We start from the raw sequence: 72,089 nt of genomic DNA, 5'->3' as shown, positions 1-72,089 counted from the left end.
TGTTATGGAGAGCTGTAAAGAGGATAGAGGGTGAGTTGGGGTAGGTGGGGATCCTGTGGGGTTCACAGATCCTGAGGTGTCAAGGAATTCTGCTTCCTGTACCATTCTGGTGTTTAAACGCCAGGCTGATGCCCCTTTTTGGCGTTTAACGCCCAGCAGACACCCTTTTCTGGCATTAAATGCCAGTTTGTCTGCCAATTCTGGCGTTTAACGCCAGCTAGACACCAGACATCTTTTTCTGGCGTTAAACACCAATTTGTCTGCCATTTCTATCATTTAACACCCAGAATGCTGCCAGACTGGGCGTTAAACGCCCATTCTGCTATCCTTACTCGCGTTTAAACGCCAGTAAGCCTGTCCTCCAGGGTGTGCTATTTTTTATGCTGTTTTTGATTCCACTTTAATTCTGCAGCTGTTTTTGTGACTTCACATAATCATCAACCTAAGGAAAACAAAAAATAACAATGGAAAACAAATATATAAATATAATTAAATAACATTGGGTTGCCTCCCGATAAGCGCTTCTTTAATGTCAATAGCTTGACAGTGAGCTCTTAGAGAGCTTCACAGAGACTCAGAGCTTTAATGGTGGCCTCCCAACACCAAACTTAAAAGTTGAGTGTGGGGGCTCTGTTTGACTCTGTGTTGAGAGAAGCTTTTCATGCTTCTTCTCCATGGTTACAGAAGAAGATCCTTGAGCCTTAAACACAAGGTAGTCGTCATTCAATTGAAGGACTAACTCTCCTCTATCCACATCAATCACAGCCCTTGCTGTGGCTAGGAAGGGTCTTCCAAGGATAATGGATTCATCCTCATCCTTCCCGATGTCTAGGATTATGAAGTCAGCAGGGATGTATAGGCCTTCAACCTTCACTAGGACATCCTCTACAAGTCCATAAGCCTATTTCCTTGAATTGTTTGCCATCTCTAGTGAGATTCTTGAAGCTTGTACCTCAAAGATCACTAGTTTCTCCATTACAGAGAGTGGCATGAGGTTTATTCCTGACCCCATTTCACACAGAGCCTTCTCAAAGGTCATGGTGCCTATGGTACAAGGTATTAAGAACTTTCCGGGATCTGGTTTCTTCGGAGGTAATTTCTGTTGAACCAAGGTATTCAGTTCATTGATGAGCAATGGAGGTTTGTCCTCCCAAGTCTCATTACCAAATAACTTGGCATTCAGCTTCATGATTGCTCCTAGATACTGAGCAACTTGCTCTTCAATAATATCTTCATCCTCTTCAGAGGAAGAATACTCATCAGAGCTCATGAATGGCAACAGTAAGTTCAGTGGAATCTCTATGGTCTCTGTATGAGCCTCAGATTCCTTTGGTTCCTCAATGAGGAACTCCTTACTGGCTAGTGGACATCCATTGAGGTCTTCCTTATTGGAAATCACTGCCTTTTCCTCCTTTCCAGGTTCGGCCATGTGGGGTATATTGATGGCCTTGCACTCTCTTTTTGGATTCTCTTCTTTATTTCTTGGGAGAGTACTAGGAGGAGTTTCAGTCACTCTTTTACTTAGTTGACCCACTTGTGCCTCCAAATTTCTTATGGAGGACCTTGTTTTAGTCATGAAACTGAGAGTGGTCTTAGATAGATCAGAGACTATGGTTGCTAAGTCAGAGAGGCTCTTCTTAGAATTCTCTGTCTGTTGCTCAGAAGATGATGGAAAAGGCTTGCTATTGCCAAATCTATTTCTCCCACCATTATTATTATTGAAGCCTTGATTAGGCTTCTGCTGATTCCTCCATGAAGGATTATAGGTGTTTCCATAGGATTCTCCCATGTAATTCACCTCTTCCATTCCAGGATTCTTAGGGTCATAAGCTTCTCCTTCAGATGAAGCTTCTTTAGTACTGCCGGATGCAGCTTGCATTCTAGTCAGATTCTGAGAAATCATATTGACTTGCTGAGTCAATATTTTATTCTGAGCCAAAATGGCATTCAGAGTATCAATCTCAAAAACTCCTTTGTTCTGAGTCATCCCATTATTCACAGGATTTCTTTCAGAAGTATACATGAACTGGTTATTTGCAACCATTTCAATGAGTTCCTGGGCTTCTGTAGGCGACTTCTTCAGATGAAGAGATCCAACAGCAGAGTGATCCAAGGACATCTTGGACAATTCATACAGACCATTATAGAATATACATAGGATGCTCCATTCTGAAAGCATGTTAGAAGGACACCTTCTAATCAATTGCTTGTATCTTTCCCAAGCTTCATAGAGGAATTCACCTTTCTAGACTTCCACTCTAAGCTTGCTCAACTTTTGAGGTGGAAAGAATTTGGCCAAGAAAGCATTGACCAACTTTTTCCAAGAGTTCAGGCTTTCTTTAGGTTGTAAGTCCAACCATATCCTAGCTCTGTCTCTTACAGCAAAGGGGAAAAGCATAAGCCTTTAGACCTCAAGATTAACCCCATTAGTCTTAACAGTGTCACAGATTTGCAAGAATTCAGCTAAGAACTGATGAGGATCTTCTAATGGAAGTCCATAAAACTTACAATTCTGTTGCATTAGAGAAACTAATTGAGGCTTAAGCTCAAAGTTGTTTGCTCCAATTGTAGGAATTGAGATGCTTCTTCCATAGAAGTCAGAAGTTGGTGCAGTAAAGTCACCAAGTACCTTCCTTGCATCTCCACCATTGTTGTTATTTTCGGCTGCCATGTCTTCTTCTTTTTCAAAAATTTTTGTAAGGTCCTTTCCAGAGTGTTGTGCTTTAGCTTCTCTTAGCTTCTTCTTCAGAGTCCTTTCAGGTTTCGGATCAGCTTCAACAAGAATGTTCTTATCTTTGTTCCTACTCATATGAAAAAGAAGAGAATAGAAAAGAAGAGGAATCCTCTATGTCACAGTATAGAGATTCTTTTATGTGAGTAGAAGAATAAAAGAATGAGATAGAGATAGAATGAGAAGAGTTCGAACACAGAGAGAGGGGGAGGGTTCGAATTATAAGAAGAAGAAAAGTGTTAGTAAATAAATAAAATAAATAGAAAGAGATGAGAGAGAGAGAGAGAGAGTATTCGAATATTAATTAAAAAGAAAAGAAAAATATTTTTGTTTTTGTTTTAATTATTAGTGAGAATTCGAAAGTATTAAAAGAAATAAAATAAAATTATAATTTAAAACAATTAGTTAATTAAAAAGAATTTTGAAAAAGTGGTGAGGAGTTTTTCAAAAATTAGAGAGAAAGGTAGTTAGGTGGTTTTGAAAAAGATAAGAAATAGTAAACTTTTTAAAATTAAAACAAACACTTGAAAAATCCTACTTGACTTGTTTGTTAATTGAAAAAGATTTGAAAATAAATTTTGAAAAGATGAGAGGTTAGAAAAATATTTTGAAATTAAGTTTTGAAAAAGATATGATTGAAATTATTTTGAAAAAGATTTGAAAAAGAAATTCAAAAAGATTTGATTTTTGAAATTAAGGTTGATTACTTGACTAACAAGAAACTAAAAGATATGATTCTAGAATTTAAAGATTGATCCTTTCTGAATAGGCAAGTAACAACTTGAAATTTTTTTTACTCAAAACATTAAATGTTAGCAATAATTTCAAAAAATATGAAATACAAATAAGAGAAAGATTTTGAAAATTAATTTTGGAGAATTTTTGAAAAACATGAAAGAAAAATAAAAAAGATTTGATTTTGAAGAAGATTTGAAAAGATAAAATTTTTAATTTGAAATTTTGACTTGATTAACAAGAAACAACTAAAATTTAAAACTTTTGACTAAATCAACCGAAAATTTCGAAATTTATGAGTAAAATAAGGGAAAGATATTTTTATTTTTAAATTTTTAATGAGGAGAGAGAAAAACAACAAAATGACACAAGACATAAAAATTTAAGATCAAAACAAAAATGCATGCAAGAACACTTTGAATGTCAAGATGAACACCAAGAACACTTTGAAGATCATGATGAACATCAAGAACATATTTTTGAAAATTTTTAAGAAAAGAAAGACATGCAAGACACCCAAATTAAAAATTTTTAATGTTTAGACATTATGGATTTGAAAATGTATATGAAAAACAAGAAAAGACACAAAACAAGAAAATTTAAAGATCAAAAAAGGACAATCATCAAGAACAACTTGAAGATCAAGAAAGAACCCATGCATGAATTTTTGAAAATTTTGAGAAAAGTTAAAACAAGCAATTGACACCAAACTTAAAATTTGACACAAGATTCAGACAAGAAACATAAAAATTTTTTTGGTTTTTATGATTTTATTAATTTTTTTGTATTTTTCAAAATTATTTTGGAAGAAGAAATTAAAGAAATACAAATTTTTTAACAAGAATTCTTGGAATCATGTAATGTTAGTCTAAAGCTTCAGTCCAAAAGAATTAGACATGGCCAAATGGCCAGCCAAGCTTTAGCAGAGCATTACATACAACAGCCAAATTGATGGGAACCAAAAGGCTCCTGCAAAGATAAGCGGAAACCTCAGTCCAAAAGATTAGACATGACTTAACAGCCAGCCAAGCTTCAACATATCTCATGAAACTCTAGAATTCATTCTTAAAAATTCTAAAGAACACATTTTTTTTGAATTTTTCGAAAACACAATTTTTTTATTATATTTTTTTTTCAATTTTTCAAAAATTAAAATAAAAAGTTTAAACATAAAATAAAATTACCTAATCTAAGCAACAAGATGAACCGTCAGTTGTCCAAACTCGAACAATCCCCGGCAACAGCGCCAAAAACTTGGTGGGCGAAATTGTGATTCACACTTTTCACAACTCCTCACAACCAGCAAGTGCACTAGGTCGTCCAAATAATAAACCATACGTGAGTAAGGGTCGATCCCACAGAGATTGTCAGCTTGAAGCAAGCTATTGTCATCTTGTAAATCTCAGTCAGGCGGATTCAATTGGTTGAGGTTTAGATAATTAAAAGGTAAATAAACATAAAATAAAATAAAGATACTTATGTAATTCATTGGTGGGAATTTTGGATAAGCGTTTGGAGATGCTTTGTTGCTTCTGAACCTCTGCTTTCCTATTGTCTTCTTCTAACCATGCGTGCTCCCTTCCATGGCAAGCTGTATGATCCTTTCGGATGAAAAATACCAGGTACGATCTCTGCACGGCTAATCAGCTGTTGGAAAAAAGGGTATAAATTATCCGCTCATCAGTGCCACTCAATGAAATCTAACGGACTTGCAGGCTAAGGGGGCATCCTTGCGAGAGTCTAAACAAGAGTGGGAGAATGAGAAGGGAACTTTCATTACTGATCTTTTAAAACTTCGGGAGAGGGAGCATGCTCAAGCTGCCTGTGTCATGGTAGAGGGTCTAAAGAAGAAGGCTGAGGAGAGTTATACCCGAGCTTTTGGGGAGAAGTTTGACTTGGTAGAAGAGATTTGTAGGTTGAAGGAGGGATTTTCCGATCTAGAGGAGTCGATCGCCCAGGGCATGGACGAGATGATCGAGAACTTAGAAGATCAATTCCAGGTTATTGCTCCTGAGGTAGATCTCTCCCTTATTAATCTCGATATGGTTGTGATTAACGGGAAAACTGTTCCTCCTCCCGAGGATGATCCTGCTTCTAAAAATCTTAAGACATCGGGATCCCAAGTTGAGGAAGCATCCCAAAGCTTTCCAACTTGGATGGACGAGGAACCCTCCTTCTCCACGAGTCACATTGAAGAAACCCTCCATACCGCCTTGGCTCAACTTCAAAAAACTTCCAACATGACTTCTGGCGAACAAGATCCTCCCTCTTAATTTCTTTTCTTGGTATTTGGCAGCCCGATCTGTAGGTCTTGCGAGCAATTTTATTTTGTAATAGCTTAGTTTAGATGATTTTTAAACACTTCTCTAATGGATGCTTCCCCTTTTGAGGGTCATTTGAGATGTCGTAACTTTTGTTACACTTATTATTATAAGTGTTTTTACAGTTTTGACTTTGCATTTCTGATAAGAAAAATGTTTTCCGAATAGCATTTATCTTTGAATTTATGCAAATATTTTTCTATGTTATTGATCCTTTTTCAACTCGTGTGAGTTTTCAAAAGTCAAATAACTCTTGGAGTTCATCTTTTAGGAAGCTATGATAATTCTTTTTTCCATTTCGAAAGACTTAGCCCTGACCTTTTGAGGTCGGTCATTTTTTGTTATTAAGTTACTTTTACAAGTCGTTTTGCATCCACCTCTTGTACTAACTTGTTTTATATGAGTGGTTTATAGAGTTTTGGTCACGATCTGCAAGTATAACTTACACTAATTTGAACCTCATCAGTTTATCTGGCCAACCATCTTAGGTGGGGCAATGATTTTTGCAATTTTTTTAGCTTAAATTAGTGTGCATTAATAGGATAATCAATGGAATAAATAATGAATTATCATTATTGAAAGAATAATTTACGAATGCTATTTGACTACTAAGAGCTTTTCTATTGTAACTCCCATCCCTTGTTATGGTGCCTCGTTAAAACCCTATTCAAGAAAAACTCTTGTCGGAAAAAAACCATAAAGTCAGAAAAAAGAGTACGCCAGGGTACAAGGTTTGGTTCCTAGCTGTAGTATTATGCATGCCACGATCGTGGGAGTTTATTTCCCTTGAGGTCAAACACTTTGAACTAACCTTTTCCCAAGACTTTAATGATCTTGTAAGGTCCTTTCCATTTTGCAGCTAGCTTTTCTTCGTCCGACTTCTGCACTCTGATGTCATTTCGGATTAGCATGAGGTTGTTTATGGCGAAGTTTCTTCTGATGACTTTCTTGTTGTATCTTAGGGTCATTCTTTGTTTCAATGTTTCCTCTCTTATTCGAGCTTGTTCTCGGACTCCTGGAAGTAGATCGAGTTCTTCCCTTTGAGCTCGTACGTTTTCCACTTTGTTTTAGAATCTTACCCTTAGACTTTCTTTGTTAACCTCTATTGGAATCATGGCTTCTATGCCATAAGCAAGTCGAAATGGGAATTTCCCAATTGTTGAATGGGGAGTTGTCTAATATGCCCACAAGACTTGGGGGAGTTCTATGGCCTAAGCACCCTTTGCATCTTATAGTTTTCACTTGAGTCTGGCCAGTATGACTTTATTCGCAGTTTATGCTTGTCCATTGGCCTGAGGGTGCTCTACCGACGTGAACTGATGCTTAATCTTGAGTTGTCACTAGACCTTTGAATGTTGAGTCGATAAACTGGGTACCATCATCCGTGGTGATGGAGTATGGGACTAGAAATAGGGTAACAATTCCCTTGTAGAGAAATTTTTGACTTCTTTGGGTCGTAATAATTTCTAAAAGTTCTGCCTTGATTGACTTAGTAAAGTAAGCAATCCTGAATATGAGGTATCTTACCTGAATGAGTGCTTGAGAAAATAGTTCGAGGAGGTCCAAGTCCCATTTTGCGAATGGCTATGGTGAGGTAACACTAATGGGCTCTTCTAGTGGTGCCACATGGAAATTAGCATGTTTTTGGCAAGGGTGGCATCTTTTAACAAAGTCAGCCGCTTCTTTTTGCAAGGTTGGCTAGTAGAATCCTGCTGGCAAGACTTTCTTAGCTAGTCATCTAGCTCCCAAGTGACTTCCACAGTGCCACTATGGACTTCTTGTAGATCTTCATCTATTAATGAAGTCGGAACACACTTTAGTACGGGTGTGCAGATTCTTCTTCTATAGAGTATATTGTGGACTAAAGTATAGTTCTGTGTGTCCCTTATGAGTCTCCTTGCTTCTTTTTCCTTTTCAGGGAGGATGTCGGATTTGAAGTATTCAATAATATGTCAAATTTGAGGTATTCAATGATGGGTGTCGTCCATCCAAGATTTAGGTTAGTGACTGTCAGTGTATCTGAACTTATCGACTTTTTTGGTCATTGAAGGGGTATGAATAGTTTCCCTAATCAGGCTTCTATTATTGTCCCATGGCTTAGTGCTAGCTAATTTAGAGATGGCATCAACTCGGCTGTTGAATTTTTGAGTTATGTGCTTGACCTTTCCTACTTGGAATTGGGATAATTATTCTAGTGTTTCTTCCAGGTACTTTTTCATATTAGTATCTGTTCCGAGGGTTACCTGAAACTGTAGGTCGATCTCGGTCGAGATCTTTTGTACTGGTCGGAGATGACGTGTCCGACTGGGGGTAGCGGCCGAAGCTGTCGTGTCCGACTTGTTGGACTGGCTGCACTGCTGATCCTTTGTCACCGGAGGGTGGGGGTACCTAAGAACTATGAATGTATAGAGAGAAAACATAGAAGAGGAGTAAAGTCAGATCTAAAACTAGAAATTATGCCGAAGAAATGTCCTCCTTGGTCTCTGCATGTTCCCTGGCTCTAATCTGTGTTTCTAGGCCGAAAACTGGGTTCAGATGCGGCCCAGAATCCACGCCAGCGATTTCTGCAAATTCTGTAGATCGCGCACGTCACGCGATCGTGTCATCCACGCGTTCGCATCATCCAGCGTTTTTTCCTTGCCACGCGTGCGCGTCATCCACGCATTCACGTCACTCGTGCAGCTTCCAATTCACGCGTTCGCGTCAGGCACGCAAGCGCGTCACTGCGATTTCCTCAATTTCTTGTGTTCCTTCCATTTTTTTGTCAGCTTCCTCTCCATTCTCTAAGCCATTCCTGCCCTATGAAGCCTGAAACACTTAACACACAGATCACGACATCGAACAGTATATAGGAGAGTAAAAATATATAATTAAAAGATCTTTAGGAAGCAATTTTTCAACCATGGAACAATTTTGGGAAGGACTTGTAATATCATGCTAATCATATGAATAAGTGGGTGAAGACTTGATAAAACCATACAATTAAGCACAATATAAATCATAAAATAATGGTTTATCAACCTCCCCACACTTAAACATTAGCATGTCCTCATGCTTAGTTGAAGGAGATAAATATGAATGAAGAGGGACATGTAAGACTCATGCAATGTAACTTATGTATATGAATGCAACTATATGATTTTGTCTATCTGATTAAAAATAAATGAGTTCTCTAAGACAGAACATAGAGCAGATTCCACTAGTTTAAATCATACAGTAAAAGCAGGTAAATTTATAAGAAGACAGCTCGTGAAAGCAGGGGACATGGAGTCGAGCATTGAACCCTTTTTAAAAAATAAAACTGGTGGTCTGTGTGCATTCTAATCTCTCTAGTTTATAGGGTAACCACTCTATCCTTCTCTAATCATGCTTTCTGATTTTTGTTCTTCACCTAACCAATCAACAACATTTAATGTACCAATGCAAACATCATGAGGTCTTTTCAGGGTTGTAATGGGGCCAAGGTAAGGGTAAGGGTATATACGGCTAAGTGAGCTTATAAATTGAATCTTTAATTAACCCAAGCTTTCACCTAATCATATATGTATATCCTATATAAATTCAAATTTCATACCTAGCTACCCAGAATTTCCTTTTCACTTTCCATACTCATGCATCAACCTTTGTTTTAATTTTATCACATGTGCATTGATTGTTTAATTTAGCATTGGGGTAATTTTGTCCCCTTATTTAGATTTATTTAAAAAAAATTTTAAAATAGCTTATAAATGCACATAGATTTTTAATTTTCTTTTATGGTTTCACATGAGTAGGTACCCAAATTTCCATCATGACACATTCCTTTGTTAACCCTTGTTCCCACAATCTTCCCATACTCGATTAACACACAATTTCTATCTTAAGCTAACCAAAGATTCAATTGGGATGTTTAATTATTTTTCTGCTTAAGGTTAGTAACGTGGTAAAATGTAGAACAAATTGGATTAAAATGGCTCAAAGTGGCTAACAACGGTAATTTAAAGGGTAGGCTTATTTGGGGTAAGTGAGCTAAACAAATAATGGCCTCAATCATATGCATGCATATAACACATTAACATTGGACATATAGGATAAAACAAAATTCAAATTACAATCATAGAGAAGTAAACACACAAGAATAAAATAGTTATGGTTAAATAATGTAACCATGTATTTGGGCTCAAAGTCTCACAGGTTGTGTATTTCTTAGCTTGAAAACCATGTTCCAATTACAACTTCAAACAAATTTAACATAAAGGTTTTGATTTAAATTAGTGAAAAATTTCAGGTCTTAGGAGAAACTTATTATCTTTTCAATCAAGTAGAACATGCATGCAATTAACCTATTACTATGCAATCTATCCTAAAAAAAAGAAAAAAGAAAAACTAACTAAATATTCTATTTTATTGGTGTTAAGGAAGAGAAATTACCTCCGGAAGTCAGGTACTGACCGACCTCCCCACACTTAAGGCTTTGTACCGTCTTTGGTGCCATCTGTCAGGAACAAAGGTAGGCTGGTAGCAGTATCTCCACAGTCGGGACCGTCATGGCTCCCTGTGCTGGTAAAGGAAGTGGAGTCCGGAGTGTCTGGGTCTTTTTTAGGTCTGTGGATGCCTGTGAGTAGCTCCTTGAGGTATTTGAAACGGCGCTGGTTACGGTGCTCTCGTAACTTCGTTTTCTGGTCTTGTCGGTCCAACCTCTCTAGTATTTGATGGAGCAGCTGACTTGTTGAAGGTGCTTGTGGTGTGGAAGGGAGAATGTCTGCAGCTTGTTCTGCGGACTGGCTGGTAGTGGCTGTTGGTGGCCTGAGATATTTCCCGTTAGGGACGTACTGATCATCCCGTGGAAGCATGGCTTTGGTGTCCCCAGCTCTGTAGGAGGCTCCGGCTGCTGAGACAAGATCTGAGACCAATGCAGGAAAAGGTAAGTTGCCCGCAATTTGTACGTGTCCCATGACATTTCGGATGTGTCTTGGTAGGTTTAGAGGCTGGTCTGTAAGGATGCACCATAGTAAAACGGCCATGTCTGCAGTGAAGGAGGCTCATGAGTGCTCGAAAAGACGTAATGGGACATAATCTGTGCCCATACGCGAGCCTCCAAGGTAAGTGCGGAAGCCAAAATTCCCTTAGGTCAGGAACGATGGTATCCATAAATCCATCTGCTGCCAGATTGTACGATAACTCTGAGAACAGCGTCCCAGTCAAATTGGTACGTCTGGCGCTTGAGTGCAGCCTCTTGAAATGCGTCCAGTCCTTCTGGGGTAGGGGGAAGGTCCAACGCTCGTTGAATGGCCTCTTCTGTAATGGAGATTTGCTTCTGACGGACATAGACAGACTGCAAGGTTGGCAAGTGAAAATTAGAGTAGAACTCGACTACCCATGAGAGATTAACCTGTCGTGGCTGTCTTTGTAGGAATCCCCAGTGTCTTTGTTTGATTCGTGGCTCAACAAATTCAGTAATACGAGTCGGGAGGATAAACAGGTATTCGTTGTTGTAATTCCTTGCTGCCAGGATGGGGAACATCTGCTCACACTAGCGGTTGGGAAATCGTGCAGTGTCCTTTGCTGGGAAGGCTTTCTCTTTTTCATCGACCTTTATAATCCTCTTAATTCATTTTGTTAAAGGCTTGACTGCAGTTGAAGATGGCTCTGCCACTAATGCTCTTTTTCTTCCTCTCCTTGCTTGTGGTTTGGGAGTAGCTTTCTCTTTTCCTTTCTTGGTGGCCATCCTAAAAGGGAAAGAGTAAGGATGTTAAGATGTCAAGGGTTAGAGCAAGGAAGAGAACGGGAAAGGTGGTAATCAAGGCACATTAAAGATGAATGATGTTAAGCACATGGTCATGACTACATGTGAAAGATCATCAATGGAAATATAGCAAGTGCATATGGTGACACTTAAATGCAAGGTGTTTATTGGCATGCCGGCAAAGGCATGAGTAGCATAGATCAAGCATTCAATGTCCAAGTTAGATTACCAAGCCTTTCAAACTAATAACCTGTTTGTAATAACAATTATATTTAAATAATATAATATAAAAAGAGTTTTTTTGAAAAGCAAGCATTTAGAGTAGTAGAATAAAAGAAAGCTAAAAATAGTGCACAATGCCATACGGGCGTTTTCACAAACACATAGCATGCATGGTGAATAAGCTATTAAAAGTATTAAATTGAACATGCAAGCAACCCTTAAAAATTAATATATAATCGTCAAATAATTCCTTAATAATCCACAAGCAAAATATAAGAAATAATGACCCAAATAAATTTCTAACACCAATAAAAAGAGGAAGAAAGAAAAAGAAAACAAGGATAGTGAAAGTAGAAAGAAAAAGAATAAGAGAACATAAAAATAAGAGGAAGAATAGAAAAGGAAGTAGGGAAGAAGAAAAGAAAAACCTTGATAATGGTGGTGAGAGAGAGAAAGTAGAAAGTGAGAAAGAAGGAAGAAGGAAGAAGAAGGGAGGGAGGAAGAAGGGAAAAGACAAAGTAGGATTTGGGGAAGAGTAAGATAAGATATTTTGGCAGATTTGGATAAGATGTGCAGCACAGGTGACGCGGACGCGTGGGTTACGCGTTCGCACAAAAAGCGCGTATATGAATCGACGCGGACGCGTCGGTCACGCGGACACATCGGTCACGCGGACGCATGACTTGTTCTGTGCTAGTGGCGCGAGGGCAGCCTCGCACCCGCACAACTCTCTATTCGAAACTCATTGTTGCCAAATTTCAAGGTGACGCATTCGTGTGGTGGACGCGATCGCGTGAATGGCCAAAACTGGAAAACGACGCGGATGCGTGGGGCACGTGTTCGCGTGGTGGGGCTTGTGCGACTAGCATCATTCCAGCCCCGGTCCAGCGTAACATTCTGCCATACACCCTTTCTTACGTCGATTTTCAGGGCACGCGTTCGCGTGCTTGATGCAGATGCGTGGGAGGCATTTTTCCCACATGACGCGGACGCGTCGGGGACGCGGTCGCGTGGATTAAGTTGTGCCAAAGGCACGCCTCCAGCCGTGCTTTCGCGTGACTCTCTGTTAAGTTTGCTTTTCTTCCTAGGGCCAATACGACGCGGACGCGTCGGTGACGCTGTCGCGTCGCATGCCGCTTTCCTCCTCTCTCTTCTCTTCTTTTTCCTTTTTTTATGCAATATGCAAATGAAAACTATATGCACTAGTATGGAGAGGAGTTATTGAAAAAGGAAACTAAGAAGAGAGAAAGGAACAATCATACCATGGTGGGTTGTCTCCCACCTAGCACTTTGCATTAACGTCCTTAAGTTGGACGCTCCATTAGCTCAGTCTTCTGCTGTGGGTGGATCTTCCAAGAGGAAGATCTCTAGCTCCTTCTTATTCTTCATCTTTTCACAATGATAAAGCTTTAAGCGATGTCCATTGACTTTGATGAATTCAAAGCTTGAAGGATGACTCAGGTGAAAAACTCCGTATGGCTCAGCCTTCTCTACTCTATACGGGCCGTCCCATCTTGATATCAACTTGCCTGGCATGAGCCTCAATCTGGAGTTGTAAAGGAGGACTAAGTCCCCCGGTTGGAACTCTCTCCTCTTGATGTGCTTATCATGCACAACCTTCATCTTTTCCTTGTAAAGCCTGGAGTTCTCATAAGCTTCTAGGCGAAGGCTTTCTAATTCCTACAGTTGCAGCTTCTTTTCAGCTCCGGCCTTCTTAAATCTCATGTTGCACTCCTTCACTGTCCAAAAGGCTTTGTGCTCTACTTCAACTGGGAGATGACAGGCTTTACCATAAACTAAGCGGAAGGGACTCATTCCAATGGGTGTCTTGTATACCGTTCTGTATGCCCAGAGTGCATCTTATAGTCTGATGCTCCAGTCTCTTCTATGAGGTTTGACTATCTTCTGTAATATAGGCTTTATTTCTCGGTTAGACACCTCGGCTTGTCCATTAGTCTGGGGATGGTAGGCTGTTGCCACTTTATGAATTATCCCATACTTCTTCAGTAATCCTGTTAGTCTCCTGTTACAAAAATGGGTACCTTAATCGATCACGATAGCTCGTGGTGATCTAAAGCGACAGATGATATGGTTTCTAACAAAGGAAACAACAGTGTTAGCATCATCAGTGCGAGTAGGAATTGCTTCCATCCATTTAGAAACGTAATCCACAGCTAACAATATATAAAAGTAACCATTAGAATTTGGAAATGGACTCATGAAGTCAATGCCCCAAACATAAAAAATTTCACAGAAAAGCATAATCTGTTGAGTCATCTCATCCCTCTTGGATATATTACCAAACCTTTGGCATGGGGAACAAGATTTGCAAAATTCAGCAGCGTCTTTAAAAAAAGTAGGCCACTAGAATCCACAGTCTAAAATTTTTCTAGCTATTCTCTGAGGACCAAAATGTCCTCCACTCTCAGATGAGTGGCAGGCCTCTAAAATGGACTGGAATTCTGATTGAGGCATACATCGTCTAATTACCTGGTCAGCACCACACCTCCATAAATATGGGTCATCCCATATATAATATTTGGACTCGCTTTTCAGCTTGTCTCTTTGATGCTTAGTAAAGTCTGGAGGAAAAGTGCGGCTGACTAGATAATTAGCTACAAGCGTAGACCAAGGGACTACTTCAAATACTGCTTGTAAGTTGTCGAATGGGAAATTATCTTTTATAGGAGTGGAGACATCCGTAATGTGCTTAAGGCGACTCAAGTGGTCTTCCACTAGATTCTGGTTACCACTCCTATCCTTAATTTCTATATCAAATTCTTGTAGTAGCAGTATCCAACGTATAAGCCTTAGTTTGGACTCCTTCTTAGCTAATAAATACTTTAGAGCTGCGTGGTCTGAGTACACTACTACTTTAGTACCAAGTAAATAGGCTCGGAATTTATCCAGAGTGAACACAATAGCTAAGAGCTCTTTTTCAGTAGTAGTGTAATTAGACTGAGGAGCGTCTAAAGTTTTAGACGCATAAGCAATGACAAAAGGGTCCTTACCTTCGCGCTGAGCCAGCGCTGCTTCTACTACATGATTGGAAGTATCGCACATGATTTCAAATGGCTGACTCTAGTCTGGTCCTCTCACAATTGGAGCTTGAGTAAGGGCGGTCTTCAGCTTATTAAAAGCTTGCTCACAATCTTCACTGAACTCGAACTCGATATCTTTTTGCAGCAATCTGGATAAAGGTAATGCTACCTTACTGAAGTCCTTAATGAATCTCCTGTAAAAACCTGCATGGCTGAGGAACGAACGGACTTTCCTCACGAAGGAGGGGTAAGGTAAACTAGAAATAACATCCAACTTTGCTGGGTGATGAAGATTAAACTCTCGACGGTTTAGAATTTCCTCAAATGAATGAAATCTCGTTGTAAAGTATAGTTTCCAAACCAATCAAGAGTCTTCTCATGCAAAAATTTAGGTTGTCACTAGTAACAAACCCCAAATGAATTTATAACCGGAGTATTTGGACTCCGGGTCGTCTCCCTAGGAACCAACAGAGTGCATGCGTATTGGCTAGAGGGGAAAAAAGGGGGGTTTTGGTTGATGATCAACAAGGAATTTAATTGTGCATGGAAAGTAAATTAAGCAAACAATTAAAAGAAGCAATTAAGGAAGATAGACATTCATGGCATTGAATTGAGATCTTAGGCTTTCTATCCTAGTCATGCATGATTAATTTATCTTGTTTAGTTAACTCACATATCGGGAGAATGTCAAACAAGACCAATTAATCGAGTCACAATTATAAACAAGAATTTATCTCATTACGTCATCTCCAACAAATTGGGAGAAAGTCTAACGAGACTAGCTAATCTCAATCCAAAAGTCCTAACCAATCTTACTAATTAAATTAGCAAAAGGTTAGCGTTAATGGAAACAATACTAGTTAACAATTCTAAATCACCAACGTAAGTTGGGTTTTCATGACTCAAGATTGCCCAATCACTCTTTCCAAGCCAAGAATGCTCATAATCTACTCTAAGGTCCAACCAATCATTTTGTCAAACACTTGGTGGGTAGTAAAGAAAAACTTAGTGAAAGTGTAAGAAATGCAAATCTACTAACTATCAATTGCAAGAAATGTAAAATCACAATCCAAATCAACATCAATTAAAGAATCATCAACATTAGAATTGCATTAAATATAAATAAATCCAACATGAGTTCATCATCACAAAAGAAAGGTAAAGGGAAGGTTAACATAAAAACTAAGAGAATTATGATTTAGAAAAGAGAAATTATAGAAGAAACTAAATAAGATCAAGTAATTAAACATGAAAATAAAATAATCTAACCTAATCCTAACCTAATTCTAGAGAGAAAAGAGAGCTTCTCTCTCTAAAAACTAACTAAAGGCTCATGTTGGCTAAAACTAATTGCTCTCCCTTTGCTTGGACTTCTATTCTGCATGAAATACACTCAGAAACAAGTTGGATTTGGGCCTGGGCAGCTCAGAAATCGCCCCCAGCATTTTGCCATTAAGTGGGCCAAGTAAGAGTATCGGCGCGCGCGCGCCATGTGTGCGTGCGCGTCGCTGGCAAATTCCCAATCTGCGCGGAAGCGGTTTGTACGCGGGCGCGTCCTTGTGAAAAACCACTTCTGCGCGTGCTCGCCTTGTACGCGTGTGCGTCCGTTGATACATTCCAAATCTTTGTTTCTTCATGCATTCTCCTTTTGTATGCTTTTCTTCTCATTTCTTCCATCCAATACTTGCCTTATGAACCTGAAATTACTTAACAAACACATCAAGGCATCGAATGGAATTAAAGTGGATCTAAAATCACCAAATTAGGGCCTAAAAAGCATGTTTTTACATTTAACCATAATTCAAGGGAGAATTACAAAACCATGCTATTCCATTGAATAAATGTGGGAAAAGGTGGATAAATCCCCCAAAATAAGCACAAAATAAACTACGAAATCGGGGTTTATCACTGGGTCTACAGAGATACCAGTATCAGAAACAACATGCCCTAGAACAATTCCTTGTTTCACCATAAAATGACACTTTTCAAATTTTAAAGCAAGGTTTGAACTAACACACTTGTCCAATACTCTAGATAAACTATCCAAGTAAAGGCTAAATGAATCACCATATACGCTAAAGTCATCCATAAAAACTTCCATACAAGTCTCAATAAGGTCAAAGAAAAGACTCATCATGCACCTTTGGAAAGTAGCTGGTGCATTGCATAAACCGAATGGCATCCTCTTATAAGCATAAGTTCCAAAAGGACATGTAAAAGTAGTCTTTTCCTGATCCTCAGGGGCTATATGAATTTGAAAGTAGCCTATATAATCATCTAAAAAGCAGTAATGGAATTTACCTGACAGGCGATCAAACATCTGATCAATGAATGGCAAGGGGTAATGATCCTTGCGAGTGGCTTGGTTGAGACGCCTATAGTCAATGCAAACTCTCCATGAATTCTACACTCTAGTTGTCAGAAGCTCTTCTTGCTCATTTCTTACTGTTGTGACTCAGACTTCTTGGGCACAACTTGTACTAGGTTGACCCATTCGCTATCTGAGATGGGATAAATGATATCTGCTTCAAGTAGTCTGGTCACTTCCTTCTTGACAACTTCTAAGATGGTAGGATTCAATCTCCTTTGCGGTTGACGGACAGGTTTTGCTCCCTCTTCTAAGAATATTCTGTGCTCACAAACTTGATGGTTGATACCCACTATATCCGCCAAGCTCCATCCAATCGCTTTCTTATGTTTTCTCAGTACACTGAGTAGCTATTCTTCTTGTTGGGAAGTAAGCTCCCTCGCAATAATAACTGGAAACTTCTACTTGTCCTCAAGGTAAGCATACTTGAGGTGTAGAGGGAGGGGTTTTAATTCTAATTTCTGCTCATGACCAGGCTCTGGATTATTCGGAGCTGGTGATAATGGTAAAGTGCTCTCATTGTCCTCTGAAAATGTCCCCACACTTGGACCTTGCCCTATGTACTTCTCTTCTAATTCTTCCTGGTGAACTTCAGCTACAGTTTCATCAATGATGTCACACTGGGAGATAGAATAATCTTTCGGAGGGTGCTTCATAGCTTCATTTAAACTGAATTTCACTATTCTGTCATCTATTTCAAAAGAATAAGTTCCTGAAAATGCGTCCAGCTTGAACTTTGAAGTCTTCAGGAATGGTCTTCCAAGTAGGATTGAGGATGGCCTTCCGGAGTCAGTAGGGGGCATTTCCAGGATATAGAAATCAATGGGAAACATGAGCTCCTTGATGCTCACTAATACATCTTCAGCAACTCCAATCACTGTGATAATGCTTTTATCTGCCAACACAAAACGAGCTGCCGACCTTTTTAAGGGAGGGAGCCTTAAAGCATTATATATAGACAAAGGCATTATACTAACACACGCTTCTAAATCACACATGCAGTCAGAAAATATCACACCTCCAATAGTACAGTTAACCATACATGGACCTAGATCACTACATTTTTCAGGTATACCTCCCATTAAAGCAGAGATAGAACTACCTAAAGGAATGGTTTCTAATTTATTAATTTTATCCTTATGTATACATAAATCCTTTAGAAACTTCGCATATTTAGGTACCTATTGAATAACCTCAAAAAGGGGAACGGTTACCTCAACCTTTTTTAATATTTCTACCATTTTGGGATCGAGTTCCATCTGCTTCCTGGGCTTCCTTGTGAGTTGTGGAAAAGGGACAGGACGGGTGTTATCCGCAGTTTCAGCATCCTTTGGTGCTTCACCCTGTGGTTTAGTTTCCTCTTCTTCAACTATGTCCTATGTGTCTTCTTCCTCTTCAGCATCTTCCATTTCCATTACATCTTCAGCTGGGGTGTGTTCTGGTGGACTTGGCTCCTCTTGGTTCCTCTCTTGCAATGTGGTTCCGGATCTCAGAATGATGGCATTGATCCCACCCTTGGGATTGGGTAAGGATTGAGAAGGAAGTCCACTAGAGGTCGAATTTTGGTTGGTGGAGTTATTTAGTGATCCAATCTGTGAGACAAGAGCTTACAAGGTAGAGTTCAAACCATTTAGGGTAGAAGTAAGGTTGTTTTCCATGGCTTGCTGTCTCCGATCAATAGAGTGTAATAACTCATCATTAGAAGATGAAGAGGAATAAGTGATCTGAGGGGTCTGCTGAGATGCTTGAGGCTGCCTTAGATGAGGTGCTCTGTAGGCCTGATTCTGATTCTGCTGTCTGATATTGTTACTGTTATTCCACCTCTGGTTTCCATTGTTATCTCTGTCTCTTCTGTTATGATTGTCCCTCCAACCCTGGTTAGAATTATCTCTCCAACCTTGGTTGGAATTGTCCTGCCATCTATGGTTGTAGCTACCATCTTGATTGTATCCTTGATTGGGGCGGTCATAGAAGTTATGAGTGGCCGCCACAGTATTGTCTTCCTGCTGAAGCTATGGACATTCATCAGTATAATGGCTATAATCAGCACAGATCCCGCATACTCTTTGTGGAACCAACTGTTGGCTTTGCTGTGGTGGAGAGGGCTGAGCTTGCTGAGCTTGTTGTTGACTCAAATGCATCTGCTTCAGTAAGTTGGTCATTTCACAGATACTCTGAGTTAGAGCAGCAGTCTCTCTGCTAGAGGATACCTCTGCAACAGCTTTTGACCGGCTTTGTTTCTGCCTGTGATTCCGAGTAGATTCAGCTAAAAAGCTTATCAATTGCCATGCCTCATCAGTGGTCTTGTACTTTTTCATAGACCCATTGCTAGCACCTTCCAATGTGGTCTTATCTTGAGGCTACATGCCCTGTGTGAAGTAGCCGAGCAACACTATCTTATCAATTATATGGTGGGGGCATGCTTCCAGAAGATTGTTGAAGCGCTCCCAGTATTCGTAGAGAGTCTTGGATTCGTCCTGAAAAATCATGGAAATGTTCTTCCTCAGTTTATCGGTAACTTTGGCTGGAAAGAATTTCTCCAAAAATTCTCTTCTAAGCGTATCCCAGTTAGAAACAGTTGCTCCGGGTTGAGTGTAGTACCACTCTCTTGCCTTTCCCTCAAGAGAGAATGGGAAGGCTTTTAACAGAATAGAAGTTTCATCAGCACCATCACACTTAATAGTAGAACAAGCTGTCTGAAAATCCCTAAGGTGCTTGATAGGCTCTTGAGCAGGTAAGCCATGAAACTTGGGCATCAAGTTGAGTAGTGCAGTCTTTATTTCAAAATCTACAGCCACCGCTGGGTGATGCGCTTGAAACGGCTGCAGTGTGAAATCTGGGGCTCCAGCTTCCTTGATAGTAACTCTCATAGGTGCTGCCATGTTACCTGCACGTGAATCAACTGAATCAGTAGGAAGGGAGCTTGTTTCTTCCTTAAGTGACGTTTCAGATTCGTCCTCGGAGAGGACTAACCGACGTCGAGCTTGCCTTATACGTGAAATAGTTCTTTCAATCTCAGGATCAAATACTGGCAAGCTTGGATCAGGAAGTGAACGCGTCATTCAATGAAAGAGACATATAGCTCATGATAACAAAAACAAAATAAAATAAAATGCAAATAAATAAATTCCAATCAATAAATTAGCACTCTATTGCAACTCCCCGGCAACGGCGCCAAAAATTGACGAGGCGGAAATTGGCAGATTAAGAAATTAATATGAGAGATACGTTGCAAGTACAGTTCTTAACCAACAAAAGTCCGCTTATCAATTTAGAAGGGTTGTCACAAAATTAGAATTAAAATACTGGGAGTATGAATCCCAGGTCGTCTCCCAACGAGTTGCAGAAAGATGTGCTATTTTATTAATCAGAGGGTTTTCAAATTGGTTTTGAGTTTGATAAATAGGAAATTAAAACAGAGAATTTATGTAATTTAAATAAAGGTCTTGACCGGGAGTAGATCAATTGGAAGATCTATCCTTGTTGGAGTTCTCCCAAGATCAATTGATAATTGAAGGTTGTTCTACTTAGTTATCCTTTACTAGGTAGAGGAAAGTCAAGTAAGTTGGAAGTCTACTTCTATTCACAAGTTCTAATCCTCTCCCTTGGGAAGGATTAGTGTCAGTGACTAGAGAGGCATCCAACAATAAATCTAATTACAATTTTTCTCTTGAGCATTCCAACTCAAGGTTCTCCTTTCAATCAACTCCCAATCAAGTTGGAGAACTACTCGCTCATCATGAATGTAAACTTCACAAAATAAGAAAGGGAAATAAAGGAAGACATGATAAATAATAATCAAAAAGACCAATTAAAAATAAAAATAGTTCTTGTATTAATAAATTCTAAAAATAATCTAATGGTAACTCTGAACAAATTAAGGATATGAAAGAGTAAGTAAAAAGTAGAGAAAACAAACTTGAGAGATGAAGTCTTGCGGAGGTAATAGCTCTTTTCTATATCCCAATCTAAAAAGCAATAAAAACAAGATCCTAAGAACTATGAATGTATAGAGAGAAAACCTAGAGGAGGAGTAAAGTCAGATCTAAAACTAGAAATTATGCCGAATGAATGTCCTCCTTGGTCTCTGCATGTTCCCTAGCTCTAATATGTGTTTCTGGGCCAAAAACTGGGTTGAGATGCGGCCCAGAATCCACGCCAGCGATTTCTGCAAATTCTGCAGATCGCGCACGTCACGTGATTGCGCCATCCACGCGTTCGCGTCATCCAGCGTTTTTTCCTTGCCACGCGTGCGCGTCGTCCATGCATTCGCGTCACTCGTGCGGCTTCCAATTCACGCGTTTGCGTCAGGCACGCGAGCGCGTCACTACGATTTCCTCCATTTCGTGTGGTCGCGTGAGCCATGCGTCCGCGTCGCTTCTCGCTGGTCATCTCCTCAATTTCTTGTGTTCCTTCCATTTTTTTGTCAGCTTCCTCTCCATTCTCTAAGCTATTCCTGCCCTATGAAGCCTGAAACACTTAACACATAGATCACGGCATCGAACGGTATAGAGGAGAATAAAAATATACAATTAAAAGATCTTTAGGAAGCAATTTTTCAACCATGGAACAGTTTTGGGAAGGACATGTAATATCATGCTAATCATATGAATAAGTGGGTGAAGACTTGATAAAACCACACAATTAAGCACAATACAAATCATAAAATAATGGTTTATCAAGAAACCACTAACAACAAACCACTAAGAAAAATCACTAACAGAAACAACTAACATAAACCACTAACATAAACAACTTGCAAAACCACTAACATAAACCACTAACAAAACCACTAACAAAACCACTAAAATAAACCACTTGCAAAACCACTAACATAAACCACTTGCAAAACCACTAACAAAACCACTAACATAAATCACTTGCAAAACCACTATCAAAACCACTAACAAAACCGCTAACATAAACCACCAACAAAACCACTAACAAAACCACTAAAATAAACCACTTGCAAAACCACTAACATAAACCACTTCCAAAACCACTAACAAAACCACTAACATAAACCAACAACAAAACCACTAACAAAGTCACTAACAAAACCACATACATTGTCACTAACAAAACATAAAAAATTAGTCACATAAAATGTTACCTATGTCACTTACCACCAAAATCACTAACATAACGTATATAAACAAATGAATAAGTTACTTAATCCTACTTTTAAAAAAAATTTTACGTACTAACCTCGTCGTTGATAACCCCGGCTATATAAGCAACTCCATCCAAACGATATAGTCTGTCTGGATCATCCCCCATGGGCTGAATATCCTGCTCGAGCCTTTATTGGAGCGAATCTGGGTCTTTTTCTCTGGAATTTGGTGGGGTATTAGATTCGAAAAGTGGTTCAAACTTCTTTTATATCCGAATCAAGTGTAATTCGAAACACCCCAATTCGAATTACTACTAGAGCCAAAAAATGAGTAATTGGAATTAGCCAAATTCGAATTACTTAGGGTTTCGTGCTTGGGTGTAATTCGAATCACCCTGATTCGAATTACTTTGTGTGTAATTCGAATCAGGTTTATTCGAATTAGTGGGTGTGTGCGTGTATGTGTAGTTCGAATCACAGTGATTCGAATTACATGTAGATGAAGTTCAAAACAACCTAATTCGAACTATATAAATTTTTTCATTGGTTGATTCATGAACCAGTTTCTCATTTGGCTTATTTGTGTAAATTTCTCCTCCTCTTGACTTAATTAAGTGATTTGCCCTCAATAAAATTAGTCGTCCAATTTTTTTAATCAAATATTCAACTAAGTTATCGTACGTTTCTTCAAACACAAGTATATATACATTGCCGCTTCTTCTTCTTCTTTTTCTTCTTCTTCCTTCTCCTCTTCATCCTCCTTTATTTTTTCATCACCGTTGTCCTCTTTTTTTATTTCTTTTTCGCACTTCTTCAACAGCATCATCATCATTGTCGTCGCCATCTTCTTTTTCTTGAACATTTTTTACTTCTTCTTCTCTCTCTTTTTTTTTTTATTTTTTTTCCTCTTTCTTTTTCTTTTTCATCCTCCTTCATTATCATCATCATCATTGCCATTGTCTTCTTCTAATATGTATATTCAAAAAATTAGAGTACAAAAATTTTGATACACAACATAAAAAATTTTGATATATTTTTAAAAAAGATACATGCCCAAAATATTGACATACAACCAATAAAATGCTCATAACACAAAAATTTTATTATATAGCACAAAAAATTTAGTACTAACACAAGATTTGGTGAATTCTACCTAACTCTCTCTAAAATAACATGTAAATTACCTTATATGACGTGGCACATTTTTATTGGATGTTTAGTTTTAGTTTGAGTTAATGTAACCCACTAAGAGTTAATATCTTAACTAAAGTAGGGCCATTTTGTAATTAAATAATTTTATAAGATGGATGATCATATAATTTCTGTAAATATTAAAAAGTAAATTTATGTTTTTTACCATTGTTCTAAAACCCAATGCACTGCAGCCCTCATTCCTCTCTGAAATTGAAAGAAAAAATCAACTCAAGCCCTACCCACCCATTGATCCAGCCCCGCTGCCCGCAGCCTCCGTATTTTCGCAGCCATGCTAACTACCGCAGCCACCTCAACCCCGCAGTCCCATAGCAGCTTTATGAAGGTATGGTGTTTGATATAAGTAATAAAATATTGCTGTTGAATAAAAGATCACTATCTGCTGCTATTTTTCTCAATGGTTTTCTGGTGCCATCTTTTCCTTTCTATAGGACATATGTGATCGCGTAGTGAAAGAGTTGGAGACATTAGGTGTTTCAGGATCTTTTGGATCTAAGATGTCGGATGATCTACAAGTAATCAATGGAGTAAAAGGGTATGATTCAAAAAGGTTGAATGAGTCCAATGAAAATGGCAAGTGATATTGGGGCTAACAAGGATTTTCATAAAGGGTCCAAGAAAAAAAAGGGAGAAAGCCACTAGAAACATGATTTGAGAGAAGAAGAAAAGATTCTGTTTTTAGCATTTTAGTAAAGTATACAATTACCTATTTTGGGATATAATTTAATTTTAAAATAATTTAACCATAGTTAACATAAAAACCATTTAAAGAATGACATATTATAAAAAGTAATTTATATGTTATTATAAAAAGGATAGGATAGAGTAGAAAATTTAGTACTAACACAAAAAAATTTATATACTACATATCTAAAACATTAACTCTTAGCAACAAAATACATACAACACAAAATTTTCCGTCATCGTAATTAGAGCATCTTACTGTACAAGTCAGTTTAATTTCTCAATTATTCACTAGTTTTTTAATTAGGTTTCATGATTTTTCACCTTTAATTTTTCCCTTTCATTTATATAATATTTTGATAGAATTTAATTTGTTACTAGGTAGTGATTGCCACATGGTTTAGGCTCAAATATCCACACTTAGCCATCGGTGCCTTGACTTCATCGGCTCCAATTCTCTACTTTCATCATATTACACCACAAGATGGTTACCACTCAATTGTGGGAATTTTTTTTATTTAAATTAAATAAATATAAATTTTATAAAAATACATAAAGTACAGTTTAATTACATGAATACAAAAATATCTATATCTCATATATTAAAAGAATTTTAAAAATTGAACACATCTCGACATTTCGAATACTAAGATCTCAATCTGTGTCAGAAGAGTTAAATAAAGTATCAGTATTCGAAATACATACAAAAATAGAATATAAATTCAGTATTCGAGATATTCACCATGCATAAATTAGTGACTTAGTAAAAAAATGTACTCATTCAATTTAATTCAAATAATTTTAAATTTTAAAATTATAAAAATATTTTATTTAAAGTTTATATGATTATAATTTAAATTAATAATTTAATTTAATTCAATAAAAATAAATATACTTGTATTGTTGTATTAGTTATTTATAAGTATTACAAAATTAATTTTAAAAAATGAGATTATTAAATTAAGTTATGTGCGTATAAAAATAAATTGGCTATACTCTAGATGCATACTTAATCTAATAACGGCATCTTTTATGTTAGTATAGTAAGATAGTATTTATACAATATAAAATTAATCTAATAATATCACACAAATATCTAAGAGACAATAATTTTATTAAATATAGCAGTACTCTTTTAAAATAATTATTAATAATTTAATTATAAATAATCAAATATATAAGTATAAATAATTAAATATAATAATTTGTCGATACTCATAAATAATCAGTATAATAGTACGAATATATTTAATTAATAGTTTAATTTATTTCAATAAAAATAAATATACCTATTCATTATTTATCAAGAAGATCTTTTTTATAAAAAATTTAATTTCTAATTTATTTATTATTTATTATTAAAATAAAAATTTAAAATTTTTATTTATGAATATATAAATACCATTGAAACCTAAAGAAAACAACATACTCTTCAGAAAAAATTTGAATTCACTCACAGTTATATAGTGGGATGAGAAGCATCTAATTTCCCATAATCCAAGATCAGCACATATGCCTCTTTTCATTCTTATATACTTTCTCATTTCATTCAGTGTTCTGTGAGTTCTTAACAATCCACTAATCAGTACCAGTTTTATTTGTATCATAATCAACTGTCATAACATCATGATCAAATTCATACCCACATGTTCTATCAAAAACTGAAATAAAAAATGATCATATCTCAAATACTAAGTCACCAATTTGCGCATGGAAAAGTATACATTACTAAGAGAGAGTCTACCAACTATTACCAAGAGAAATTAAAAAAAATTAAAATAAATTGGTGTGGCTTAATTAGGTTTAATGTGGGGTCCATGAAAAATATTTTGAAAAAGTGAGAAAATGGTAACCGTGCATCAGGTGGGTAGAAGCTTGTTAGAGAAACCCAATATCCTAACCCTTTCACGCAACCCTATTCCTAATTCTCATCGCCGAACGTGTCTCCTTCCGTTGTCGAAAATTTTCAGTCACCGAGACGCTGCCGTGACCAGTCCGCGGTGACCGCCTCCCCTCGGATCCCAATTGGATGCACCAACAGCCTCGTGGAAGATAGATGCGACGTGCGTGCATGGAGGTGTCGCAAAACCGTTGTGTCGTGAACCATGCCCGGTATTATCTCCGTTCTGATTTTATTAACGTCAATAATAATCTGCAATAGCCTTTTTATTTGTGACACAGACCCTTGCTCGAGCACCAATTTTCGGTGTATGTGTCTGCATTGAAGGCGAGTGTATCACAATATATCCATGGATACACCAATTTTGGAAGAAGCATCATACGACATTGCATATGACATGAGTGAGCATTTTAATTCCACCGACGTTAATGTTCCGTGTTTGAGTGAAGATGACACACCACTTGTGGAATAGGTAATTCGTCTTTTAGTAGTGTCTTTGCTTAGGCATTCCAGCAACTTTTTTTTAATGTTTTAAATTTTGAGTTATTAACAGGGATACACTTTATTGCAAGAATTGTGTTTTATTATTTTTTAATTCACCATGTGGAGATGATGTTTTCAGCTTTGAGTTATTTTTTTCTTTTTTTTATGGTTATGATCATCGATGGTAATTTTTTCTACCAGTTTAGTTTGGGTTGTCCATTAATAGGTATCATCAAAAGTTATCTAGTTGTTGGAAGAGTTTTTATTACTGTCGAACGGTCGATATTTATCTTCTTTGGTGATATGTCCTCTTTATCGATTTTAGGGGAAAGAATCTGAAGACGCTATTCAGAAAAAGGATGATGCTACGATAAGCAATAATGAGGTGTGAAAAATATTTTATTCTCCTCACAAAATTAGTGACATATTGAAAATTGTTTAGATTGCTGTGGTTTATGTTGAATGATACCTTTTTTGAATGGATTTGCAGTTTCCGGATCACACTGGAATTCCAATGGAGGAAATCCCGTACGTAGGATTGAGATTTGATTCGTTGCAGCGGGCACAAGAGTTCAATTCTAATTATGCAAAGAAAGTTGGGTTTGTGACTAGGATTAGGAATATAAACTTTGACAAGACCAAGAAGGAATTAAAGGTACCTATTAACCAAACGATACACTGCAGTCGTGAAGGTTATCGGGAGTCTCGAGTGAAGGCAGCAACGTGGGTAAAGAGAATAACAACAGCCGGGTGCAAAGCAAGGATGTACGTGATGCTTGATAGGCAAAACGATAATTGGCTGGTGTCCAAATTAGAATTGAAGCACACCCACACGTGTTCTGCGGAGCAAGTGGTGCATTACAGTGAGTACAGAAAACTGACCATGCTTGCCAAGTGTGTGATTCAGAACGATGAGGCTGGCATACGTCCTAACAAGACTTATCTTGCACTGGCAAACGAGGTTGTGGGTCATCAAAGTTGGGTTACTCAGAAAAGGATGTTAGGAACTACATAACGAGGAATTTGCGCTGTGTTGATGTAAACACAGATGTGAAGGAAATGATTAGCTATTTCATGCGAATGAGATATATCAACCCGAATTTCTTCTATGCAGTTGATGTGGACGAAACTAACAAGTTTAAGAGTGTGCTATGGGTAGATGCAAGATGCAGGGCATCGTATGAATATTTTAGAGATGTGGTATCGTTTGATACAACATACAGAAGAAACAAGTATGTTTGTGTTTCTGTCTCCATTATAAGGGTTTACATTTTTCCCACAATATTGTGATTTAGTAATTTTTGGCTGTCTTTATTGTAGGCATGAACTTCCGTTTGCATCTTTCGTTGGTGTCCACCATCACGGCAAGTCCACTCTACTCGGATGTGCTTTGTTGGGTAATGAGGAAATTCCTAGCTTTGAGTGGGTCTTTAAAAACTGGTTGAATTGCATGGGAAATCCCCCACAAGCCATCATCACGGACCTGTGCAAATTCATGTTTGGCGCTATTAAGAATGTCTTCCCAAATACTAGACACCGATGGTGCATATGGCACATAATGAAGAAGATACCACATAAGCTCGAAGGATATGCTAAATACAGAGAAATAGATGCTAAAATGCATGGCACTATTTGGAATGCCCATTCTGAAGAGTCTTCTAAGAAAGATTGGTGTGAATTCATTAATGAGTTTAACCTACACAAATATAAATGGCTATCAGGTTTGTGCTTTATAGTGCTCTTATGTTCTTTTTGGATGGTAGGTTTGTTATGCATGTTCGGTTTTTACTTTACTCGATTTCAGCCCCCGTTGTCATCGGATGATTGGTAACCTATTTGGATCCTTTTATGGAATATCTCTATTTAAGACGTTGATGTATAGTTGGTTCACTAAGTCTTTAGTTGTGTACTATGATGTAGCTATTTATTTATGATGATGATTCTTACTTTGATATGTATGTTTTGGTTTTGTAGACCTTTACGACGATCGTTGAATGTGGGTTCCAATATATTTTCAAGGTGAATTTTGGGCTGGTATGAGAAGTACCCAACAGAGTGAGAGTATGCACGCCTTTTTTAGTGGTTACTTACATTGCAAAAGTGGACTGGTTCAGTTCGTGCATGAGTATGACAATGTGCTTGGGAACAAAGAGCAAAAAAACTAGAGGATGATGCTGCAGACTCTAAAGGAGTTGTCCCATGTTCATCGAGCTCTACAATTGAAAGATAATTTCAGCGTGAGTACACAACCTCTAAGTTTAGGAAAGTTCAACATGAATTCAGTAAAAGAGGGGATTGTTTAGTCCGTGGTGTCACTCAAGAGGGTGATTTGTTTCTGGTGACCGTGAACGAGCAATACTTACTATATGGGGAGCCTAGGTCTTGGAAGTACAGTGTCGAGTTTGACCCCAAGACACACAAAGTTCGGTACGAATGCAAAATATTTGGATCAAGCGGTATTATTTGTTGCCACTGTCTTGCTATTTTTTTTTATTATGGAGTAGACACAGTACCATCTTGCTATGTTATCCCTCGATGGAGTAAGAATGTACAGCGAAAACACACTTTCATCAAGAGCATCCATGATGAGAAGTGATCGGACGAAAGCCACAACTTATTTAGACGACTGTGTTCACACTTCTACAATGTTGCCCAAGATTTTGTGACATGCGAAGAAGAAGCGGCCATGTTACATTCAGGTCTTGATCAGTTAAGGTCAAAGTTGCTTGATTATCGTGCGAACTTGGTGTCCAGGCGTGTTCCAACTACACAAAATAGTACGGTCACACAGCGCAAGCCCGCTCTTGGTGAATCTGACATCCAAGATCCTTCAAAGGTTTCAACGAAGGGTCGGCCAAGAATGAAGAGGCTTAGATCTGAACTCAACACCTCAATCAAAAAATCTATGCGAAGAAAGAAGAAGAATCCACTGCTGGTATGTGTTTCCTTTTTCCTTAGTTTCGAACCACTTGATAACATGATCAGATGGATAAAATTGTAACTGTTATTCACTTTTTGTCTATGCATGTTTGTTATTTTTAGGAAGTTGATCAAGCAGTGAATCAAGTTATAGTGGGGTTTCTACTGGGAAAGCGAATGAATCACAGGAACATGGCGGGTTCTTGTCCTTGTTAAACTCATTTCAGCCTACTTAAAAGAATTTTGATTATAGATTTGTATGGAGACATCCCTTTATTATTAGTAACTTTTTTTCTCTTATCATTGCCAAATTATTCAGGTTGTTAAATAAATAAACATTGTTAAGCTGACAATATATCATCATTTATTGAGTTTATGTCCATTGAATAATATTGTCAACCCCTGACATGTTTGTTAAGTTTGAATTTTGCTTACCAATGAAAGTTATGTGTTATTGATGAACAAACACGAAAGACAAATCTCGCGGAAGATACATCCTTATGAATATAGCTAATAAAAAGTCATACTCGCAGAAGACACATCTCCCAAAAGACACGAAAGACACACTCGCAAAAGACACATTTCGTATAAGACACATCCCTATGAAAACATCTCCTAGAAACTCACATCTAGAAGATACTTCCTGAAAAAAGACACATCCCTATGAAGACACCTCGTAAAAAGTCACTGCTAGAAGACACTTCTTGAAAAAGACACATCCATTTATAGCCACCTGCAATAAGTCACAGCAGAAAACACCTCCCGGGAAAGACACATCTGATTTTAAATAACATCCAAACCTAAACATTGGCAAAAGACACATGTACTTGATGACACATCTGTGGAAAGCCACCTCTAACGATTCACGACTAAAATAGACATATAAAGCAGAAGTTACACCTCCACCAGAACACAGTTCCATTTTCAGTCACCTGCGTGCAAAATATGGCTAACAATGCATGACTAAGATAAGTAGAGACATCCAGAGACATGTAGGGACCTCAACAGGTGTATTCATTGGCAACAATTATACTTGAAAAATGCATAACTTGTCAAGCCTGTGCACAAAATTATCTCAAACCAAGGTGCAAAAGACAAAATTTATATCAACCATACATGTATTATCGTTGAATTAACCAACAAAGTTTATCAAGGTCTAAAGTGCAACTACCCATAAACAACCTAACAATCCAAAAGAAATAGTCACATTGTGTAGGAAAAGTAATTTGTCTAGTCCCAACAAAATATAGCATAGGATGTGAGGATATTCCCTCCACATGTAAACAAGGACCTAATATGAGCCTACATATTCCCATATTTTAGCTTCTTCTGGTAGACTTTTTCTTCGGCTTTCCTCTAACCCACCGAAGTATGCTCTTTGTATCAGGAGCTGTGAATGGAGTCCTAACCTCTATACGTTTGTTCTTTGGTTGGTTGCGGCACACAGGAGGTCGAGCACGGCTGTCAAGGGCATTCAAGGCAGCTCCAATGGATATATTCTTGTGAGATAGGATGATGTCCAATATTATTTCCAACCTGTATAACTTGACGATGTCCTGCATATAAAAATCAATGTTAAAGAACTGCTTGTCGGTACAGACATTGACCTGTGTATAAAAAATATGGTAATAAGGTATATAGATCAGGGAGCTCACATATTGCCAATCATCTAGTTTCCTGCCTTCGTTCCAGTACTCCATGTATTTTATTGCATACACACCACAGTCAAATCTAAGCGAACGGAAAAATGTAATTTTATTAGTGGAACAACTCAATGTAACTAAACAATTAATACATTGCAAGATTTTGGATGGAAGAATCACCCATTTGGTTGTATTGGCACAGAAGCATAAGTGTAAGGTAGCCCTTTTTGTGTGGGCCTATAAGTTGGGATAGCCACCTGTGCAATGTCTTCAATGATCCTCGCCTAAGACACAAACAACTAAACTTAAAAGGAATACAACAAGAACGGTTAAATATAGCTTAATAGGGATGAGCTATTGAGGTACCGCATATGAATCTAGCCTGCTTATGTGCTGTATCAGATTTACTGTGTATGCTATCCAATATGAACAGCCTTTTCCCGGAGACATCAAATGCATACACCCACCAGTGACGGGTGATACATACAGGGAAAAATCACTGCACAACCAACCATTGTAACTAGGTATATTACTTGCATTTACAAAGAAAAAGAAATATCTTTTGTGATGGTGCTATGATTATAGTAAGTTATCACACTGCAAACATACGTACCCAATTTCTATTTGAAGCAATTTTCTTGTCGAAATATCTAGTATCAGCACCAAAGTGTTGACCCAATTCGACATACGTTGGATTCTATCCATCATGATAGTTTTGCAGATTCTTTGGGACCAATACCATTTCCTGTACAAGTACGAATTATCAAAAGTTCATAAACTGTACTATAAATAAATGATTAATATGGATGTTTCCTTACCAGAATCTCTGGACACACGCCATAAAAGTCACACGTGAATCTTTTGAGACCTGAATCATTGAATGTGCAACACATCCATTGTACAACCTACATAACCAACTTGTAGAATCATCAATATCGACAATGCATAAGCAACAAAAAAATTGGAGAAACATGATTTTTCGTTACATACACTGTTATTGAGCCATGCACATGGTCTTAGTGTGCACACATCCTCCCTTGATAGCACTAGGTGTGGTCTACCATCATATGACCCCAAAGTTTGGTGGCTATCAAGAGAAGTGTTCACAGCTCATCCTCTGATTCGTTGTTCTTCCTGCTCAGTGATTTTCCGACCCCGAAGTAATGGATGAATTGGTCGGGGAGGAGAAGGTGAGAGTGATTTAAAGAGTTGCGTCATCCCAAGAGAGAAAGAGGGGCGATATGGACTTGGAGTGCGGTACGAGGAACCTCTAGGAATGATTGCTTGGATCAGGTCTATGCTAATGGGTCTCGAGGCATAAATGCCTTTTTCTATATTTACCCATATCATTTCGCTCTCCAGATCCCGCTGAGATAAAATGTCATGATGCCTGTTTGGATTTAAAAAAAAACTGCGGTGGTCAACCATTCAGGAATTGTTTAGGAGGGTATAAAAAAATTGTATACTACTTCCAAAAATAATGTTATGTAGTAATAACTTGCCTGTCAGAAAATTCAGTAGAATATTCCTCAACCCCTGGAAACTGAACCAATTCTGTTGATGGTGTTTTTGGTTCAAGAGCAACTGTCTCAGTTGGTTGATTAGTTGATTCCGACTGCATGCTTGTCAGGATTTTCCCTTCTACCCTACCACGCTAAGGTGTTTTCCTTTGAAGAGTTTTGATGCGGAGTCTGATGCCAATGGGCTGGTCATCGTCGTCATCCGCTTCCGAAGTCCCGGAATGATGGGTTGTGCGCAATGATGCGCTGCTAACTCCTTCCTTCATGGTGGATCCCTGAAACCACAATATCAAACAAGTGGTTCACAAACACCTCAAAGTGATTTCACAGTACACAAAGAACCCAATGCTAACTGATAGAGCATTTTAATTAGGTTTATTAAATAATGGCACAACCAGTAACCTGTTTAAACATAACTTTAACCCTTACTCATGTTCCAAACTGCATAGCTACAACTAACAAATTCTAACATGGAACATCTTGCTCACCTTAGGGTTCTCTTTTTCCTTTGTCTTATTAGTCGTGCCTGCATCCTCAGCCTTCATACATGATTAAGGTGTCATCCTTGATTCCGATCTCCAGTGCAATCTATTTGCAATTGGCTCGTTGTCAACGTCATCACCGTCTGATGCAACTGCATGTGTATCCGGGTGCTTCAAAACCTCTCTAACTCCATCCCGGCGAGAAGATTCCTGAAATCACATCAACAACACAACTTCAACATAAATGAAAGGTTAAAACATAGGCTTAACATTTTACTCGATCTACGTTTAACCACGAAAAAGAAATACTTAGTAAATGTTAATCCTAACTCACTTTTCTGTGGTCCACGTCTTCTCGTTCAGGGCTTGGGTCACTTGTGTCCTCTATAGTGGCACCCTCTTCGCCCCCATCTTCATTCTGGCCAGGTTCACTGCAATCATGTTGTTGGCCATTAACTGGTCAGAAGACACATACAGCTAAAGCAGCATCAGGTTTGATAACATGAAAATACGGACATAATAAACGACACACCCGTTAGCGACATCTTCGATTGCTTAATAATAAAATGCAAAGCCATGATATTCATGCATTCAAAAAATCCATTTGCAGTCAATTGCATCATAAAACGGGCTTCGAATCAAACATTGACTATTTTAAAACATAACCAATAAAATGATTACCTCCGGTTGAATAGTTTCTGCCATAGCGCTAAGCTCCTTGGCAGTCCATGCAGAAAGCCACGGCTCAGGTTCTTGACAACCTTCGAGTTCACCGTGCTTTAGCTTCTGAAAGTACAACACATGGAGATATTGTATAAAGAAGTTAGTTTCAGGGATGCACATCTTAGTCACATTACGTTGCATTTTAAATTAACAACATTACCAGCAACCTAAGCATGAAGCCCTCACAGGATTTGTTCTTTTTATGTTGATACTTCCTAATTGCCTATTCTAGAGAATTAAAAATATGCAATGGCCAACGATATCTCGCCGGATCAAATACATCAAAGACTGTGTCGATGTGCCACGAGGAGATTACATGTTGCACGGTCGGGCATAAAAACATCTTCAGCACCAGTAGAATGAAGTGTCTCATGAACTCCATCCTGTCATCTTCGGTATCCATCAGACAATGCCTGACAAAATGCCTCAGCTGCACAGTTTTCAATTGGTGATACCTTGTTTTAATTGACACATGAGCAGCATTGCTTTTGTTGAACGGTGGGAAGTCGTCAACTGCAACATGGATATATATAAAATGGGGCAAGATGAGCAGTGTCATACGTAGATAATAGCAATGAACATGAAGACCAAAACAAAACTAACCAATTCAGTGGTGTGTAATAGGTAAAGGTATACTCACCCCCAGGTGGGATACCAAAAAGATGCTGGAAGAGCTCCGACACAATGCGGATGTTTCCATTTTCTAGCTTGAGGGTGCTCATTTCAGTGTCGTAGGTTTTGGCCAACATCACCATTATGCCTTGTCTCACTTGCCACTTCGGAACAAGCTTCAGGAAACCAAAACCAATTTCTTCTATCTCATCAAGCTTTGCTTGATCCTGATTGGTTTCTAGTTCTTTGAACAAGTCCGCAATGTAACATGGTGAGCATCTTGTCTCTATTAATTTCTGTAAAACATACCACGGGACTGTCAGAAGCAAACAACTGAAAAGGAAATATAACAAGAGTACAAAATTGTGGATGAGATTTTACCGGCTTTCCCATGTATATAAGTTGGTCTCTGCGTAAATAGCAGAAATTGATTCCAGGTAGAAACTTCACTTGTGTTATCCAAAGTGAACTAATCTAAAATTACAAAAATTTATAATGAGAAAAGCATTTATTTAACCTATTTATAACCATCGTACACTAATCTTATGAACAACACACATCTGATGTAAAGAACGAACACTTTCAAAGGCAAATTATTAAACACACCAATTATAATTTTAATTTGCTAACAAAAAGCTCCTAAAAATATTTCATAAAATCATCTAAATGTTAAAAGAAGCCACAACCATTGTAAAATCATTGTGCACCATTGCTCTTGTCGCTCAGTCAATCATGAGGGAACCAAATATGTACGGAAACACATGTTGATCGCAATGGATTTTGTAAATAAAAAAATTACAGCAATTATTTAACATATTTGTATAATCACATGCTTAAAATACAAAATACTAAGTGTGCTTAAAATATACACTCATTCTCAACTGAATTTGTTGCTCTATGTATCACAAGAAAATTCACCAAAAGACACATTAAGCTACTATGAACAATACACATTAAGCAAATTAAACTGAGAAAAAAATATCAGTAAATATTGCTAAATGAGCAAGACATGTCTGAGGATAAGATAGTGTACTCCCAAAAAAAATATAGACCCAAAAAATACAAATTCAATTTGCTAATAAAAAGCTTATTTAAACATTTATATAAACGCAAAATGTTAATACAGGTGATAAACCACTATTTCATGGTTTATATTGTGTTTAATTGTGTGGTTTTATCACGATCTTTGCCCACTTATTAAATAAGCATGCATTTATATTTCCTTCCTAAAGATGTTTTATGGTTGAAAACTTGCTTCCTAGAGACTTTTAATTATGTATTTTATTTCTCCCTTATTCCATTCGATGCCGTGATCTGTGTGTTAAGTGTTTCAGGCTTTATAGGGCATGAATGAGTTGGAGATTGGAAGGGAAGCCTGCAAAAATGGAAGGAACACAAGAAATTGAGGAGATGACCAGCGAGAAGCGACGCGGCCGCATGGATGACGCAACCGCGCGACATGGAATAGTACGAGTGACGCGGCCGCATGGACGACGCATCCGCGTGGCAAAGCAAAAACGCGAATGACGCGTCCGCATGAGCAACGCGATCGCGTGACGTGCGTGATCTGCATAATTTGCAGATTCGCTGGGGGCGATTTCGGGCCCTATTTTGACCCAGTTTTTGGCCCGGAACAGCAGACTAGAGCCAGAGAACATGCAAAAACCAAAGAAAACATTCATTCTACACAGTTTTAGTTTTTAGATCTAGTTTTACTCCTCCTCTAGATTTTCTCTCTACACATTCATAGTTCTTAGGATTTAATTTTCACTTACCTTTTTGGAATTGGAACACTGAGAAGAGTTATTACCTCATCAAGACTTCGTCATTCTAGTTCGTTTTTTTTACTTGGCTTCACTCTTCCATGTTCTTTGCTTTGTTAATTTTACCATTGGAATATTTTTAAGATTATTTAATACAAGGATCACCTTTATTTTTAATTGACTATTTCGATTTTTATTTCCGATGTCTTCCTTTAATTCCTTTTTATATGCTATGAATTCTACATTCACAATGAGCGAGTAGTTCCCTAACTTGATGGGGAATTGATTGAAAGGAACCCTTGAGTTGGAAGGCTTGAAAGAAAAATTGTAATTGGGTTTATGGTTGGATTGCCTCCTAATCACTAACACCAATCCCTTTTAATTAAGTGGATTGCAACTTGTGAATGGACGTGGCATTCCAACTTGTTTGACTTTCCTTCACCTAGCGAAGGATAACTAAACAGGACAACCTTCAATTGTCAATTAATCCTGAGAGCATTCCAATAATAATAGGGATTCCAACTAATCAATTCCATGTCAAGGCCTTTATTTACACTATTCAAATTCACCAAATTAATTTCCTGTTTGCTCAATTCAACCCTTTTTGAAAACCTCTGATTAATAAAATAGCACACTTTTCTGCAACTCGTTGGGAGACGACCTGGGATTCATACTCCCAGTATTTTAAATTCAATTTTCTGTGACACCTTTCTAAATTGATAGGCGGATTTCTGGCGAATTAAGAACTATACTTGCAACGTATATATTTTAATAATTTTTAATTCGCTAATTTCTGCCCGCATCAACAAGCCACACCAATCATATAATAAATTTTTACCACTTCAGTTGTCGCTCGGGGAATAAAGAAGGAACCAAATATCTAATAAAAAACACATAGATCTCAATGCATTGCTCAACATATATACTCATTCTCAATTGAATTTGTTGCTATGTGTTTTACAATAAAATGCACCACAAAACACATTAAGTTACTATGAAAAAGTCACATTAACCAAATCAAATAAAAAAAAACAAAATTAGAGAATGTTGATAAGATAAACAACACACCTCTGAGGTTAAGTTGGTGTACTCTCAACAGAAAATTAATAGACCCACAAATTATAAATTCGATTTGGTAAATAAAAAAATCATCTAAACATTTCCATAAAAGCTTCATGTTAACACAGGCCACACCAATTATATAACCAATTTGCACCACTGTATCTCGATGGATCAAGAAACAACCAAATATCTAATAAAAAACACATGATCTCAATGCGTTGCTCAAAATATATAGTCATTCTCAACTGAATTTATTGCTATGTGTATCACAAGAAAATTCACCATAAAACACATTAAGTTACTATGAAAAAGTCACATGAAGCAAATTAAATCGAAAAAAAATCAGAGAATATTGCTAAATTGAACAAGACACATCTGAGGTTAAGTTCTTGTACTTTCAAACGAAAATTAATAGACTCAAAAATTATAACTTCAATTTGGTAATAAAAAGATAATATAAATATTTCCATAAAAGCTACATGTTAACACAAGCCACACCAATTATATAACCAATTTGAACCACTGTAGTTCGGTGGATCAAGAAACAGCCAACCATTTAATAAAAAACACATGGATCTCAATGCATTTTTAAAAACAAAAAACGAGTACAACAATTATTTAGTCTACTTGTAAAATAACATGTCCACCTTGAGTACAGAAATGCACGTCTTAAAAAGGCCAAATATGCCCCAAAATAGACACCATTTTGAAACTAAATTTCATGTTTTATATGTCATAAGAAAGTTCACAAGACACAATAAGCAATGCAAATTTTAAAAAAAAAAAATATTAGCGCATTAGACTAACACCACGTTTCAACTTATCTGTTTTCTAATTCAACATAGACACATATTGAACCACAACAATACAAACAGTAAGTTATCCATGGAGTACTATTGCTCACCAAATTTCTAAAAGGAATAAGACACATCTCAATAAATTATATTACTAAATTATGTTAGATTTAATAAACTATATTATCACATGCTTCTAACATAAATAATTTATATTACTAAAGTACCTGAAAAAATTTTAAATCTCAAATATGAGGAAAAGGTACTAAAAAGTCTGACAACGACAACAACTTTGACAACAAGGGTGACCACAGCGACACTACACCAAACAATGTTTTCCTGTCTACAAATAATACAACATAGACATACAGAATCAACTACAAATAACCACAACAACAACAAAAAATTGAATAACTGATAACACCATTGTTGTCAAAGAACTGATACAACACAGCATAACAAGCCACCTTGGTACAGGAACAAGATTATCAAAAAACCACTTCATTTACCAATACCCAAATTCTTTCACAGCCAACAGACATAGACACATGTTTAATCCTTCTCAATTCCAAAAATATAATACTCAGAATTAGAAACCTATACAAGCACCTAATTTAAATCTCAAATACCCACTAACCTCGTAGTGTCGCGGTGGTGCCCAAGGGAAGACACGCTTCTACTCGGGCTCGTCTGCCAGTGAACGAGTGGCGCTTGGTGGCAGGAGCAAATCCAGAAAGCCACAGAATTTCTAGTGAACCCACACAGCCCTACGAATTCAGCTGCGGCTTGTGGAGACTTCGCGCTGGGTTGCTGTGTCTTGTATAAAGCCGGACAGCCAGATGCGTCTTCGAGGCACCTCCGATGAGCACATGCAACAGACCAAGCGGCTTCGCGGCGACTATCGGACCGTACTCTCGATGTTGTGATCTAGTGGTCCGCCAGCATTGACTTTCCCTTGACGGCGGAGACCGGCAGAGACGGCAACAAAGGATTCTATTTGACGTTGGATGCGGATAAGGGGGGTTGGGAGAGATGGTCCACGGTAAGTCAATTTGGGGCTATGGTAATTTAGGTTTAACGTGGTAAATAAGGTTTAAACCATGGTTAACTTAGATGTGGCTTTGGTGAGTGGATGGGCTTGATGTCCAGCCCAACTTTAGTTGGCAGATCTTGGTAGATACAAAGTTGGTAACGTAGCATGATTGTTTGTGCATTGTATGTATCTCGGATACTAAATCCGTATTTTATTTTTGCATGTATCTCACTAAGACTCCATTTAACTCTTCTGGTACAGATTGAAATTTTAGTATCCGAGACATGTGTTCAATTATATATTTATATAATTATGCTGTAATTTATTTATTTTTATAAATTTTTATTTATTTAATTTAAGTATAAAAAAACCCCTCAATTGTGTCAAGGACTCAAGGGCATTTTCAAGTAATCTACCTATATTATTGTATTTTATTTATTTTTGAAAGAGTCATAAAAATAATAATCGACATGGATGCAGGAACCTAGTAAGACATGCTATGAAACTATACGAAAGTCTTAGGCTGAAATTAAAAGAGTAACTTCTTGACTATGCTCTGTGGCACGATACATTTGGCGGTATAACCATGCTAGCACAGGCGAGCCCCATGAAAACATGCCACATCTGTCAAGGTCCTCTAGTAGGAGGAGCCACCTAATGTGTACTTGAGAGTCAGATGCATCCGAAAATAAAATACCCCTTATCAACTGCATGATATACCCTCTCATATACCGCAATAAGCTCTCCTCAGTGGCGTCCTGCTCCAGCTCTCCGTAGACGGTATTGTGAAACTATGTAAGTTTGATAGTCCACTTCGTCTGTAACTGTCTATCGTCTGGGCCCGGAACAGCACCTAGTAGCTACTGCAGAAGTCCTCAATGGACCGTCCATCATGGTGCTGCTTGATGAGCGGATAATTTATACGCTTTTTGGCACTGTTTTTTAGTATGTTTTTAGTAGAATCTAGTTACTTTTAGGGATGTTTTCATTAGTTTTTATGTTAAATTCACATTTCTGGACTTTACTATGAGTTTGTGTATTTTTCTGTGATTTCAGGTATTTTCTAGCTGAAATTGAGGGACTTGAGCAAAAATCAGATTCAGAGGTTGAAGAAGGACTGCTGATGCTATTGGATTCTGACCTCCCTTCACTCAAAGTAGATTTTCTAGAGCTACAAAACTCAAAATGGCGCGCTTCCAATTGCGTTGGAAAGTAGACATCCAGGGCTTTCCAGCAATATATAATAGTCCATACTTTGGCTGAGTTTAGACGACGTAAAAGGGAGTTGAACGCCAGTTCTACGCTACTGTCTGGAGTTAAACGCCAGAAACACGTCACGAACCAGAGTTGAACGCCAAAAACACGTTACAACTTGGCGTTCAACTCCAAGAATGACCTCTGGAAACTTCAAGCTCAGCCCAAGCACACACTAAGTGGGCCCCAGAAGTGGATTTATGCATCAATTACTTACTTCTGTAAACCCTAGTAACTAGTTTACTTCAATATGAATGTGATGAATGTGACAATCATCATCATTCCCCCACGAACGCGTGCCTGACAACCACTTCTGTTCCACCTTAGATTGGATGATTATCTCTTGGATCTCTTAATCAGAATCTTCGTGGTATAAGCTAGATTGATGGCGGCATTCATGAAAATCCGGAAAGTCTAAACCTTGTCTGTGGTATTCCGAGTAGGATTCTGGGATTGAATGATTGTGACGAACTTCAAACTCGCGAGTGCTGGGCGTAGTGACAGACGCAAAAGGAGGGTGAATCCTATTCCAGTATGATCGAGAACCTCAAATGATTAGCCATGCTGTGACAGAGCATTTGGACCATTTTCACAAGAGGATGGGATGCAGCCATTGACCAAGGTGATGCCTCCAGATGATTAGCCATGCAGTGACAGCGCATCGGACCATTTTCCAGAGAGGATGAAAAGTAGCCATTGACAATGGTGATGTCCTTACATAAAGCCAGCCATAGAAAGGAGTAGGACTGATTGGATGAAGACAGCAGGAAAGCAAAAGTTCAGAGGGACGAAAGCATCTCTATACCTTTATCTGAAATTCTCACCAATGATATACATAAGTATTTCTATCTTTATTTTCTGTCTATTTATTATTTATTTTCGAAAACTCCATAATCAATTATTATCCGCCTGACTGAGATTTACAAGATGACCATAGCTTGCTTCATACCAACAATCTCCGTGGGATCGACCCTTACTCACGTAAGGTTTATTACTTGGACGACCCAGTGCACTTGCTGGTTAGTTGTATTGAAGTTGTGAATGAAAAACGATTTATTAAGACGTGCGTACAGAGTTTCTAGCGCCGTTGCCTGAGATCACAATTTCGTGCACCAAGTTTTTGGCGCCGTTGCCGGGGATTGTTCGAGTTTGGACAACTGACGGTTCATCTTGTTGCTCAGATTAGGTAATTTTCTTTTTGTTTTATTTTCAAAAATTTTTCAAAAATATATTTTTTCATCTGTTTTCGAAAAAAAAATAAATCTTTTCAAAAATATATTTTTCTTCAGAATTTTTAAGAATGAATTCTAGAGTTTCATGAAGCATGTTGAAGCTTGGCTGGCTGTAAAGCCATGTCTAATTCTTTTGGATAGGGGCTTCCAACCATTAGCATAGAGGCAAGTTAATTGGAATGTCAGCCGTGGCATGTCTGAGTTACATACTAAAGCTTGGCTGGCTATTAAGCCATGCCTAACCCTCGGATTGGAGCTTTAGACTAAGAATACAAGATTCCTGGAATTCATATTAAAAAATTTTGAAATCCTTATTTTCTTTTTCCTATATGTTTTTTTGAAAAAAAATATACAAAAATCCAAAAAAATAAAAAAAATTCATAAAAATAAAAAATATTTCATGTTTCTTGTTTGAGTCTTGAGTCAAGTTGAAAGTTTGGTGTCAATTGCGTATTCATCTTGCATTTTTCGAAAAATTCATGCATTCATAGTGTTCTTCATGATCTTCAAATTGTTCTTGGTAAGTCCTCTTGTTTGATCTTGATGTTTTCCTGTTTTGTGTCTTTTCTTGTTTTTCATATGCATTCTTGCATTCATAGTGTCTATACATGAAAAATTTTTAAGTTTGGTGTCTTGCATGTTTTCTTTGCATTAAAAATTTTTCAAAAATAAGTTCTTGATGTTCATCTTGACATTCAAAGTATTCTTGGTGTTCATCTTGACATTCATAGCATTCTTGCATGCATTCATTGTTTTGATCCAAAATTTTCATGCATTGAGTCTTTTTCATGTTTTTCCCTCTCATCATTAAAAATTCAAAAATAAAAAAAATATCTTTCCCTTTTTCACTCATAAATTTTGAAAATTTGAGTTGACTTTTTCAAAACTTTTTAAAATCTAGTTATTTTTATGAGTCAAATCAAATTTTCAATTTAAAAATCTTATCTTTTTCAAAATCTTTTTCAAAAATCAAATCTTTTTCATTTTTCTTATTTATTTTCAAAAATTTTAAAAATATTTTTCAAAAATATTTTTCTTATCTTTATCTCCTAATTTTCGAAAATAACATCATCAATTAATGTTTTGATTCAAAAATTTCAAGTTTGTTACTTGCTTGTTAAGAAAGATTCAAACTTTGAGTTCTAGAATCATATCTTGTGATTTCTTGTGAATCAAGTCATTAATTGTGATTTTAAAAATCAAATCTTTTTCAAAACTAATTTCAATCATATCTTTTCAAAAATATCTCTTTATCTTATCTTTTTCAAAATTTGATTTTAAAATATCCTTTCTAACTTCTTATCTTCTTATCTTTTCAAAATTGATTTTCAAATTTATTTCAACTAACTAACTAACTTTTTGTTTGTTTCTTATCTTTTTCAAAACTACCTAACTAACTCCCTCTCTCTCTAATTTTTGAAAATATCTTCCCCCTTTTTCAAAATTTCTTTTTAATTAACTAATTATTTTAATTTTTTATTTTAATTCTCGAAAATTACTAACATTTTTCAAAAACTATTTTCGAAAATCACTAACTCTTTTTCAAAAATTATTTTCGAAAATTCTCTCTCTCTCTTATCTCCTATTTATTTATTCATCTACTAACACTTCATCTCACCCAAATTCAAACCCCCTCTTCCATATGTGTTCAAATTTTTCTTCTTCTTTTCTTCTACTCACACAGGGACCTCTATACTGTGGTAAAAAGGACCCCTATTATCATAGTTGTAAGAACCGGACCGGTGATTGAACCGGTCAGGTTACTGGTTCATTGGTTTATTGGTTCAACCGATAAATCGCTGGTTGAACCGGTAAAACCAGTTTCACATGAATAAAAAATATGAAATAGTAAAAAATTTAGTAAAGTGATAATTAGGTTCTTGAAATTTTTTACTTCGGATTAATTAGTCCTTGAAAAAAATAAAGTATCAATTTGGTCCTTCACGACAGTAAACCATGGATACGTTATGTCCCTCTATCAATTTATTATGTGAAATTTAATAGTGATGCTTATATATCTCTACTAATTAATCCTAAGTCAAAATCTTCGAAGACATACTACTTAACTTAATATTTTAAAAAATTTAAAATAAATATATTAACTAACATTTTAATAATAGTATAAATCCTAAACAATTATATATTAAAAAAAAGGTGAGTATAAAACTAAAATTAAATTAAATAAATATAAAACAATTCAATTATGCATATATATATAATATATATATTAACTAGCACATAAAGTATAAAAGTGACAAAGCAGCTTGGTGGCATACCTTCTTGAGTGCAACAAAAGAGACATGAGTTCGAGTCCTGTGAAATGCTGGGAGCACCATAGGACCGGCCGGTTCGCGCATTTGTATCGAACCGGCCGGTTTTAGCCGGTTTCTGACGAATCGTCCGGTTCTTGCCGGTTTAATTGCGTGTTCGGTCCAAACTATAAATCGAATCGGCCAGACCACCGGTTCACCAGTTTTCCGATCGAACCGGCCGGTCCGGTTCGGTTCTTACAACTATGCCTATTATTATTATTTTTCTGTCCCTCTTTTTCATATGAGCAGGAGCAAGGACAAGAACATTCTTGTTGAAGCAGATCCAGAACCTAAAAGGACTCTGAAGAGGAAACTAAGAGAAGCTAAATTACAACAATCCAGCAAGCACCTGTCAGAAATTTTCGAACAGGAAGAGGAGATGGCAGCCAAAAATAATAATAATGCAAGGAGGATGCTTGGTGCCTTTACTGCACCTAATTCCAATTTACATGGAAGAAGCATCTCCATTCCTGCCATTGGAGCAAACAATTTTGAGCTTAAACCTCAATTAGTTTCTCTGATGCAGCAGAACTGCAAGTTTCATGGACTTCCATCTGAAGATCCTTTTCAGTTCTTAACTGAATTTTTGCATATCTGTGATACTGTTAAGACTAATGGAGTAGATCCTGAAGTCTACAGGCTCATGCTTTTCCCTTTTGCTGTAAGAGACAGAGCTAGAGTGTGGTTGGACTCTCAACCCAAAGATAGCCTGAACTCTTGGGATAAGCTGGTCACGGCTTTCTTAGCCAAGTTCTTTCCTCCTCAAAAGCTTAGTAAGCTTAGAGTGGATGTTCAAATCTTCAGACAGAAAGAAGGTGAATCCCTCTATGAAGCTTGGGAGAGATACAAGCAACTGACCAAAAAGTGTCCTTCTGACATGCTTTCAGAATGGACCATCCTGGATATATTCTATGATGGTCTGTCTGAATTAGCTAAAATGTCATTGGATACTTCTGCAGGTGGATCCATTCACCTAAAGAAAACACCTGTAGAAGCTCAAGAACTCATTGACATGGTTGCTAATAACCAATTTATGTACACTTCTGAGAGGAATCCTGTGAGTAATGGGACGCCTCAGAAGAAGGGAGTTCTTGAAATTGATACTCTAAATGCCATATTGGCTCAGAATAAAATATTGACTCAGCAAGTCAATATGATTTCTCAGAGTCTGAATGGAATGCAAGCTGCATCCAACAGTACTCAAGAGGCAGCTTCTGAAGAAGAAGCTTATGATCCTAAGAACCCTGCAATAGCAGAGGTGAATTACATGGGTGAACCATATGGAAACACCTATAACCCCTCATGGAGAAATCACCCAAATCTCTCATGGAAGGATCAACAAAAGCCTCAACAAGGCTTTAATAATGGTGGAAGAAATAGGTTTAACAATAGTAAACCTTTTCCATCATCCACTCAGCAACAGACAGAGAACTCTGAACAAAATACCTCTAATTTAGCAAACTTAGTCTCTGATCTATCTAAGGCCACTGTAAGTTTCATGAATGAAACAAGGTCCTCCATTAGAAATTTGGAGGCACAAGAGGGCCAGCTGAGTAAAAGAGTCACTGAAATCCCTCCTAGTACTCTCCCAAGCAATACAAAAGAAAATCCAAAAGGAGAGTGCAAGGCCATTGAAATGACCATCATGGCCGAACCCACAAGAGAGGAGAAGGACGTGAATCTGAAGGAGGAAGACCTCCTGAGACGTCCAGTGATCAATAAGGAATTTCCCTTTGAGGAATCAAAGGAATCTGAGGCTCAACTAGAGACCATAGAGATTCCATTAAACCTCCTTATGCCATTCATGAGCTCTGATGAGTATTCCTCTTCTGAAGAGAATGAGGATGTTACTAAGGAGCAAGTTACCAAGTACCTTGGTGCAATCATGAAGCTGAATGCCAAATTATTTGGTATTGAGACTTGAGAAGATGAACCTCCCTTGTTCACCAATGAACTGAGTGATCTGGATCAACTGACATTGCCTCAGAAGAAACAGGATCCTGGAAAGTTCCTAATACCTTGTACCATAGGCACCATGACCTTTGAAAAGGCTCTATGTGACCTTGGGTTAGGGATAAACCTCATGCCCCTCTCTGTAATAGAGAAACTGGAAATCTTTGGGGTGCAAGCTGCTAAAATCTCATTAGAGATGACAGACAATTCAAGAAAACAGGGTTATGGACAAGTAGAGGACGTGTTAGTAAAAGTTGAAGGCCTTTACATCCTGCTGATTTCATAGTCCTAGATACTGGGAAGGATGAGGATGAATCCATCATCCTTGGAAGACCCTTCCTAGCCACAGCAAGAGCTGTGATTGATGTTGACAGAGGTGAACTAGTTCTTCAATTGAATGAGGACTCCCTTGAGTTTAAAACTCAAGGACATCCTTCTGTAAACATGGAAAAGAGGCATAGTAAGCTTCTCTCAAAACAGAGTCAACTAGAGCCCCCATAGTCAAACTCTAAGTTTGGTGTTGGGAGGCCTCAACTAAACTCTAAGTTTGGTGTTGGAGAGTCTCAACAATGCTCTGAACATATGTGAGGCTCCATGAGAGCCCACTGTCAAGCTATTGACATTAAAGAATCGCTTGTTGGGAAGCAACCCAATTTTTATTTATCTAATTTTATTTTTCTTGTTCTTTCATGTTTTATTAAGTTCATGATCATGTGGAGTCACAAAATAAATATAAAAATTGAAAACAGAATCAAAAACAGCAGAAGAAAAATCACACCCTGGAGGAAGACCTTACTGGCATTTAAACGCCAGTAAGAAGCATCTGGCTGGCGTTCAACGCCAGAACAGAGCATGGTTCTGGCGCTGAATGCCCAAAATGGGCAGCATCTGGGCGTTTGAACGCCAGAATTGCACCCTGGAGAAGAGCTGGCGCTGAACGCCCAGAACAAGCATGGTTCTGGCGTTCAATGCCAGAAATTGGCAACAAATGGGCGTTCAACGCCCAGAACAAGCACCAATCTGGCGCTAAACGCCCAGAGTTGTGTGCAAGGGCATTTTGCATGCCTAATTTGGTACAAGGTTGTAAATCCTTGAACACCTTAGGATCTGTGGACCCCACAGGATCACCTCAGGATCTGTGGACCCCACTGGATCCCCACCTACCTCCACTCACTTCTTCTCACCCCTCTTTCACACAATCCCATAAACACTCTTCCCCAAAACTCTTCACAATCACCTCAATCTCTCTTCCCTATAACCACTTCACCACTTACATCCATCCACTCTTCCCCATAAACCTACCTCATAAACCCCACCTACCTTCAAAATTCAAAATTAATTTCCTACCCAAAACCCACCCTTATGGCCGAACCTTACCCCCCTCCCTTCCCTATATAAAGCCCTCCATTCTTCTTCATTTTCACACAACACAACCCTCTCTTCCCCTTCTTGGCCGAATACACCCCTCCCCCCTCTCCTCCATATTTTCTTCTTCTTCATCTATTCTTTCTTCTCTTGCTTGAGGGCGAGCAATATTCTAAGTTTGGTGTGGTAAAAACATAAGCCTTTTGTTTTTCCATTACCATTGATGGCACCCAAGACCGGAGAATCCTCTAGAAAAGGGAAAGGGAAGACAAAAGCTTCCACCTTCGAGTCATGGGAGATGGAAAGATTCATCTCCAAAGCTCATCAAGACCACTTCTATGATGTTGTGGTCAAGAAGAAGGTGATCCCCGAGGTCCCTTTCAAGCTCAAGAAGAATGAGTATCCAGAGATCCGACATGAAATCCAAAGAAGAGGTTGGGAAGTTCTAACAAACCCTATCCAACAAGTCGGCATCCTAATGGTTCAAGAGTTCTATGCCAATGCATGGATCACTAGAAACCATGATCAAAGTAAGAACCCAAACCCAAAGAATTATATTACAATGGTTCTGGGGAAATACTTAGATTTTAGTCCGAAAAATGTGAGGTTGGCGTTTAACTTGCCTATGATGCAAGGAGATGCACGCCCCTACACTAGAAGGGTCAACTTTAATCAAAGGTTAGACCAAGTCCTCATGGACATATGTGTGGAAGGAGCTCAATGGAAGATTGACTCCAAAGGCAAGCCGGTTCAATTAAGAAGACTGGACCTCAAGCTTGTGGCTAGAGGATGTTGGAGTTCATCCAACGCTCCATCATCCCTACTAGCAACCGATCTGAAGTTACTGTGGATCGGGCCATCATGATCCATAGCATCATGATTGGAGAAGAAGTAGAAGTTCATGAAGTCATCTCCCTTGAACTCTACAAAATAGCCGAAAAGCCCTCTCCTGGGGCAAGGCTAGCTTTTCATCATCTTATTTGCCATCTATGTTACTTAGCTGGAGCTTTCATAGAAGGAGACATTCCCATTGAGGAAGAGAAGCCCATCACTAAGAAAAGGATGGAGCAAGCAAGAGAGCCCATTCATGGATCTCAAGAGACACATGGAGCTCATCATCATGAGATCCCGGAGATGCCTCAAATGCATTTTCCTCCACAAAACTATTGGGAGCAAATCAATACCTCCCTAGGAGAATTAAGTTCCAACATGGGACAATTAAGGGTGGAACATCAAGAGCACTCCATCATCCTTCATGAACTAAGAGAAGATCAAAAAGCAATGAGGGAGGAGCAACAAAGACAAGAAAGAGACATAGAAGAGCTCAAGGACATCATTGGTTCCTCAAGAAGGAAACGCCACCATCACTAAGGTGGACTCATTCCTTGTTCTTATTTTCTGTTTTTCATTTTTTCTATGTTAAGTGCTTATCCATGTTTGTGTCTTATTACATGATCATTAGTATTTAGTAACTTTGTCTTAAAGTTATGAATATCCTATGAATCCATCACCTCTCTTAAATGAAAAATGTTTTAAATCAAAAGAACAAGAAGTGCATGAGTTTCGAATTTATCCTTGAACTTAGTTTAATTATATTGATGTGGTGACAATGCTTCTTGTTTTCTGAATGAATGCTTGAACAGTGCATATGACTTTTGAAGTTGTTGTTTAAGAATGTTAAATATTTTGGCTCTTGAAAGAATGATGATAAGGAGACATGTTATTTGATAATCTGAAAAATCATAAAAATGATTCTTGAAGCAAGAAAAAGTAGCAAAGGACAAAGCTTGGAAAAAAAATAGCGAAAAAATAGAAAGAAAAAAAAAGAGAGAAAAAGCAAGCAGAAAAAGCCAAAAGCTCTTAAAACCAAGAGGCAAGAGCAAAAAGCCAATAACCCTTAAAACCAAAAGGCAAGGGTAAATAAGAAGGATCCCAAGGCTTTGAGCATCAGTGGATAGGAGGGCCTAAAGGAATAAAATCCTGGCCTAAGCGGCTAAACCAAACTGTCCCTAACCATGTGCTTGTGGCGTGAAGGTGTCAAGTGAAAACTTGAGACTGAGCGGTTAAAGTCAAGGTCCAAAGCAAAAGAAGAATGTGCTTAAGAACCCTGGACACCTCTAATTGGGGACTTTAGCAAAGCTGAGTCACAATCTGAAAAGGTTCACCCAATTATGTGTCTGTGGCATTTATGTATCCGGTGGTAATACTGGAAAACAAAGTGCTTAGGGCCACGGCCAAGACTCATAAAATAGATGTGTTCAAGAATCATCATACTGAACTAGGAGAATCAATAATACTATCTGAACTCTGAGTTCCTATAGATGCCAATCATTCTGAACTTCAATGGATAAAGTGAGATGCCAAAACTATTCAAGAGGCAAAAAGCTACAAGTCCCGCTCATTTAATTGGAGCTATGTTTCATTGATAGTTTGGAATTTATAGTATATTCTCTTCTTTCTATCCTATTTGATTTTCAGTTGCTTGGGGACAAGCAACAATTTAAGTTTGGTGTTGTGATGAGCGGATAATTTATACGCTTTTTGGCACTATTTTTTAGTGTGTTTTTAGTAGAATCTAGTTACTTTTAGGGATATTTTCATTAGTTTTTATGTTAAATTCACATTTCTGGACTTTACTATGAGTTTGTGTGTTTTTCTTTGATTTCAGGTATTTTCTGGCTGAAATTGAGGGACTTGAGCAAAAATCAAATTCAGAGGTTGAAGAAGGACTGCTGATACTGTTGGATTCTAACCTCCCTACACTCTAAGTTGATTTTCTGGAGCTACAGAACTCAAAATAGCGCGCTTCCAATTGCGTTGGAAAGTAGACATCCAGGGCTTTCCAGAAATATATAATAGTCCATACTTTGGCCGAGTTTAGACGATGTAAAAGGGCGTTGAACGCCAGTTCTACGCTACTGTCTGGAGTTAAACGCCAGAAACACGTCACGAACCAGAGTTGAACGCCAAAAATACGTTACAACTTGGCGTTCAACTCCAAGAATGACCTCTCCACGTGAAAACTTCAAGCTCAGCCCAAGCACACACCAAGTGAGCCTCGGAAGTGGATTTATGCATCAATTACTTGCTTCTGTAAATCCTAGTAACTAGTTTAGTATAAATAGGACTTTTTACTATTGTATTTTCATCTTTTGGAAGATTCGGGATTGTATTTTTGATCCTGTGATCACGTTTTGGGGGCTGGCCATTCGGCCATGCCTGGACCTTTCACTTATGTATTTTCAACGGTAGAGTTTCTACACTCCATAGATTAAAGTGTGGAGCTCTGCTGTTCCTCATGAATTAATGCAAAGTACTACTGTTCTTCTATTCAATTCAACTTATTCCGCTTCTAAGATATTCATTCGCACTTCAATATGAATGTGATGAACGTGACAATCATCATCATTCCCCCACGAACGCGTGCCTGACAACCACTTCCGTTCCACCTTAGATTGGATGATTATCTCTTGGATCTCTTAATCAGAATCTTCGTGGTATAAGCTAGATTGATGGCGGCATTCATGAGAATCCGGAAAGTCTAAACCTTGTCTGTGGTATTCCGAGTAGGATTCTGGGATTGAATGACTGTGACGAACTTCAAACTCGCGAGTGCTGGGCGTAGTGACAGACGCAAAAGGAGGGTGAATCCTATTCCAGTATGATCGAGAACCTCAGATGATTAGCCGTGCTGTGACAGAGCATTTGGACCATTTTCACAAGAGGATGGGATGCAGCCATTGACCAAGGTGATGCCTCCAGATGATTAGCCATGCAGTGACAGTGCATCGGACCATTTTCCAGAGAGGATGAAAAGTAGCCATTGACAATGGTGATGTCCTTACATAAAGCCAGCCATAGAAAGGAGTAAGACTGATTGGATGAAGACAGCAGGAAAGCAGAAGTTTAGAGGGACGAAAGCATCTCTATACCTTTATCTGAAATTCTCACCAATGATATACATAAGTATTTCTATCTTTATTTTCTGTCTATTTATTATTTATTTTCGAAAACTCCATAATCAATTATTATCCGCCTGACTGAGATTTACAAGATGACCATAGCTTGCTTCATACCAACAATCTCCGTGGGATTGACCCTTACTCACGTAAGGTTTATTACTTGGACGACCCAGTGCACGTGCTGGTTAGTTGTATCGAAGTTGTGAATGAAAAACGATTTATTAAGACGTGCGTACAGAGTTTCTGGCGCCGTTGCCTGAGATCACAATTTCGTGCACCACTGCTCCCACCCACCGATGCAGCCACTAACAGGATCACCATCGATCCTGAGTCCCAATTGATACGCCATGTCCTGCAGGGTGATAGTTATCTACCTGAATGGCATATGAAACATATAGGACTCAGGTCTCTATCTCTCCAACAACACTGACACCAATGGCCAATCATGCTCGAACTCCACCATATACGTCACATGCTCAAACCCAGATCGTCTGAGATATGGCCTAATCTGTTTAGGCGGGCGTCTCATCGAATTTCGTCTGGTGCGCAAGATCCGAGGCACCTACGGAACAAAATAAACAAGTTAAAAAAAAGGGTCAACACATAAAATTGTAAATTCACATTTTATTACAATATAATAAATAAGAGTGATAAAAGAAATGTACAACTCGATCAAGTCTATCTGCAATGTGCTCAGCCTGATCTAATCTATAAAGCGTATGTCCATACCCCAATAACTGCTGCTCCATCTAACTATACTCTAGTAAAATAAAATAAAATGAATTCAATTCCTTTCACATTAACTAAATGTTTAAAAGACATATTTAGACTAACTAATTATCTACCTTATATGTTAATTAATTTATAAAAACTTACTAATTAATATGTAAACCAACTACATGATCACATCAACTAACTCTATAAACATATTAATGAATAATTAACTGATCATTTAATTGTACTAACTATGTATGATTCTAATCTAATCTAATCTAATTACATATTCAACTAACTCCATAAACATATTAATCAATAATTAACTGATAACTTAATTTTACTAACTATGTATCATTTTAATATCTAATCTAACTACATATTTAACTAATTAACATCTAACTCACAACTCAAAGTAACTATTTCGACTAAACTAACTAACAATTAACTAATAAGTTACTCTAACTAACATGTTATAAACAGTAAACAGTAACTCTACCTGAAAACAATAACATAAAAAATCTAATTAACATGTTATATACTATAACTAGCATATTATATACTGATCTGAAGCTGAAGATCTAGCAAATAAAGGACTTTACGGACATCTGCGGACACAAACCTCGTAGAGAAGATTTTGAAAATGACAAACGAAGAAAGAAGAAAGGAGATTTGGAGAAGAGAAAAATGGAAAGCAATAACCTGAATAGCTCCACGGTTTATATAGTATAGCGAACTCAACGTCAAGTTCGTCGGGAATGCGGCGAACATGCCCTAAATGCTGACATAACACTAAATGCTGACATAACACTAGTTTATAAACATATCAAATCATTTTTTTTTGGAAATAATTTTTTTTTATTTTAGAAAAAAAAACCTAAATGCTGACGTAACACTAAATGCTAATGTGATATAATTTTGAGCATTTCACCTACTTGTTATAGCATCTCTAATGTTTGGTATTAATTTTATTTTATTTTGGTTCCCACAAAATACTAGATATAAGTATTTGTAGGACCATATATCATAAGACTTTATTTGAAATTTAATATAGGGTAAAGTACTAAATTGATCCGCTATGTTTGGGTTTAATCCTGTTTTGGTCCTTAAAATTTAAAGTGTCCTATTTAAATTCAAAAAAGTTTCATTTAGCTTCAATGTAGTTCCACCGTGAGGTCAAAGTTAAATAATTAACGGAATATTCTACATGACAGCAATACAAGAACAAGGTCGATAATCTGGAGAACAAGTACAAGCTCCAAAGGCATAAAATCAACTGTAGATGCATCAATACATTTATTTATCATTCTTCTTACAATTTAAATAAAATATTTTCTATAGAACTAAAGAGAATGATAAATAAATGTATTGACGTATCCACAGTTGATTTTGTGCCCCTGGAGCTTGTACTTGTTCTTCATATTATCGACCTTGTTCTTGTACTCCTGTTATGTAGGATATTTCGTTAATTAAGTAACTTTGACCTCACGATGGGACTACATTGAAGCTAAATGAAACTTTTTTGGATTCAAATAGGACACTTAAACCTTAAAGACTAAAACAGGATTACACCCAAACATAAGGACCAATTTAGTACTTTACCCTTTAATATAAAATTTATTACTCCAATGTTTGATTTCATTTTAATTTAATTTTAAATTATTTTTAATTATTTCAAATAAATTTAATTAAATCGTAAAAATTTAACTAAAATAAAAATATAAATTACAAAATTAATAATTATATACCATATTTAAAAGAGATTACACACTAATGAAAATAAACTTTAAAATATTACCTAATTAAGCATAATAAAAAATATAATAAATTGATAAGAACTTATGTTAAATTGATTTAGATTTATTTTTCTACTAAACTGATAAGAAGATAATAAAAAATAAAGTAATAAAATACAGAGTATAACTCAGTGTATCTAATTTATTTAAGTAAATTTTAATTGAGTCATTGTTACAACATTATAATAATTACGTTATAGTAATACCATTAGTGTTTATTTAATGAGTTTAAACAAGTGATAACATTTCACTCTTCTTTCTTTAAAGTAATATGATTAATATAAGTATCATTTCAAAAATAATATTTAATACAAATTTTAATTTTATATCAATTTATTTACTGCAAAAATCAAAAGTGTTATCCAAAATTAATCACATTGAAATTGCTCTTAGGATTAAACAAACTAACAACATAAATTTAAACAAAAAAACTTTCAAGTTTTACCATTCAAAATAAGAGAATTAAAAAAAATTATTGTGATACAGAATAAAATTGTATAAAAATTATAAAGAGAAGAATAAAAATACATAATATGTATTGTAGCCTTGTAGGTTTTATAATTTAAAAATATTTAAATAAAATATAATTACATATATGTTGTACACACTCTGAATATTCTATATATGTTATTACTTATTACTCTGTATTTGGAAATTGACCGTAAAAAAATATTGGGGAGTGTTAGGTAAATAATGATTATTTTGAACAACATGAACAATCACCAATCAAATAAAAATATATTACATCTTAATTTAATGTTACTAATTAAATTTAAGATTAATTTACTCTTTTAACCCTATTAATTTACATTGTTCACATATTATTCAAAAATGTTGTTGGTTACTTATACTTTTCCAAAAATATTTTATAAGATTAATAATTAGTATATGTTTACTCTTTTTAATTGCAGACCATTAAACTAAATTGATGCTTTACTATTCCATTTGGAAGTAATGTATGTATCTGCGGCACAATACGATTATCCACCAGATTATCCAGTTACTGTGATTTGTGGCGATATTGATGGAGTCTCTTCTAAAAGTTCAGATCTTCTTAGAGTGTTGTGGCTTTACGAGAAACAACACATGCAAAGTTCATGGCCCTGTTAATATGTATTAGAGACCAGTGAAGGTTGGAGGTGGCACGTTACAAAAAAATCGTCGGATACTATTGAATTTATCAGTAAATTTATTAAAAAAATTTGCTGGTAATCTATTTGCTGTAAGAATCGGCTTAACCGCTTTAATAAAATAATAATTTAATTGTCCGAAATAGGTTCAAAAATATAGAAATGATATTTTAAAAATAAAAAGGTAAAATTTAATTCAATGTATTTTTCTGAGTTGGAAAATGTATCTTTTACGAAAGATTTTTTTGTAAAAATGTGTATCGGTGCTTAATCCGGCAGTACCGGCTCTAGTCTGTTCGGTGCCGTGTTTTGAAAAAAATAAGATTTTGAAAATTTAATTTATTGTTTTGAAAAGACAAAAATAAGTTAGAATGAAAACCGGACACTAATTTTAAAGGTTTGGTCCAAAGTTGAGTTAAACGGGCCAAAAACGCTAATGAATTAGACCGGGCCCAAGTTGAGCCAAAGCCCAACATATATAAGTTTATTAATGAACTCATTTCAGCCTCATTTATCACAAAAATACAAACACATAAAACTGGGAATTTAATTGAGAGAGAGGAAGGAGAAGAAACACTATTCACTCCTCTCTTCAATTAGCCATAACTTGAGCTACAGAGCTCCGATTCACATACCGTCAGTGGCTACACAAAGTTCTCGTTGAGCCAGTTAATTCTATCTAACTTGTGTAGGTAATATTTCGAAACTTCCTCTCCTTTTCTCTGCCCTAAGAAATTCAAATTTTTAGATTTTGGTGTTGAGTGAAATTTTGTATTTTGGTTGTTTAGGTACTAACCATTAGTGAGGGTTATTGGGTTCTATCCCAAATCTCGGTGGATAAGGTAAGGTTTCTCAAGAATCCTTGTAAATTGATATATTGTGAGTATTAGATTTTGATTTTTATGATATATATAATGTTAGTTTGAATATTGGAGCTTGTTGGAGTTACCTTGGATATTTGGAAGCATTTGGATTGGAATTGGTGATTTGATTTGGTTGGAAGCTTGGTTTGGACTCAATTTTGGTATTTTGCACATATTGAGAATCGGTCAAGGTATGATTTTGGTTTTCTCTATGTAATATGTAATATTTCTGGACACTTAGGCTAGTGGACCATAGGATATGATTGAAATTGATTGTTGATAATTGTGATGTATGATGAGTTTGATGATTTTGATGATTATGGTGAATGATAATGTTAATGTATGATATGGGATTTGGATAATAATGATTTTGAGGATTGTTAATGAATGATGAGGTTTGTTGATGTTGATAGAGGATGGTGGAACGATATTTTGTGAGGTAAATTGTTGAGGTTTGAGTTTATAAGTAGAATTTGGTGTATGGAATGGGTGATTTTATGTGTTGCTAAGTTACGGAATGAATAAAAGGTGTATGAATATGAGTTAGGTACATTAGGACTATTTTGAATGTGGAATAAAGGATTTTTGATTGATAGTTTGGTAAAATTGAGGTTTAGAGATTTTTGGTAAAAATAGATTTTTGGTGAACTTTGATGGATCATATCTTGAGCTACACTTTTTGAAATTGAATGATTTTTATATCAAATTAAAGATAACTCAAAGAACTTTAAAATGGTATAGATTTCATAGAAATTAAAATTTTGTAGAAAAAGATATGATCGTTGGAAATTGGTGTCAAAAATCTAAACTCTGTGATTTGTAGAATTTGTGATTTCTGGTTTGTGTGCGCACGCACACTGCTGTGCACGTGCTCTGAACAATGGATATATTTTAACTTGTGCGTACGTACAATATCGTGTGCACGCACACACTGGAAAGTGCCTTCTGTTGGAAGTGTTCACACGTTTCTGTGCGTACACTCAACAAGAAAAATTTTGCCTTTTGTGCGTACGCATACCTCTATGCGTACGCACACCTCTATGCGTACGCACATTTTGAGAAACTCTTCTGGGAGTGTGCACGCACAACCCTATGCGTACGCACACTGTCCTGTTTTTAAAAAAACCTTGTTTTCAACTGTTTTACCTTCCCGGCAAGCTTGTGAACTTCCGTAAAGCTCCTCTAGGGTGTCTTAACATGTTTTTTGAAACATAGAAAGTACCAAAAGTAAATATAACTGGATATTTTGGTAAAAAGTTTAGAAGACGGTGACTTAGGCTTAGTGTGGCAGTTAGATGGATTTTGTCTTGTGAACTAATGGGGAGCCAGGTTGATGATGAACTTGAGATATTGATGATGGATGACGAGATTGGAACTTGAAGATGAATGTTTATAGTTAATGGAATGAGTATGAACAGAAGTGTGCTAGGCATCATATCCTTAGGTTAAGTACGATAGTGTGCAGGCACTATATCCCTGGGATTGAATCATGATTAATAACCTTTTCTGCTACAAGAGTGTGCCAGGCACTATATCCTTGGGTTACGCATGCGAGTGTGCCCGACACTATATCCGTGGGTCAATAGAGTATGCAGGGCACTATATCCCTAGGGTGGCAGAAAAGCTACATCCAAAAAGATGTGTCGGGTTGGCATTTATAGACCGACAAGTGATATCACGAGCCAATAGGAAAGGCATTCATCATATGCATCTTCTACCTGTTTGTTTAGCTTTGCTTAATTTCTGTTATGCCTAAATGAATTGTATGTTTACTCGCTAATTGTTCTATTTGCTCCACGTGTACTTTACTTGTGCTTTACTTATCTGCATTACTTGTGTTTTCTACTTGGGAGTCATTTGATTACTTTTGTTTTGAATTCTCTCACTTTTGTATTTATATCTGCCTTAGAGGCTTACTTTGAGAGAGATATTCTGTATATGCTGTTTTAACTTCAAAACTCAGTATGTCTGTATTTAACTAGTCGGCCTAAACTCTGCGGGCTGAGGCTAGATCATTATGACTATTATACTCTCTTATATACTTATATTTTGTTATCTTGTATCCATATCTTGTACCTTAAGTTTATAGCTTCTTGTGAATGTTTCACGCTTTTGAAACTCTATTTTTGAGCTTAGTTCTTCATCGGGCTTCTCGAATTATTATTCCTTCTATATATACTTATGTAAAAGCCTTAGAATTGTCGTAACCTTTGATTTACCTTTGCTTTACGGCATGAGGAAAGGCTTAGGGTAATTAAGGTGTTACATTTACTGTCGGATTTAGCTGTAGAGTAAATCCGACAGTATAAATCTCGCCGATAATTATTTACCAGCAGATTTTTTCGTCTGCCGTTAATTGCCGACAAATTTAGCGGCGATATAAACTTTTAATTGGCGAAAGTTTGGAACTTGTTATCGTCAATTTTTTTTCCGATAAATCCAACGATATTATATTATTTATTATTAATAATTAAATTAATAGTTACGAACGGAGTTTATCGACGCTAAATCCGATGATAAACTTAAATTTTAATTTTTTAAAAAAAAATTTAAAAATTTAATATATAATTTTAAATATTTATATTTAATAATTTCTAAACTAACAAATTTTAAAGTTTTACAATTTTTTATAATAATTTGTCTATAATTTTTAGTTAAAATTTTACATTATATTAATGCTACAATTTATAATACTTGCAAGTTACAACATTACTCAGAAATTAAATCCTCAAGAATCGCCATCACAATATTTCAGCATTGAGAATTGACAAAACAAAAAGGCATTCATTGTCACTATATAACATCTACAATTCCATCTGAATTTTTTTGCAATAGTATCATATGATTCCAAATCAATGAAGCTTCTAAACTGTAAATTTATAATGAACTAAGAATAAATAATTTACTTAACATTTAAAAACATAGATTTGGACAGCCAAACTAAGATTTGAATCCATGATCTTTTAGTGCAGGTTACAATGCTACATATAAGTGCATAAATGAATTTCATCGAGTAAATTTTGTGCTAGTAAAATTAAAATAAATTTTAAAGCAGACAAAATTTAAAAATTTCAACAAAATAATTCACCACATAATTTAAAGCTTCCAACAAACAATCCACCACATAAAGAAAAATTAAAAATCACAAGCAACATTATCAGTTCTAAATTATTTAATAAAAGAAGAAAAATATAATACTTCATCATAATACAAAAACAACCAAAATACCATATTAACTCCAATATTTATTTTTATAATTAAATACTCCAAGAACACCCAAACAATGAGATTTAAATACTTATATAAAAAAACAACAAATATGACATAAAACAGATCAATTAGAAGAGCAAAAATAATAATAAATGTATCCTCATTCTATTCAATTCATTAAGCAAACGAGGCAAGCGGCATCATATATATAAACAACTGAACAAACTCTAAACTACCCAAATGTTGAAAAAAATAAAAAAAAAACTAATTAGAGAAAAGGACTTAGTACAAAAGGTGGCGATAAACAAGAGGTGGCGACGATGAAAAGAAGAAATGACGATGCAGAGATGACGAAGTTGCGGGAGCAACGACAATGAGCGGCGGAGATGCTGCTAGAGGCGGCAACGACGCTGCTGGTGGTGTTGACGATTTTGTTGGATGCGGAGACACGAGCGAAGACCGATTAGACGAGGCCGCGACGATGCTGTTGAACGAGCATGGTGCAAGACGCGGCAATGTTGAGGCAACGACAATGGCTGAGTGACAGTGACCAGCGATGAGAGTGAGTGAGGGTGGCAGTGACCGGCGAAACGACAACGAATGGTGGCGGTGGGGGGATGACGGTGAGATAGAAAGAGAAATGGGAGAAAAGTGAGGTTGAGGATATTGCAGAAATGGAGAGAAAGGGTTCACAAATTCGAATTTAGGGTTAGTTTTATCGGCAGATTTACTGTCAGATTTAATTACCTTACCTGTGACCAAAATGGTGCGTTTCATTTAATTACCTTACCGTCAGATTTTTTTACCTCTAAATCCGACGGTAATGATTGCGCTAATTTTTCTTTTTTTTACCTCTAATTATTATCGGTGAATTTAATGTCAGAAAACTGAATTCGATGGTAAATTTTTTACCCAATAAATTTATTGTCAAATCCACTGGTAAAATCACTGTTAACCTTCGATACTAAATCTGACAATAAATCCGACGATATTTAACGTTTTTTTGTAGTGACAAGTAATAATAATTAATTGCAATTTAAACAAAGTTAATTAAAGATCTTCAACTATTTTGTTTTTCTTGCACACTTTAAGTGATAATTTAATTTTTAATAGCACGTAATTAAGATTTATGATAAACATGATGAATTATTGCAAAATATATATATATATATATATACACTGCAATAATATGGTATTTTCTAATAAGTGCCACTTTAACAAGCACAAAGTCCCGAGCCTATTATTGATCTTAAAAAATTATATATATATATATATATATATATATATTTGTTATTGTCTATGGTATCCTCCAATCCGACAGGTCAAGAACTAATCCGTCGTGAATCTAAGCTTTCTTTAAGGGTCTGCCGCTGGCCAATGGGTTGCTGCATGCATAAGGCGGGATTCGAACTCCCGACACTTGGTTAAGTGGGCGAGTGAGCTGACTAGTCGACCAACCCAAGTTAATTATATTTAATTAATGTTTTGTTGAATTTCAGACATGTTGTGAAATGGTGATACCCGTCAGCATAGGAAACAATACCATGTTTATACCTTTCCCTTTTCAAAAGTGAAGGAACATTTTTAATCGTTTTCCTGCAATACATCTTTTTTTCTTTCCAGCTGAAGCTTTAAATAATAAATAGCTATATTGATCTCTGATTATTCAGATGAATGTAGTAGGGATTCTTTGAGTCATGATTCTTCTATGGAAGGAGATGATAAACCCGATGAGCCTATATCAGATATCGGTTTAGACAAAATCAATAATATCATGTTCAATGCTACAACCTACCAACAAAAGCTGTCGCCAATCCGGCGCCGGCAATTCGATGTTAAAGCTGTTAGTCTTAAAAATGATTGAGCTGATCTTGCAAGAGCTAGACAATGACTGGAATCAACTTCAATATAGAATTTATATTTTTTGGCTTATGCTTGCATATTCTAAAGTTTTTGTTGGATGTTAAATATGTACAAATTATATTGAATTTTCATGAACTAAAGAACTTATTTCATCCTCATAAAATCCATGAACTCCTATGACTTTGTTGAGTAATTCAGCAAGCCATGAGAAAATTCAATCATTGCTAAACCTTATATAAATGTAGTGAAGTTCCTAACAAAATGAAAAATGGTAAGCACCCAAGTGACAACCTATACAGAAGTATCGACAATGCAATGATTTCAGTTTATAAAAAGCAGCATTACAATCTAAGATCTATCCCTATAGCATAGAACAACACGAACTAGAAAATAGTAACAAAGTTTTGCGATAATTAATCGATAATTATTTTAAATGACGTAAGCTAGCCAAATTATTATTTGTGAATCAATGTGAAGTGGATCAAGGTATTGTAATTTTCTGGCATTTTAATTAGTGCTCCAACTTACAAAAATAACATGATGCATTTCTCACTGTACAAAACTTACTGATTTAATAATTTGAATTTGAATAAGATTATTTTAAGTTGTTATTTAATTAGATATCATTATGTTATAATACTACTTATGGATTAGCATTTACACGTCAAATAAAAAAAAAAAAGAAAAATAGATTGACTAATTTTTAAATAGTTACATAAATATACGATTTTAGTTATACACTTCCATTTCATTGAAACTAAACTCAATTTTTTTAGCTAGTAGAAACACAAAAGGGTGTATTATAGTGAAATGAATCAAATGATTATTTCTATACGAGTGTGACGTGCATGCCAGTACTTTATGAATAGCCACTACTTCTATGCCTCTAAATGATAACAACGATGACGATGGACACCGTGGACGATCATTGTTTTTAATTTTGTTGTGATAATTTGACTAAGACAAAATAATGTAGGAAACAGAATCTAATTAAACAAGATAACAACACCAGACAGGTACAGAAAAGAAAACATCTTTAAAAGGTATCGTGACCACGACCAGAAGAAATTTAATTGAGAATAAATAAGTACTCTATATATATCCAAATCCATGTTAAAAACCACTATTCTATCTTGGAAGATATAGATGGAATGAAGCTCACGATTTAGAAGATAGCATAATGCATATACATAGGTGCGTTTTAGAGCTGTTTTTCTAAATATAAATATAGATGTATTTTGTACGCAAAGTTGTGTTTTTTGTGTATGAAATTTATGAATGAAAGGAAATCAAGAACACGCGCAAAGCACGCTTGACAAGATCATCACGTGCATCGGTGCATGCATTCTCTATTTCTCTCTTCTCTGTAATTAAAAGGACTCAAAATTCTATATATTTGAAGCAAGAAAAAAGAAACCTCAAAACCGGACCATATATCCGGCCCTTTTTTTTTGTTGTAATATGCAACTATGAAACAAAACCAGCACCCTTAGCAAAGATATCAGCAATATTTCAGCACAGATATCTCATCAATTTCAAATTATTTTGTCGATTTTTAGCAAATCGATGGTGGTTAGATTCTAATGGTTTGGGAGCGAAACCAACTCCTCTTTTGCAAGTACCAGTTTTTTATAAGTGCATCAAAGTGTCTTCGAGTATCAAAATGAAATATAAATCGAAATTTGTAAAAGAGTAAAAGAAATGAAAAATGAATTTTTCAAAAAGAAAATTAACTGAAATCGGAAATGTTGTGTTGAAATTTAAACAAAGCGGTAAAGGTGCCTTCGACTGGATCAAAAAGCTTTAACTTCAAAATTAAATTTACTGAAACGTAAATTGGACATGAAAATTAAAGGATGCTTGAAAGATAAATTGACTTGAAAGATAAACTTGCTTGAAAAGTAAAGTTTACTGGAATTTTAAATGGAAAATAAAGACAAATGGAAGGAACCCTATAGATAATTGACTCGAGGCAAACTCAGAAAGTCGTTGGGATGTGAGAGTGCGTGAGTAATTTCTGAAACGGAGTTCCAACCTTTATTCCTTAAAACTTTCTAATATTTATAGCCTACTTCCATAACCGCTTATTAATTACATAGCATTATCTTGTCCGCGCACTCCCAAGTAACCGTTTCCACTCTTCTGTCAATAGACGTTACCCATAAATTCCTCGCATGGTGAAAGCCCTCAACTTCTCCACTCACGTAACTGCTCGATCTGCTATTCGAACAACTATTCGATTTCTCCTTTCGAATACTTATTCAACTAGACCCGTTCGATTTAGTAGAGTGTTTGAAATCGAATCTGTGTCAGATATCTTTGACCAATGCCTGCATGTGCATCTCTTTGACAACAGCTCACATCTCAATCGACCTTTTCACTATCTCAAACCAACTTACCTCAATCGAAAATATTTTTTCGATTAACAAATTGCCCCCTTGGATTAATGTGTTTGTCTTCGAAATTATTTTTGGAAGATGAAGCACTTAATCCAAATTCAAAACTTCAATTCCCTGAATCAGTAATAATTACCATTTAACTTCCCATTAATACTGACCCGTTCGACACGTTTCCCGTGACTCGCGCTTTTTCTCTCCACCACTTTGCCTTCTTTGCGAAGTTACCTCTTTTTACATTCCTTCTGCAATAACGAATACAGTAACACTTCCTTTAAATTCGACATTTTCACCTTCATTCAAATTTTTCCGAACCCTTGCTTTCTGAATTCCTCTTGCATCAATCTTTCTTGCGTAACCCATAACTTTTCAGACTTCCTTTTTCTTTGTTCTGCAATGGCCACTTCTTCTCACGCTGCTACCCAAGACAAGGGTAAAGGTCCCATGGTAGCACTACCAGCTCCACTAGGCCTTCACTTGCTGAATCAAGTCAATGATGAAGTCATTGACGATCCACAGCTTCAAATTAATGATACTAGAATCCTGATCCCAAAGACACTCATTGTTTCCTTGGGCCTGTCGAATCCCTGGAGAGGGCGAATAAAAAATCACCTTTCTTCCCTAGTGCTCAGGAAGAAGATTTGTTGATCAACCAAACCCTTGACATCTCTTTCTTTATCAATAAAAAACCTTTCAGGAATAACCCAAAAATTAACCCCAAGGGGCCGACTTCACAGCTTTGCTTCAACGCCTTGCCCCTTCCAAGAGTGCTGCTTGAGGAGCCCTAGGGATTCAGGAACTCTTAAGGCTTTCACACTTCTCACATTCAACGCTCCCTTGGATGATCGGAGCTGTAACCTATTTTTGGAACAGAACAACCAACAATTTTCACCTCCCTTGTGGAATGATTGGTATGTCTCTTTTAGATGTAGCCGCTATTACAGGGCTCCCAATAAATTCTCCAGATTGCACTTCTGATATGCAACCCAAACACCACTACAACATTGCCTCTAACACCTCCTATAGTGAATTTATTGCTCATCACATGGGTAAGGAGGGAACTGCTGTTACAGACGATGAACATATGGCCTTTCTATTTTATTGGCTAAATGCAATTGTCTTCTGCTCTCAAAATGTCCAAATGTCAAAATTTTTTCTTCCTTTGGCTACTCTGCTTCACGAGGGAAATACTCTTAATTTGGCCAAGTTTCTTCTAGGGCATATTTATGAAGAGCTTAGTCAATTTGTATATTGTCTCCAAAATAATTATCTGATAAGTACATGTGGCCCTCTCTGGCTTCTCCAGCTATGGCTTAATACCATTTTCAAGAAGTATATGACAAAGCCTGGAGGTGGTGCTACCGATAAACAACACATCGAAGGCTTCCGGTTGGCTGATTACAAACCAAACTTCCCAAATATACAATCGGATGAAGACTAATTCTGGGCTGTCTTTTCTCTCTTCCACTCTTGTAAAGACTTTTATAATGAAAACCTCAATTTTGTCCCCTTTTTGCGTCGAAATTGTGGTCCTGCCTGGCTTGATCGCTTACTCTTTCCACATGATGATGAGGAAAATGTACTAGCCAATCGAAATTGGGCAAATTTGCTGGCCGTTCAAGTAATTCCTACAGGGCTGCCCCAGCACAAAAAAGAAAAGTTCAAAATAACCCTGTATGCCCCTCATTTCACAGCCAGGCAACTGGGATTCTCATAGGCCATTTGACGAACGGATTTTTGCTAGTAAAAAATTTCACAAAAGTAATCACGTTGCAAGTATAGTTTCTAAACCAACAAAGAATCCTTTCATACAAAAATTTGTTTGTCACTTAAGAAAACCTAATAAAAATAATAACCGAAGTATTTAAACCTCGGGTCATCTCTCAAGGAATTGCAGGGAAGTGTTCTTGTTATTGGTTATGAGTTTTCTGAGAAATTTTAAGAGTTGGAGAACAGAAAAATAAATGATTGTAAGTTAAAGCAATGAAAATTAACAAGAGAATTTATATAATTAAAATAAAAAGCCTTGGCTAGGAGAAGATTAGTCAGAAGTTCTATCCTTGTTGGATTTTCCAAGATTAAGAGTAATAGGTTGTTGTTTCTACTTAGTTAACCCTTACCGAATAAAGGAAAGTCAAGTAGGGAGCCAACTTCTATTCACAAGTCCTAATCCTCTCCCTTGGGAAGGATTGGCGTTAGTGACTAGAGAGCTAGCCAACAACTTCCAATTATAGTTTAACTCTTGAGTCTTCCAACTCAAGGATCTCCTATTAAATATTAATCAACTCCAAAGCCAAGTTGAAAGCCTACTCCATTGACATGGGTACCAATCTCGTATACATGTAAAGGGAGTAGAAAGAAGACATGATAATTGGAATTGAGTCGAGATAATCAAGCAAATAAAGAAATTAATTAGAAAAATACTCTTTGCATTAATAAATTAACAAGAGAAGAAGATAAACTAAAGTAATAGAATAAATAAAAGCATAAGAGCACTAAATTAAAGGAACATTAAACCTGGAATTGGAAAAAAATAAACCTAAAACATAGAGAGAGGAGAGAACCTCTCTCCCTCGAAACTACATCTAAAAACTTAAAATTGTGTATAATGAGAAGTGTCTAAATGAATTGATTATTGATTATCCCATTCTGCAGCTTCTATTCTGTGTTTTCTAGGCCGAAAACTGGGCCAAAAACAGCCCAGAAATCGCCCCAAGCGATTTCTGATACATTGAAATTTCGCACAATCCACGCGTACGCGTGATGCACGCGTGCACGTCCCTAAACGCCAGAGAAACTATGGTAAATTTTATATCATTTTGAAGCCCTGGACGTTAGCTTTCCAACCAACTAGAACCGCCTCATTTGAACCTCTGTAGCTCAAGTTATGATCGATTTAGTATGAAGCGGTCAGGGCTAATAGCTTAATAATTCCTTCAATTTCTTGTATTCCTTCCACTTTTGCATGCTTCCTTTCCATCCTCTAAGCCGTTCCTGCCCTATAAACCCTGAAATCACTTAAAACACATATCAAGGCATCGAATGGTAATAAGAGAGTATTAAAATTAGCAAATTTAAGGCCAAAGAAGCATGTTTTCAATCATAGCACAAAATTAGAAAGGAAAATGTAAAACATGCTAATTATATGAATAAGTGTGAGAATAGTGGATAAAATCCACTCAATTAAGCACAAGATAAATCCTAAAAATGGGGTTTATCAATCTCCCCACACTTAAACATTAGCATGTCTTCATGCTAAGCTCAAGGAGATAAAAGGAATGAATGGGGGAAAAGTAAGACTCATGAGATGCAACCTATGTATGCAAATGCAACTATATGATAAGATATTTCTATCTACTTGGTTAAAAGTAAACAAGTTCTTCAAGACAAACATAAATCAGATTCCATTAATTCAAATCTTAAAATAAAGTACAAGTAAACTTGTAAGAAGGTAGCTCATGAAAGCAGGAAACATAGAATCAAGCATTGAACCCTCACTGGTAGTGTATATGCACTCTAATCTCTTAAGTGTCTAGGGTTAATCACTCTACTCTTCTCTAGTCATACTTTCTAAAACTTTGTTCTTCATCTAACCAATCAACAAATATTTAGCATACCAATGCAAACATCATGAGGTCTTTTCAAGGTTGGAATGAGACTAAGGTAAGGGTGAGGATATATGTATGGACAAGTGAGCTATAATATGAATCTTTGACTAACCTAAGTTCTCACCTAACTCACACACACACTCTATGTAATTCTAAAATCATGCCTAGCTACCCCAAATTCCCACTCTTGTATGTTTCATATACTCATGTATTAACTTTTCTTTAATTTCACCACATATGCATTGATCTTTTATTAAACTTAACATTGGGATAATTTTGTCCCCTATTTATTTATTTATCTATTTATATTGTAATACTATTACTATTTTTTTATTATTATATTTTTTTAATTAATTTTTTTTGAATCATAAAAGCAAACATAACATATCAATGCACATGAGTTTTTTTTTTTTTTTCTGGTCTCACATGAGTATGCACCCAAAATTTCAATATCTTGTCAATAAAACTCAACACTTTCTCATCAACCCAAGTTTCCACAGTTCCCCACACTTAATTAATACACAATATCTATCTTAAGCTAACCAAAGATTCAATTGGGGTAATTAATTGTTTTTCCGCTTAAGGCTAGTGATGTGGTAAAATATAGAACAAATGGGGATTAAAAGGCTCAAAGTGGCGAACAAAGGTGATTAAAATGGTAGGCTATTTGGGATAAGTGAGCTAATAACAAATGATGGCCTCAATCATATGTATACATGCAAATAAACTAAACAATGGACATATAGAATGGAACAAACTACAGATTGTAATTATAGAGAAGAAAACACACAAGAATAAAATATTATGGTTAAATAATGTAACCATGTAATTAAGTCTCAAAATCTCATAGGTTGTGTGTTCTTAGCTATAATTCATATTCCAAATTACAGTCCTCAAACAAGTTTAACACAAATTTTAATTTGAATTAGTGAAATACTATAAAAAGGGTCTTGAAAAAGAAAATATTACTTCAACCAAGTAGTAGCTAAATGCACAAAATCAAACAAACATGCAATCAAATATGCAAATGCAACAACTAAATTAACATAGAAAATTAAACATTGGTGTTAAAAAGGAAATAACTAACCATGGAAGTCGGTATCGACCTCCCCACACTTAAAGATTGCATCCTCCTCGATGCATGCTAAGATGTGCAAGTGGACGGGTGGCTCCAACTGACACTTTTCTCTCCAAAGAATGTGCGTAGGAACTTGTTTGTCGCCCCATGTAAATGTCTTCCGGTTCCCTTCCTGGTGGCCATCCTAAAGAAGAGAAAAGGAAAGAAAAGTAACCCAAAAACAAAGATAGAAAACAAATAAAATATGGTTGGGTTAATGCCAAATAATGAGGGTCCCAATTACATGGTAGCTACAACATGTACGTGAGAAAATAATAGAAGCAAACGGCATATCAATAGTGCGAAAATTGCAACAATGGGGAAGAGATAGTAGGTAATGAGAGACGATATAAATTCATGTCAATGCAAAAGGAATACAGGTATCATAAAAGATTGGCAGTGACAGATAAAGAATATCACTCAACAGTGTGAAACAAGTCACTAAGCACCAAAATAATAACACCAACGGAGAAATAATAAATTTAGAAAAGAAAATGAAAACATGAACAAAATTAAAATGCAAGGAAGAAAATATATGCAAATGCAGTAAGTAAAAGAAATGGAAAGAGAATATTGATGATAATGTAAAGGAATGAAGAATAAGAAAGTAAGAAAGGAGGAAGAAAGAAGATGAAAAGATGGAAGAAAAGGGAAGGAGATTAAAAACGGGAGGCAACGCGCGCGCGCAGGACACGCGTGCGCGTGAGAACTGCATTAACCATGTGACGCGTATGCGTCACCCACGCGTACGCGTGGGTGGTCTGAAAGCGAAAGGACGTGTACGCATCAGGGACGCGTACGCGTGGGTGATGCTGTGCCTCTAGCACAGTGCCAGCCCCAGACTATCACAACTCTCTGTTCAGTTTCCTTATTACGCCGATTTTTCATTCCACGCATACGCGTGGGTTGAACTTTCTACAGGGGACGCATACACATTCGGTGCGCGTACGCGTGGGGTGGCTTGTGCGCCACGCACCCCTCCCGCGCGTCTCTCACGCAACTCTCTGTTCATTGGCACATACACATACGACGCGCGCGCATTGTGGACGCTTGCGCGTCGATTCCCCATTTTTTTTTTAAATATGCAGAATGCAGATGATGATGCAGAGATTTTGAATGAACACTAATAAAAATAAGATAAAATAAAAATAAGAATAAAAAGAGACGATTATACCATGGTGGGTTGTCTCCCACCTAGCACTTTTAGTTAAAGTCCTTAAGTTGGACATTTGGTGAGCTCCTTATCATGGTGGCTTGTGCTTGAACTCGTCTTGAAACTTTCACTAATGCTTGGACTTTCAATAAGCTCTAATATCTCCAAGTAAATTCACCAAGCCTTGATGAAGTTCTTCACAAGTTTTGAGCTCCCAAAGTTGATCCTCTTGTATGCCGGGATCCCAAATCTTGTTGCCACACCCGTCTTCAAGTTGATCATCATGATTCCATCCGGGTGGTTTAGCCTTGGAATTTTCATTTAAGCGCCTAAACATCCACCTAGACCCAGTCAATTGAGGATTATACTAACCCTTGCAATTGGGCCTTAAGTTTCCAACCATAACGAACCTAGGATGCTGTTGCCAACCACTGACCATCTCCCTTTTACTCTTAAAACTACAGATAGCTCTAAGTTGTCCATCCGTTTCAAGCCAACCATATTCAAGTGGGAATGTAGAGTTTAAGGATAAGAATTTTACCCACTTGAATGTTGTGTTGGATGGTAATGGCTTGGGGGGAGGTATCTCCAGTGGCAGCCTTGCCAATGTATGCTTCACTCTCTTAGGCTCCGCTTTGATGATCTCCACCTCTTGACAAGATGCTGTAACATTAACCTCTTCCTCTAGTTCAATGGGAGAGGGTTCAGTGGTAGGTAAGAATGCATTAATTATTGAACCCATCTCATGATCAACCGCTTCTAAGTCTTCAATCGTGATATGTCTTGGAGGTTGTACACCCCCCTTAACATTAGACTCAAACTTCTTGGAAGGAGGATCTATGACATGAGGTTTCTATGGAGGTTCCGCATCTCCTAAGTCTTCAATCACTTCCTCTTCTTCAATAATTTCGGCATTCTCCACTTGCTCTTGTACAAAATTCAGCTCCTCCTTGATAACTTCCACCTCTTGACAACTTTCTTCAAGGGTCTCTCCTACCTCTACCTTTTGGGCCTCTTCTTGCTTCTTTTAAAGTATGAATTTGTGAAACCGATCCATTACGTCCCTAAGACGATCCCTTCTCTCTTGTTCCATGTCAATAGCGTACTCTTGAAAAGTAAGTACACTAGAGCATGAGGGTTGAGTATTGGGGGTAAAGGATGGATCCATATGAGATATAAAAGCTTGGAGAGTATAGGTGAGACCGGTGAGAGTACAGGTAAGTGTGGTTTGAAGCTCTCTTTTCCCTTGGTGAATAGCACTCAGGGTATCATCTATGCGAGTTTGGGGTGGATAGGAGGGTTCATTTGTTGGGAGAAAAGGCTCATAATACGGAGGTGGTTATTCTTGATAAGGGTATGGAGATGGTGTATATTGAGGTGGTGGTTCTGGGTATGGTTCATATGGTGGTTGGTGTGGTGGATAAGGGTTAGGGCCATATGGTGGTGTTTGGTAGTAGGGGGCTTGTGAGTATGGTGGTTCAAAGCTATGTTGAGGAGGGGGTTCATAGGTATTTTGTGGTGGGTGTTGATTGTCACGAAGAGGTTCACCATAACCATTGTCTTGGTAAGCATCATAGAATGGTTGTTTATAGTGCCTTGGAGGTGGTTGTAAGCCAAGAGGGTTGATCAAATCCTTGTGGCTCCTCCCATCTTTGATTTTCCCATCCTTGATCCAAGCTTTCATTGTAATCTCCTCTCCTTGCAACATGATTGTAACCAAACTCATAGCGAAAGGGGTGAGAATTCATAGTAGCAAGAGAAATAGAAACTAATAAAAATTAATGAAAATAAACTACTAAAACTGGAAACACTAACAAAGAAATGAAAAAGCAAAATTATTCACAATAACCAATAATAAGGCACACGTTTGTAATTCCCCGGCAACGGCGCCATTTTTGATGAACGGATTTTTGCTAGTAAAGAATTTCACAAAAGTAATCATGTTGCAAGTATAGTTTCTATACCAACAAAGAATTCTTTCATACAAATATTTTTTTGTCACTTAAGCAACCATTCCAACCCCTCTTCCTCGAAACAACAAACCATTTTGCCATATCACTTTGACTTCTCAAAGTGAACTTGATTTCTGCCTCTTAACAAATCAACAACAAAGGGAGCATTTTAATTTCCTTGTTTATGATCACAGCTCATATATCACCAAATCTTGTTTTGAATGGTGGACTGCTTACTAATCACGGTACAGTCATACTTTAGAGGAAATCCAACAATCTGCCATTCGAACAGCCCCTGCTGCTGAAGGTTCTCCAAAAGATCTCAAAAAAGAAAAGCTGACACCACAACCTCCTCATGACAACCACAACACAAGAGTCGAAGGACTCCCACCAGGACTTCAAGAAGGGTAACTATTTCTACACATACCCATGCACTTTAGATCGAAATATTCTGAAAATTGCATTTATTTAACGACTCTTAATTTCGATTTCTCTATCAATTGCGATTGCAACCATCAAGTGAGAGCTCTGAGGGAAGCGAGCAGTCCATCCTGAACATCCTTGCTCCTTCCTCTCAATCAAAAGATACAGCTGACTCAGATCCTAGTTCTCAATTAATTCGAAAGCCAAGACTCATTCTGGTAACACTATCATTTCCACATATACTTCATTTGAATTAGAATAAATCTTAATTTATAATTGTGTACTGGTACACGAATTATAAATCACACTTTTCACAACTCGTACCACTAACCAGCAAGTGCACTGGGTCGTCCAAGTAATACCTTACGTGAGTAAGGGTCGATCCCACGGAGATTGTCGGCTTGAAGCAAGCTATGGTTATTTTGCAATTCTTAGTCAGGAAATTAATAATAAAAATTGTTGGATTTATGAAGAGTAATTAACATAAAATAAATAATACTTGTTATGCAGTAATGGTGAACAGACTGAGATTTTGGAGATGCTCTGTCTTCTGAATTTCTGCTTTCCTACTGTCTTCTTCTTCACGCACGCAGGTTTCTTCCATGGCAAGCTATATGTTGGTTGATCACCGTTATCAATGGCTACCATCCGTCCTCTCAGTGAAAAAGGTCCATGTACATGGCTAATCATCTGTCGGTTC

The 72,089-nt window shown here is 36.8% G+C and overlaps 1 non-coding gene across 1 annotated transcript; it reads right to left on the bottom strand.

The window, feature by feature from the left end:
• Window positions 1-44,659: 44,659 nt before the first annotated feature.
• On the bottom strand, window positions 44,660-44,767 carry LOC148555117 (small nucleolar RNA R71). The gene has a single exon (XR_015887011.1). It is a non-coding gene; the product is annotated as a small nucleolar RNA R71 (small nucleolar RNA).
• Window positions 44,768-72,089: the final 27,322 nt, after the last annotated feature.

Source organism: Arachis ipaensis, chromosome B6 (assembly GCF_059453495.1).
Source record: "Arachis ipaensis isolate K30076 ecotype BB chromosome B6, ASM5945349v1, whole genome shotgun sequence".
Classification (NCBI taxonomy): Eukaryota; Viridiplantae; Streptophyta; class Magnoliopsida; order Fabales; family Fabaceae; genus Arachis; species Arachis ipaensis.
The sequence above is the reverse complement of the archived record's forward strand: the minus strand, read 5'-3'. Positions and strand labels throughout refer to the sequence as shown.